General features: G+C 37.6%; 2 protein-coding genes, 2 non-coding genes and 2 pseudogenes across 4 annotated transcripts; 2 read left to right on the top strand and 4 right to left on the bottom strand.

Annotated features, from left to right (window-relative positions):
- Positions 1–36,921: 36,921 nt before the first annotated feature.
- On the bottom strand, positions 36,922–39,717 carry LOC127082832 (30S ribosomal protein S3, chloroplastic). The gene has a single exon (XM_051023068.1). The coding sequence runs from the start codon at positions 39,705–39,707 to the stop codon at positions 39,030–39,032; it is 678 nt and encodes a 225-aa protein (XP_050879025.1). The 5' UTR covers positions 39,708–39,717; the 3' UTR covers positions 36,922–39,029.
- A 55-nt stretch (positions 39,718–39,772) lies between these two features.
- LOC127082833 (50S ribosomal protein L2, chloroplastic-like) lies at positions 39,773–43,959 on the bottom strand (annotated as a pseudogene).
- Positions 43,948–46,147, top strand: LOC127079702 (photosystem I P700 chlorophyll a apoprotein A2). Its single transcript, XM_051020081.1, has one exon. It carries the CDS (start codon positions 43,948–43,950, stop codon positions 45,913–45,915), a length of 1,968 nt encoding a protein of 655 aa, XP_050876038.1. The 3' UTR covers positions 45,916–46,147.
- Positions 46,148–46,829: 682 nt separating this feature from the next.
- LOC127079700 (protein Ycf2-like) lies at positions 46,830–51,236 on the bottom strand (annotated as a pseudogene).
- A 1,624-nt stretch (positions 51,237–52,860) lies between these two features.
- Positions 52,861–52,967, top strand: LOC127089742 (small nucleolar RNA R71). Its single transcript, XR_007791299.1, has one exon. It is a non-coding gene; the product is annotated as a small nucleolar RNA R71 (small nucleolar RNA).
- Positions 52,968–59,051: 6,084 nt separating this feature from the next.
- On the bottom strand, positions 59,052–59,158 carry LOC127090112 (small nucleolar RNA R71). The gene has a single exon (XR_007791644.1). It is a non-coding gene; the product is annotated as a small nucleolar RNA R71 (small nucleolar RNA).
- Positions 59,159–72,089: the final 12,931 nt, after the last annotated feature.

Below are 72,089 nucleotides of genomic sequence, written 5' to 3'. Positions count from 1 at the left end.
TTATACCGTAATACCGTAGGGCAGCAAAGAGAGGTCCAAAATCACATGTTTAAAGGTCATATTTTAAAGTCAATTAGGTGATTAGGATGAATCTCCACATTAAAATCAATACATTAAAATTAATACATTAAAATTAATACATTAAAATTAATTAAGCAATTTAGGGTGGATCTTCATAAGGGTATCCCATAAATAAAGTGGAAGGCCTAAACATCACTCTTTTCCTGGGATATGTGAACCTTTACAAAATTCAGCAAACGGGTTAGAATACCAATCAGGGTGCAATCGAGGATTACACCGCAAAAGAAAACACAGCAGCATGAATGTCAGGCAAAACAGTGCATGATTAACATAGAATAGATCAGGTTACGCATAGGACATAACAAATATCAACGGCTGTCCCGTTCGCCTCTGCCTCGCCTAGCGAGGTCCTAGCGAATGCTCGCTACATGCTCGCTTAGCGATGTGCTAGCGAGCGGCTGCGGGTTTTGAATTTCAGAACAGTATGATCTCAGCATGCTGCATGCCTTATTGCATTCAATTACAGAAATAATATGGTCAAACACTCAGGATATTCAGGCGTACTGGAATTCATATGCAAAGTCTAATTACATATCCAAAAATTCAATCATGATGCATTATGTATTTAGAGATTTACAAATTGGAAGCATAAAACAATAATGATACACAAACCTGTTTGCAATGGAGTGGTAATGCTGAATTGGCAAGTCACTTTTGGTATCGGGTTGAGTTGGGCGGCGGTAACTTCGGCGTGAATGAGCGGCCGTCAGGGTTTCTTCACTCCGACTTCTCTGGGCTACTCTCCAGGGTTTCTATGCTAGGGTTTCCGTCCATCTTCTTCTGTTTTCGTCCTCTCCTTTTCGTTCTGGAGTTGGGGTATTTATAATACTCCTTTGATGACCTAATGGGCTCAGAATGAAGCCCGAAATTTTCTGTTGTCTGTCAGCTTCGCTAGGCGAGCGTGTAGCGAACGTTCGCTAGGCGAGCGTGTAGCGAACGTGTAGCGAACGTTCGCTAGGCGAGCGTGTAGCGAACGTGTAGCGAACAGGCCAGTTTGGGCCATTTTCTGGATTGGGCCATTCGTGAGCTGGGCCTTCGTTCCTTTGAGATCAATGTCATAAAAATGAGTCGGAGTGCCCTGAAAAAATGTCTTGAAATATTAATGGGCAAATTTTGGGGTATGACACAGGTACATAATAACAATTATCTAACTGAATTATTAAACCACTAGGTAAAGTCAATACATAAGTTCCTACGGCTAAAGCAGCAACCTTTGCTCCATTGCCAACTCGTAGGTCAACTTCACCTTTTGCCAAATCTCTACTCCTTTTTAGCCCCTGCACATTGGTACAAATGTGAGAACCGCATCCAATATCTAATACCCATGATGCAGAAGTAGATAAATTAATTTTAATAACAAAAATATCTGAAGTTGAAGTCTCTACTCCATTCTTCTTATCTTCCAGGTACTTTGGGCAGTTTCTCTTCCAGTGTCTGGTCTTACCGCAATGGAAGCAGGTGCCTTCCTTTGTTATGCCTACACTAGGCTTCAAAGCAGCAACAATGGGTTTGGGTTTTTCAACTTCCTTGCCTTTCCCTTTATCACCCTGCTTGGTGGGTCTTTTGTTCTGTCTCTTTCCATTTCCGATCATCAGAATGGACTTCCCTTTTGACTTCGGATTCTGCTTAGCAGTTCTTAACATGGCTAGCAGTTCAGGAAGAGATTTGTCCATATCATTCATATTGAAATTTAGGATAAATTGACTGAATCTATCTGGCAACGATTGCAAGATTAAATTAGTCGCAAGTTCCTTTCCGAGGGGAAAACCCAACCTCTCAAGGTTCTCCACATACCTAATCATCTTGAGCACATGGGGACCTACAGGGGCTCCCTCAGCTAACTTGCCTTGAAAAAGGGCTTTTGAAACTTCAAACCTTTCATGCCTTGCTTGCTCTTGATAGAGCATCTTCAGGTGTTCGATCATATCGAACGCTTCCATGTTCTCATGGTAGCTAGCATGAGACAAGCAGTTTCATTGGCATCATCGACATGCTTCTTATAAGCATCTCTTTCTGCCTTAGGTGCAGAACTAGGAGGTTCCTCTTCAGCAACAAGTTTCTCCAAGACATACGACTTTCTATCATGTTTGAGGACAATCCTCAGATTTTGGTGCCAATCAAGAAAATTTGTCCCAGACAATTTTTCCTTGTCAAGGATTGATCGCAAAATGTTGTTAGAGGTGTTTGTTGTCATGGTAATCTACATGAAAATAATGAAAATATAAGTATCAATAACATATTTAATTAGGCCTTTAATTAAATATGCTCCCACTATTTTACTCAAAATAAATGACCCTCACCATTTGATTCAGAAAATCCCGTTGGAAGATTTTCTAGTGGGTCGAGATCCACATACACTTTGTTTTAAGTCCGCGTAGGCGGATTACACAAAACTAGGTTATTTAGGTAAGAACTCCTTCCAATTGTATCTAATACAACTCTCGAATATTTTAGTTGGGTGAATAACTCCTTATTCCAATCCATCACATGGATCATTTCCAACTCTTGCTTCTAAACATATATAATCTTATTATAATTTGTTTAGTTAAGTTTGACTCATTGTTTTAGCAATTGGACATTACAATTATCCCATCGCACCTTACTAATATAGAACATGCACCCCGCGTAGGCGAAACCTACATTATCCGATACTAGTCTTGATGAGTGCTAAAACTTGGAAAGCAAAAAACTTAATATTTAATTTGAGGGAATTTCAATTATTCTGATCTCACCGGCTTATTTATCATATAAATCGTCTCTCACGTGCATCAACATACATTCACATGCATCAACATACATAATAAAACAATTATGGCCCCTAGCGCAATTGTTCTCCCAAGCCAATGAGAGAACCTAAGCTAACCTAACAACGATCTAAGCTTCTCCAAGCAAGATCTTCAAGGTTGTCCTCCTTTGATATTGAATTCTTCTCTTTCTTCATAACATTACATTACATAAAAGAAACTCGTTTTACCTACGAGGGAGTGAGATGAGAAAAGAAGTTACATTAAGAGATTAAAAGAGAGGCACGACACGCAGGTCGTATTTTAAAAACCCAAAACAAAATAAAGGAAAACTAAGGCCATAACCGATCACCACAAGACAATAATAATAAACACATTATTATTAATTTTAATTCTTTTAATTAATTAAAACCAAATTAAATTTCGGCGACCAATCACACTATGCAGAGTTAGCCGGGGGTCCACTGCCTGGTCAGCAGGAACGGGGGTTCCGCTGCCCGTTCAGCGTACGGTGGTTCATTTGAAATCGACGTCGTTTTTCGCATCAACACTTGATACTTTAAGGCACAACTCTTGCGCAGTCACAACCCTAATCGTATAACTCTTTGACAGCACAACCCTTGTTCCGTCATTAACCCTAATGCACCAATTTCAGACCGTCAAACACACCTCGATTGTTGATTCAGTATGATTGATCAACACGTCATTGCTTCACCATACTAATGTCGGATCAAGAAGTAAACGACCATTGATCGCTCAAAGGAAAACAACCATTAAGTGTTTGAATGAATGAAACAGAAACAGTATATCATATATACTGTATTTTGCATCAGGATTACTTATATCATATATATAACTTGATCGATCTCAATTGCATAACCTATGGACGATCGATGTATCGCTGCTTCACCATACTAATGTCGGATTCCGAAGCATAGTCAACATCAATCATCCAAATCGTACACACATGATGCCAAATTTAATTACTCGTTTATTCTTTGATTCATTCTGCCTTTTAATCGTATTAATACAGAAAATAAACAGCTATCAGATGCATGGTTTCGTAAGTGGCTCTGATACCACTGAAGGAGAAGGGCGATCCAAAATGCAACGGGATTTAAAATTTCTCCTTTAGTGATCCTCACGAATGGGCATGATCAGTGATAGAATTGTAACCTCTTGTGGCGATTATAACCTTTGATGCAGATCTACGGAGCGATCACGAACGTTAAATGATGACAACGCCTCTACTCAGTCCACACGAACGGTTTCCTTCAATCTCAGTGCTAGCTGCTACGAATGAAGGCTTTGAGTGTGAGAGAGAGAGAAACGAAATTGCAACTGCACAAATGCTTCTACACAAGGGTTCTATTTATAGAACCACTTGTGTGGGCTGCAAGCTAAAAAGCCCACTCAAGTGTATGTGGCCCATATCTTATAATATGCCAAAATCATTTAAGCGCGTGGTACCTTACCATATTTCGTATTCTACTTAAGTACACTGTACCTTACGATGTTCTACAATTCACTTAAGGGCACCATACATTACGGCATTCCTTAGTTACTTTATCTCTCATCAATCCGTCCTTTTGTGTGTGACCCTGTAGGTTTTCGCAGCATTGACAATTATATTAAATCACGTATTTAACATAATAAATAGTGAGCGGTATCTAGCAACACATCATTGCTACCCAAGACACGAAAATGTCATATGATCTAACAAATCCTTTTGTGATAATACTTATATGTACAATTACCCTTTTGCCCTTATGTCTATATTGAACACAAGGCATAGACCGTGTCATCCTTGTCCAGTTCAATATTGGGCCCATACACATTTATCCTGTTACGCAGGATGGGCAAATTCCATCTAGGTCACTCATGTCCCTTAGCATGCTTCGTGGAGTACCCATCAACTGTCTTTATGGTCATCCAGTTACGGATAATGTTTGATCAGCAATAAGGCACTCGACTCTACATCTAGGGTCCATAGTGGTTTCAGGTCGAAGGGTGGTATACACCATTATCACCATGAGAATAACTTATGACAATTTGCATAACATTCTATATAGTATTCTCATAGCGGGTAAATCCAGTATAAATATTACTCTTAATATTCATACCTATGTTTAAGACTTGATAACTCCTTATCCATGATCCATGAGATGTGATCATCAGTCTATATACATAATAGTCTTAATGGTTTATTGTTATCCCACTTCACAATAAAGCTCGACTACGGATACTTTAAGAATAGTGTCCTTATGTTTAATGTGATCTCATGATTAAGTCACACTTGATACATTAAACGGACTATCTATTCTAGGGACTTTATTAGACAAACATAATAAAGAAAAAACCTTTTCTTATTAATATACAATTCAATATACAAGTACCAAAAGTATTGGCCTCTAGGGCTTACACCTACAAAGAACATAAATCGAGGCTGATGAGATTTGAAGCATGTACACTGAATATGTTTACCCCTCAATTTTCAAAATAACCGACATAATATATTGTATTTTTTTTCTTAAAAAAATAGGGTGCATCCAGGAATTATACCTCAGTTTTTCAATACGTGAGGTGAAACGTCGTCATGAATGTATTATTTGTAGTAGTGACGAATTTTATGAATTATATAAAATAGGTGATCAAAAGTATAATTAAACATAATTATATGTAAACAATAAATTATATTTAGAGTAAGATTAATTTATTTTTTTCAAACGCCAAGTGTTGTATGACACCCCTAGTGCAATACCTAAAAAACAAGCAAATGCCCACAAACAAAGAGGAAGCGAAGAAGATAATGAGGTTAGAAACAAAATGCACTATGGTTTTAGGTAAATCATATAATATAAGAAAGACTACGCCAATGCTGAGATTCCTGGGTGAAGTTGAAATCATCCTAATATTAATGGAGATACACGCGGGAGTCTATGGAAGTTGTCTTATAGGAATGACCTTAGAACTCAAGCTGTTAAGATCTGTTTATTATTTGTTGAGTGGGATGAAAGACAACATTGATCACGTCAATAAATGTTTTAAATTCCAATGGAACTCAAACTTACATCATGCCTTATTTGAGGTTCTGCAACTCATAACCTTGTCTTCGTCGTTCTATCAACTAGGCATAGACATCCTAGGACGTTTTGCTTTAACACCAAGATAACTAAAGTTTATACTATTGAGCATGGACTATTTAGCCATATGGATTGAATCATAAGTAAAATCTAAAACAATGAATGGAAAAGTGAAGTGTTTTGACTATAAGCATATGATTTGCAAGTCTGGGATGCCCAAGTGCACAATCTCGGATAATAGGGCCTAATTTAGAAAATCGGGAGGAAGAAGAAATGAAGAGGAAGAAAATATGAATGGTGGAAATGTTTCATATGCCTGAAATGTGAAGAGGAATTCAAAGAAATGATTTTGGTGTTTTTGTGCTACATGTTTTGTGACAACTTTCCTTGATCCATATGAGTTGGAGAAGATATATTAGAGTTTTATGAAGAAATAGTGTTAGGTTTTTGCATTAGGAGAGTAGAGGTTGTTTTGTATAGAAATGACAAAAGTTATGCTTATAGAGATAATACTTTTTACCACGGTTGTTAAAACCAAACGTGATAAAATGTCTATCATTTTCACAATGGTTGCTTTTATAGATCGTAGTAAAAAGTAGTTTAATTTTATTATAAATATAAAACATATCGGACACGCCCTTTTCGTAATGAAAAAAATGAAAATTGATGATGTTGGGATTCAAAGTATGTCACACCTTACCTATCACCGTGGTTTTTAGGTTGAACCGTGGTGAAAAATGTTTTAGTAAATAACAAAAAATAAAGGCACGTAAAGATGAGTTATTACCTCGGCTGAATAAATGGATGAAGTAAGAAGATGTTACGAAATGTATATTTTATAGTAGTGTTTGTTTTTTGGTCAAAAAGTGCATGTGTGTGTGGTATCCCTAAAAGGGTGGGGGATACTCATAGGCCTTATTAGATTTATAACATTTTTAAAGTGATAAGGACTTACTCGCGGAAGCGAGAATTCTTGTATGGTGGTATTACGATGTTTAGGGTTATCACAAGAGTGTTACTTTAGGTATTATGTGTAAGTTATCACATGCCCCTTATCTTATTAGTATGAGATATATTAATAGGGGCCTTTGGGTCTGGGATTTAGGAAACCCTAAGATTGTGTAAAATCTGATGTCTTGATAAATGTTTTGACATCCAGTCTGCATAATCTTATGCAGAATAATATCAAATGCTTCCTTAAATGTTTCGATATTTGTTCTGTAAAATCAAATATGACGTCTCCATAAATGTTTCGACATTTGTTCTGTAGAATCAAATATGATCTAATGTTTCCTTAAAATGTCTCAACATCACTTTTTATGAAACAAGTGCGCAGCTGAAAATGAAACAAGAGTTCTTAAAATAAACCTTCTTGGACAATCAGATATGATAGCTAGATATTCAGATAATCTTCATATATCTCATAATAAAATAAGTCGTCCAAGAAGTAAAACAAAACATACAAAGATGTCTGATTAACATGTCACGACATCTTACTGTGATACAAGTTTTAACAAAATTGCTGCCAATCATAAAAACACAGAACTAACAGTCTAAGAATGGTTAAGGATCCAACACTTCCATCTCCTTTGGGGGTTGATCTCTTGTTAGCATTGTCAGATGTTAAGGAAACGTTATCCTCCAGGGTTTGATTCTAATGTCGTAGCTCGTCCATGGAGGCATGCATCTACGTATGGCATCACCATTGTCATTCTATGTGATTGGTTGTGTTAGGTAAAACAACATATATACAAGTGTATTTTGGTGTATAGGCAACATGTGGAACACAGTGTTCTAACATGTATTTCAGCCTCTGGTCTCAGTATGTTATCTAGATTTCATGAGGAAATCTAAGCATGATTGTGTTGTTTGTAAGAAGATATGTTCAGTCCAAGGTGTAATTAATTGGTTGTAAGTAAGATGATCAGCACATGTTATGTGACATCTTGGCGTAAGGATTGTGTTTTGATTATCTTCAAATTTTCTTCAGATTTCTTATGGTGTCAATTTCTTCAGAAGATACAGAAGTTTGTTTTGTAGAAGTTTGTATTGTTAATCCAAATCAAGTTGGAAAATATTGTATTATATCATGAATATGGATGATATGATTTAATTAAAATATTTGGATTTGATTCAATCAAAGAAGATTTAGTTGGATTTTCTCTGAAGGAAAATTTGGTTCAAATTTTATCAAAGATTTACTCTACAAAGAAGATTTATTTGAATAAAGTTATTTTGGATGTTCTGGTGTAGCCTATGGAACACGGTGCTCCAACATGTGTGCTACAACATTTGGTCTCTGTTAACAAACATATGTTATGGAAGTTTTTATGAGTAAGGGACACATGTGGAACACGATGTTCCAACATGTGTGCAACATGTGGCCCTAGTTCTGCAGGCCAGTGTTGTTTCATTTTTGGAGCAAAAATTTGTTTGAGATTCAATCAGATTTGTTTGTATATTTTAGCAATGCGTTTGTGTGATTTGTTTGACGGTTGTTGAATATCAAATCAATTTAAATGGAGATTTAAATTTGAATTTGAATTAAAAACAAATCATATCTTTTGTTGAGATTTTTATGTAAAAAAACATATCCAATAATATCTTCATTTATTCTGGACGAAATCAAATTAAATTCCCATTGTAAAAATCTTAGAAGAAGTATTGTTATTTAAGGAGACTCAAACCTAGAGTTTAAGGTGTGCATCTTTTTAAGACTCTTTATACTTTTAAGTCTTTGTTTGAGTTATTATTGTGCACCACTCTAGAGCCTTGATTCATATCTTAAGGCATAAAGGTTGATTTCCTTGTTGAGTTGTAAAGCTTTGTTCCAAGATATTAATTCTATAAGCTTGAGAACAAAGTGTGTTTGTTTCTTGTATTCCACGATAATTTTGTATTAGTGTTGAATCTATTTATCTACACCATTCTATGTTTCAGTAATTGGCATAGTTATTAGTTTGTCTTAGTTGAGTTGTAAATTCAACAACCAATAAAGTTGTTATTAAAGTTGATCACAAGGGGTTAGTGATTGAGGGAAAGTGAGAGGGGTTCTAATATTTAGGGGGAGTCTTATATAAAGCGCCACTAGGATTAGGAATAGCCATTAAACATCATGGGTTGATGTTTGTATAAGACTAATTGTAAAATTTGAAGTAGTGACTTTCCTTTCTTGGGTAGAGTGTCTTCTAGAAGTAGGCGTGGTTTCATTGAATTGTGTTACCAATCTCTTTTGTTCTTTATTTCTTTTCTAATTCACCGTCTTGTATAAGCTAAACTGTTTTCTCTTGGTATTTTAAACTTGTTTTTATTCTAGTATATAATTTCCCAGACATCATGTATGACATCTATCCCCAGACTCTGTTATCTGTCATAAACTAGTTATTCATGTTGTTCCAGACATTTGGTCCAACATTTGTCCTCCTAAGAACAGAATTTTAGGCATCACCGCTACCACTCTATAAGACCCCAATTTTGACCCTAAGATCCCTCATGACATCTCATCATATGCATTGGCTTTGGGATCACACCTTGGCATCTTCCTTACCCCTTATTCACTGGGTTTGCATTGGGAGAGATCACCAAGAAGATTTGATTGTATCATACTTTGTTTTTCTTTGTTTATTAACCAAAATACCAAAAATATGTCTATGTATAGATTTGTTTCTTTTGTAGGTAGTGTGTGCGTCCATCAAGGCCTCATCAAGCTCATATCTAGGGTTTGAGACCCTCAATACAAGGAGATTAATCAAGATATGGTTCACATTGTTTATAGACATCATATATAGATCCCCATGATCTTCGTTTATCATTTTGATCAATAAACCATCAAGAGTTTGAAGTTTGTTTGCCTTGGAAACCCTAATTCATCCAGGTATCTTGTGTGACTTCCTTAGTAAGTTTCTTCATCAATTGGTTAAAGATATCAAGGGATACTTAATTATACATCATCTTATACATATATGATCATCCATGAGTCCAAGAGATCAAGAGAGATTCAAGTTTGCAAGATGGTTCATGGTGGTTGACCAGAGAGAGTCAAGTGGTCAAAACTGGGGTTCCCTAGACCCTATCTCCTACAATTTTTGTCATATGAAAATGATTCCAAGAGAAACATTACTCATTATGAAATTAAAAACAACTTTCATGTTGAGGTAAAGAGCTATTTTTTCTTGGAAAATCATTTTTATGGTGAAATATTATAGGTTATTTTGTCTGAACCCTAGTTAGAAGGTCAACTTCCAAGGACCATAACTTGCTCAATATTTATGACATGAATGCCATTAAACTTTCATGATCAATTTCAGTATGTCCTCTACAACTTTTATTCTTTGCGAAACTTCAAATTCAACTTGCAAGGGCATGTGCCAAGAGGAAACATTACAGGTCATTTTGGGCCATTACCATTGAACAAGAGATTTTCCTCAACTTCTAAAATGCATAACTCCTTCATGCTAGATCCAAATTAGGTCAAATTTGTGACTAAATTGAAGAGGTTTGAAATAGATACAACTTTTATGAAGTAACTTTTTACATTTGAATCCCATATCAAAATTTATTCAAGGTGGAAGAAGTGAACGTTTGGCTTGGTACTTAGAAAATTTTCATTTATGTTTGATTTTCCAAATTTACACCTCAAAATTCATCATGATTCAAGCTTCAAATAGAAAAGTGTTGAACATGAAAGTTGTTCCCCTTGATCTCACCTTTCCAAAAAGTCCAAGATCACCTCATTTGGACCAAGATTGAGGGACTTGCGCATGGATTCTTCACAAGGTTCCATTTGGTAAGATTTATGTGACATCATTTCAGGTTGGATATCACAAAATATTGGATCATTTGGCATCATTTGATGGGTCTATCACACACCCATGCATCCATGCAAGCAAGAATTTCTATTTTTGGCATTTTGATAGAAGTGTGTAGAAAGCAAGTGCATAGCATATAAATACAACCCCTTCTTCTCAGAATTGGGGACACCTTCCCCAAGCTTTGATCCTGCAATCATAACCCTCACCATTAGAGGATAAAGTTGAAGGTTTTTAATTGAAAATCGAGTTTCAATTTCACTTCAGTTTTAAAGTGGAAACTCCAAGAATCCAAGCCCTTCCTTGATTCAATTCACCTCCTACAAGCATCTGAAGTCAAGCCAAGGCCAAGTGGAAGCAAGATCAAGCAAGTTTCAAGCTCCCTCGAAGGTGATTTTTCATAAACTTCATCTCTTTGATTCTCTCTCAATTCTTCACCATTCTCTTTGATTTTTGGTTGGCTGAAGTCCTACCAATGTAGGCAACAAGATTAGGTTGCTTTGAGGTCAAATTGAAGCAACTTAGTTCATGATCCTCAAAATTCAAATCCCTATATCTTTTAATATACTTGGAATTGGAGAAAATTGAGGCCAAATTCGAGCTCCTGAGCATTTTTCCTTTAAATTCATGTCCTTGTTTTTCATTTTAGTGGTGGTTGGTGGTGGACCAGTCCGGTGAGGTCCATCAAAGATGAAGACTAGAACCCTAGCTCTGATGGTATGTTGGAACGTCTACTGACCATCAGATCATGTTCAAACGTTTTAATCCGAGCCATTATTTTTTATTACCATGCGTGTGATGTTTTAACTGAGGTGCATTGTGGATAGCGCGCACGTGGCCATCAGATCTGCCACCTCAATTAATGAGGGAGATCTGATGGCCCTCGTGTTTTCCAAGTTCTTTTTAATTTCTGAATTTTCATTTAATTGCTTTATTTTATTTAATTCATAGAAATTTCATTTTTAATCCAAAAAATATGGGACTTTCACCAAAAATCTTCAAATATTTTCCTCTTCCTTATTCTGAATTAAAATTATTTTTTGGATTAATTTTGATATTTTTCATGAATTAAATGTTTTGTGCATATTTTAATTGTTTAAAAATACTTCTGACTTTTCAAAAATGGTAAAAAAAAGTTGTCTAAGGTCCTTTGACCTTAGTTGACCTAGGATAAATCCCTTGGCCATTTATTTGGTGTTTTGAACGTATTTTAGGTTTTGACCAAATTAAAATGTATTTTAATTCTTTTTTAAATTGATTTTTAATTGATTAAATGTTTAAAAATATTGTTGAGCCATTTTTATGGTCTTGTCGTGTTTGAATTTCTGTTTGGGCCTTGGTCAATGTTGATTTTACTTTTGTTGAATCAAAACCATTGGATTTAGGGGATAAATGAAATGCATATTTCATTTCCCAAAATGAATGAATGGTTTTTATTTGATGAAATTCCTCCCATGACCAATTTGAGTTTCTATCTTCCCCTCCATCTTCATCTTTATCCCTATTCTTTCCCATTCCCTCATTTGATCAATGAAATCTCTAATGTCTAAAGGCTAATTCATTCACCAATGGCTTTGTGTCAGATGAATCAATACAAGTATGGCTGAGATAGGCCCCTCCCTCTTGATCTTTTCTTTTAGTGTGTGATATATTTTAAGAGTTTGGTTCTTCATATCAAATCTATAACATGCATTAACACCTAAATTTTTATTTCCCGACCTCAGATAATTGTGACTTCTACATAAGTCCAATTACGATTGCTTAACATAGAGCTAAATTTGACCCTCAAGGCATAACATTCTAGTAAGTGATAGTTGTAAGTCTCTCATTCTTCATGGCATTGTGAGGAGACTTGACCTTTTTTCCTTTCATGAGAGCTAGTGGCATACTTATTGAATTATCCAAGTTGGAGCCTTTCTCATGGAAGATGTCTTGGTTTAAGGATTCATACTTGTGAATGAATGGTTGAGTGTTCTCCAAAGAATGACTTAATCAATTAAAAATCACCATTAATACTTCACTAACTTTTGACTAACATTTGACTAACTTTTGTTAATATTGTTTTACTTTCAAGTCATTTACTTTACGCAATTTAAATTTCAGTCATTTATCATTCATTGCCATTTACATTTCATATAACTTGTTTATGTTTATGTCATTTTCACTTTGCTCACTTGAGCCATATTTTGTGATTGTATATTTTTTTTTGTGTTTTAATTTTGTTTGTGGTCTTAGGACCTTAAAATACTTAATAACAACAAAAAGACTAAAAAACATCTGGTGGACTATTGATCTTGATCTGAACTTTTGGACTTAGGATTAGGCAATATTCCCTGTGCAAAAAGGACTTGGCTAATGCCAACATTTTAAGGCTGAGCTATCTTCAAATAAGTCTTCATCTGATACAAGCCTTGGGAATTGTTTGAATTCATCTGCTACTCTGTCTGTGTACTTAATTTTGATTTTGATCTTGTGTCTGATGCTTTGCTCTGAGTTGATAAAGGAATGTTTCATCTGATACATGAGAAGACAAAGAAGACTCCTAGATTTTGGATTGCTTGCTTGGACGTTGTTATCTTTATTTGATGCCTTGATCTTTATGATGTATGGATATTACTTATTTCCTGTTGCTTATTGCTTGGTCAAAGTCCAAAGGAAAATGGGTTTCTATATGACATTCTTGTATGTTGGATTGTATCCCATTGGTCAGATATTTTCAAATCTTAAATTTTAATTTGTGCTTAGGATAGCCTCTTCATCTCCTCCCACTTCTTAAATTTCAAAATCTTTCCCCCCTTTCAAAAACTTCTTTGCTTGTGATTTCAAACTTAGACTTTGTTTCAATACTTAGAAACTTTGGACTTATGCCATTGAATTTTCAAACTCTTTCTTAAATCAAATTTGTAAATAAACTTAATCATATTGACTTAAAATTTCAAAAGACAGAAAGAACTAACAACTTCATTCAAACTTTTGGCCCTTTGTGCCTTTTCTTATTAAAGTTTTGTTAAAAGCAATTCACCAACTTCTTTGAATTTTTTACCACGAATTACGAGGTTTTGATCCCTCATTTTTATGTTGGTACGTAGGCACAAGTCTGAAGGTCTTGTCAAACACAAAAATATAATCAATAAATTCTTTTCTCATCCCCACTCTCTATTTTTCTCAAACATCTTTTATACCAAACACATATGCACACATAAAAAGGGCTCCCTAGGAGTACCTAGGACACTTTGGGTGCTAACACCTTCCCTCTGTGTAACCAACCCCCTTACTTGTAATCTCTGGCATTTTATTAGTTTTGATTTGAAAACTTCTTATCTTTGGGTTTTGTTCGTACTTTTCCCTTTTCCTTTGGAAACAATAAAAGCGCAGTGGCGACTCTGGTTTTATTGACGTTAAGCTTACCCATAGCTTGATGCTAATGAATTTACCGCTACAGAAATAAAGTGGCGACTCTGCTAGGGAGTAGTCCTCAGTGGGTTTAGCCTACTTTTTTATGTGTATATATTTGTATATTTGATGTTTGTATATATTGTTTGTATGATGTAATCTGTCTGTTGTGCTTGGTGATCTCTGAGTTGTGAGATAAGTTCTAACCCAAACTTGAGTGTAATTAAGATAGGAGGATGGTATAGTCATGTTCAACTTGTGTGGAGTAGTCCTTAACAAGTTGGCTTGAGACCCATCTACTCAGTGGAGACCCTTTTGGAGTTACTAATGTCACACAAGTTATTTATGGATATGCATTACTTTCTTTGATTTGGGGTCCGAGAAGTTGAAGACCATAGAACATTTAACCTAACTTGTCCTATTTAGGACGTAGTGTAGAGACTGTTCAAGTGTAGACCTGATAACAGTTGTTACGTGATACTACACTCAGACGAGTTTCTCTTGAGAATATTATGGGTTGATGAGTTAGTCATCCTAACCTGTAATATCTGATAGATGGAATTAAGACTCTGGGAACTTTTTAGAACATGATCTACAGGTTTTTATCCTTAGTACACTCCTTTGGGATGGTTCTTAACCCGACTACATGCTCGTGACTCACAACAAACCCTTTGATTCTTGGTTGATCCGATCAAGTCTTGTCAATATCAGTGGAACTTGGGTGTTGATAAGGTGAAAACCATAATCCACCAAAATGGATGATTGATCTTGACAATGACTGGATCCATCCCTTGACCTTTGTTTTTGCTTTCCTTGTGTGTGACCCCTTGCTTGTGATTGTTGCATTCATGCATACATGCGCATCATAACATTCATCACAGAAAAATAAATTTCAAGGAACTGAAGTCTTGTTTGCAAATATTTTCAGATCATGGATTATGGACGAAGGAACACTAAGAAGTAGGGTTTCAGATGTCCTGATTTGAAAGATCTAAGGAAGTTTTCATCCTTTGTATTAGTGAAGGTGAGAAAAACAAGAAAGGGGGGTTTGAATTGTTTGAAAAATAAGCGCTTTTGCAAAATGAAATCACACAATGATTTTATACTGGTTCGCTTATAACACAAAGCTACTCCAGTCCACCCGGCCAAGGTGATTTCGCCTTCAACAAGGACTTAATCCACTAATCTTGAAAGATTACAGACAACCCCTAAGAGAGAAGAAAATCTCTTAGTCCTCTCAAGTCTACAGACTACAAAGAGTCACTTGAGGAAATCAAATAAAATAGATACAAGATGTGTAATCTAGAGTGCTTCTAAGAAAGCAAATATTACAAACTTAAGAACAAATTATACACTTGATAAGCAAAAGCTTAGTGAAAATCTTTGAAGAACAGAGATGCTTTTCTTGAGCGTGATATAATTTCAGTATAGTTTTGGCTAGTGATTTCTTACTTACTGAATGAGATTTCTTCTCTATTTATAGGAGTTGAAGTAGAGTTGAAGTAGAGTTGAATCTGTTGGATATAAAGATGTAGTTACGCCATTCCATAAATAGCTTCTGCAGGAGACTTTTTCTTTTAGAAGTGACTACTTACCACAAGTAGTATCTTCTCTCTTGGAAGAGGAGATTAACGTCTCTTTCTAATTGAGGAAATCCATTTGCAGAACTTTAACTTGGCTTAAACGTTACTTCATCATGATTAACAATTCTGATTAGAGTCTTCGTGTATCTGGGAATCTGGCTTCTGATGTTATCTCTTGAAAGTTCAGATGGCGCTGAATAACTTCAGAGTTTACAGAAGGCATTTGATCAGAGTTAGAGCTTCTAGACTTTACTTCATGTTCAGATGCTTCTGATGCTTTGTAGTTTTGTTCAGAGTCAGAGCTTCTTGAAACGAGATTTCACTTTAGATGCTTCTGATACTTGATAATTTGTATCTGATCTTGTTGTGCATCTGATGACATCATCAGATTTATTTCTTCTTTCTTTAGAACCCTGCACACTTAGAAACTTTTCGTTAGGGTGCCATTTTTGGTTTCATCCTTTGTTATCATCAAAATCATGGAATCTGTTGTAGAACAATTTTTGTTCTTACAATCTCCCCCTTTTTGATGATGACAAAACAAATAAAATTATCAGATGAAACATGAAAAATATTAGATCAGATAGACAAAAGCTCCCCCTGAGTTAGCGCTAGGGAGTTCAGAAGTTCTTACCAGAGCTTTCCAAGTAATTAGGTTTCTGAAAACTTTCTGTAAATGCTTAATTTTATGTTAGATAAAATTATTTAAACAATTGTTGCAGAGTGCTTTAAGGTTTTAGACATAATTTTTCATCAGAGCTATTTAATAATTTCTCCCCCTTTTTGGCATAATCAAAAAGGCATAAAAAATAAAAAGAATAATAAAGAGAAAAACACTTCATTAAAAAGCACAAAGGCAAACAACAGTCAAAAACATCAGATTCAAAGAAGAATATCAGAGCTAAAAAAGACAGAAGCAAAAACACTAGGCAAGCAAACAAAATAAATCCTAAGTGCCTAAGGGTTTGGAGGTTGAGGAAGTCTCTGAAGCAACATGGCAAACATGTTCTGGATGTTTTCATTTAAAGCATCTTGCTTGTCCATCCTGGCACGAAGCTCATTCTGATCTTTCTTGATCTCTTGCTGATCTTGCTTTATCTCTTTCAGAGTGTTAAGAATCAGAGGGATCGCAGAGGAAGACTCCCCCTGAATCAGAGCCTGCTGAGCTTCAGCTTCAGCAGCAGCTTGGGCTTCTGCATCTGCCTGAGCCTTGGCTTCAGCTTCCCGAATCCTTAGAAGTTCTGCTTCCTTTGCCAGTCGTTCTTCTTCCAACCTCTTTGCTTCTTCTTCAGCTTCCTTAGCCAATCTTTCCTCCTCTAATCTTCTGGCCTCAGCTTCTCTAGCCAGTCTCTCTTGGAGTCTTTCCTCAGAGTCTCTGATGTAGCCATTTCTGACTTGTTCAGAGATACTCTTCAGCCTATAAGACTCAGAGGTCATCCAACTAATGACTCTGTTCCAGTGTGTCCTAACAGATTTAGGATCATCACTAACTTCAGAGTTTTTAGCCAGAGACTTGATCTTCTGGACTGAAGCTTCTGCAACCTGTATAATGGCCTCCTCAAGGGTAGGTATGGTAAGTTCAGGTTCAGGTTCAGGTGAATGAGGTGGAGAGTTTTGAGGGCTGAGATTTAGAGAGTGAGGTTCAGTTTCTGATTCTGGTTGAGGTTCAGATTCTGCTTGAAATTCAGAATCTGGTTCTGGTTGAAGACTGGGGGATGAAGCATAGAGTGGGTTTAGGTCTAATGGGTCAGAGTCTGGTCCAGGTACAGCGGGAATAATTGGTGGGGTGATATAAGGATCAGATGGTCGAATTACAGATGGTTGGGTTTCAGAGGGTGTGGGGGTTGTTTGTTGTGGTGGAAGTGAAGTTTGATTTTCAGAGGAGATGGTGGTTGTTTGTTGTGGAAGAGAAGTTCGGAGGGTGGAGGTTACTTCAGATTGTTTTGTGGGTTGTGGAGCGAAATTTTTAGCATAGATTTCAGCTATTGTTGGGGAGTTTGGGTCAGAGTGTTCTGTGGATGATGATGAAGAAACACTAAAGTATGGGGGTGTTTCTGGTCCAGAGGATGAGGAAGAGGAAGTGCTGTGGTGATATAGTTGATTGGGGTCAGAGGTTGTTGTGAAATTACGAGCAACTTTTAGAACAGGTGGAGGTTGAGAGGTTCTGATGGTTGAAGGAGGGGTTTCAGAGGTTGTAAATAAGGGAGGTGTTGGGAGAGGAGTAGAAGAGGCCATCATAGTTATTACAGAAGTAACAGGAGGAATGGACTTACCAGAAGAAGAAGAGACTTTCAGAGGAGCTGGAGCTTTGGTTCCAGAAGATTCTCCAAGTCTGGGTTTCTTTGCCTTCCTTGCTTCCTCAGCTATCTTCTTCTCAGAAAGGCCTCTTTTGTATCTGACCAAATCCTCTTCTGAATCCAAAAGGTCTTCAATTCTGAAATCAGAAATATCAATACCTTCATCCAGCAGACGCTGAAGGTAGATAGCAATGGCATCTCTGGGTTCATTCTTGAAGAACCTTTCAAGGCCATGAGGCATCTTCCTCTGATCCTTCAGAGCTTCCCAGGTCACATCCATAGTAGGCTTGACTCTGATCTCTTTGATGATTCCCATGCTCTTCAGGTTTTTGGCATTCAGAGGCTTTCCAGTTTCTATAGCCAGATCATCCATCAGCTTGGCCTTTTCCAGCTGGTCAACCAATCCATGCTCAATGAAGACATCAGAAAGAAGTCTTCCCAGAGGGATGTAAGATCTTGGCTTCAAGCTGTTTCTGGAGTCTTTGACAGAATCCCTTAGATATTTGAAAAGAAGAACAGGGAGATTGATCTTGATACCTTTCAGAATGCAGTATAAGATGAGTTTCTGATCAGCATTAATATAATCAGAGGAGTTGGAGGCTGGGCGATGGTGGATTGTTCCCAAAATTATTTTCAACCAAACTCGGAGGTTCTGATGAAGCTCCTTGTTCTTAGAGGGGTTTCCCTCAGCGTTTGATTTGAAGATTGTAGGGTTAATGACTTCTGTGATGCGCTTTGACCTTGGAGGAATGTTGTAAATCCTCTTTCCTCCAGTAGTCTCCATGTTCAGCAAGGAAGCAATTGATGCTTCAGTGATGACAATCTTCACTCCCAGAACAAAAGAAACAATGAACTGGTCATCTGCATCAGCATGTCTCCAAAATTCTTTGACAAGAAGAGGGTAAATGGGACCATAAAGCCTGTTGAAGTAGTTCTCCCAACCTTGCTTGTGAAGATCTTCAGTAAGATCAACACCGTTTCTTCTCAAATTCTCAAAATCTACCAGCGATTCACACAGTACATCCAAATTCTCAAAGGAGGTTGCAAGATGAATGTGGCGTTCACGATCCAAAATGTGAGGTTCTTGATAAACAGGGGTTGTGGTAACGCCTGTAACAGTGGGTGTTTGAGTGTTTGAGGTTTGGGGATTAGAACTGGCTTCCATTTGTTGGGAGAAGTTAAAAACTTCTTGCTCTTGAGGATTCATGAAGAAAATTGATGAAGAAGATGAAGAACTGAAGGAGTTGCAGAGAAAACTTCGAGAGAGGGTTTAGGGTTTAAGAGTGAGTGAAGAGTGATAAGTGTGTGAAATGTGAGAAAAGTGTTTATATACCTAAGTAAAAACGCATGCAAAACGACACACATACCAGCGTTAGCACAAAAACCAAAATGGCACGTTTGGGGGAAAAATGATTACAGCTAATAAATGAATGTCTAATCCCACAGTTTGCACACTGCTCGAGGAAAACTCAAACGTCTGCCTTTTGATTTCTTGACAGCTGTCTAGAAGTTCTAAAGTTTGACGCTTCAGAGTTCCACTTGTTGATGTATCTGATCTTCAGGAATACCAAGAGATTGGTTCTGAAGATTTCTAACTCAGATATCTTCTTAACAATGTAGAAGTATCAGAGTCAGAGGCAGAATCATATTTGTTTTTATCAGAATCTTATTTTATATTTTTCAGAGCCATACTTCATTCAGGACAATTTTTAATGTTCAGATTTTCTAAGATGAAAAGAAATCTATCTTCAGCTAGAGGCTTAGTAAAGATATCTGCCCATTGATGTTCTGTATCAATGAACTTCAGCGTTACTATTCCTTTCTGAACATAGTCTCTAATAAAATGATGTTTAATTTCTATGTGTTTGGCTCTGGAATGTAAAATAGGATTCTTACTCAAACAAATAGCAGCAGTATTATCACAAAGGATAGGAATGTTACTCTCAAAGATTTGAAGATCTTCTAGCTGATGTTTCATCCAGAGCATCTGAGTTGTGCACAGTGATGCTGAGATATATTCTGCTTCTGCAGTTGATAGAGCGATAGTTGACTGTCTTTTGCTAGCCCAGGAGATTAGATTGTTTCCCAAAAGCTGGCAATTTCCAGATGTGCTTTTTCGTTCTATTCTATCTCCTGCATAATCTGCATCACAATAACCAGAAAGCCTATACTCTGATGTTTTCTCATACATCAGGCCCAGGTTAGGAGATCCTTTCAGATACTTAAGAATTCTCTTAACAGCTGTTAAATGAGATTCTCTAGGATCTGATTGGAATCTGGCACAAAGACAGACGCTAAAGAGAATATCAGGACGAGTAGCAGTCAGATAGAGAAGAGAGCCTATCATACCTCGATAGAGCTTCTGACAAACCTTGTTGCTTACCTCTTCCTTTTCCAGAATGCAAGTTGGGTGCATAGGAGTCTTTGCAGAGTTGCATTCAGTCATGTCAAACTTCTTCAGAACATCTTTAATGTACTTGCTTTGATGAATGTACGTGACTTCTGGAGTTTGATTGATTTGAATTCCCAGAAAGAACTTTAGTTCTTGCATTAGACTCATTTCAAATTCTGCCTGCATTAACTTAGAAAATTCTTGGCAAACAGAGATATTAGCAGAACCAAAAATAATGTCATCAACATAAATCTGGCATATCACGAGATCATTTTTATGGTTTTTACAGAAGAGTGTAGAATCAACTTTCCCTCTGATAAAATTTTGTTCCAGAAGAAAATTGCTTAGACGTTCATACCAAGCTCTGGGAGCTTGTTTAAGTCCATATAAGGATTTCTTAAGTTTGAAAACATGTTCTGGAAAATTTGAATTTTCAAAACCTGGAGGTTGATTTACATACACTTCTTCTGAAATATAACCATTTAGAAATGCACTCTTGACATCCATTTGGTATAATTTGATAGAGTGATTAATAGCAAAAGATACAAGAAGACGAATAGATTCTAACCTCGCGACTGGAGCAAAGGTTTCATTATAATCAATACCTTCTTGTTGACTATAACCTTGAGCTACCAGTCGAGCCTTGTTTCTGACAACTTCTCCTTTCTCGTTCAGTTTGTTTCTGAAAACCCATCTGGTTCCAATGACATGAGTGCCTCTGGATTTAGGAACGAGATCCCAGACATCATTCTTGGAGAATTGATCTAACTCTTCTTGCATAGCTGCCATCCAATCGTTATCTTGAAGAGCTTCATCACAGGACGTAGGCTCAATCAGAGACACTAGTCCCAGAGGAATATCTTCAGAAGTTCTGAAAGTAGATCTGGTTCTAACAGGTTCATCTTTGTTTCCCAAAATCAAATCTTCAGATACGTTGCTACGACTCTTGACTTTCCTTGGAATTTCTGGAGATTTAATTTCTTCAGAGTCTGGAGTGACAGTTGCTTCTGGAGTTTTCTCAGATTCTACCAGAGTGATCTCTAAATCTGCAAACTTTTCAACTAGCTTTGACTTTTCAGGGTCAAGCTTATCATCAAATCTAACATGAATTGATTCCTCCACAATTTTGGTTTCTGTGTTGTATACTCTATAGCCTTTAGAGCGTTCTGAGTATCCTAACATAATACCTTTCTGTGCTTTGGAATCAAACTTGTTTAGATGTTCTTTAGTATTTAATATAAAGCAAATGCATCCAAAAGGATGAAAATAAGAAATGTTGGGTTTTCTTCCCTTACACAGTTCATAGGGAGTCTTTTCCAGAATAGGTCTAATAGAGATTCTATTCTGAATATAACACGCTGTATTTACAGCTTCTGCCCAAAAGTGCTTTGCTACATTTGTTTCATTGATCATGGTTCTGGCCATTTCTTGGAGTGTCCTATTCTTCCTCTCTACAACTCCATTTTGTTGTGGAGTTCTAGGGCAGGAGAAATCATGGGATATTCCATTAGAATCAAATAATTCTTCAAAATCTTTATTTTCAAATTCTCCACCATGATCACTTCTGACTCTAACAATTTTAGAGTCAAATTCTTTTTGCACTTTAGAACAGAAACTGGTGAATACAGAGTGAGACTCACTCTTGTGCTTTAGGAATTTTACCCATGTCCAGCGGCTGTAATCATCAACGATTACTAGTCCATACTTCTTTCCATTGACTGATGCTGTTTTCACAGGACCAAATAAGTCAATGTGAAGAAGCTCCAGAGGCTTAGAGGTAGAAACAACATTTTTCTTTTTAAAAGATGTTTTTGAAAACTTTCCTTTCTGACAAGCTTCACACAGAGCATCTGAAGAAAACTTCAGTTTAGGCAGGCCTCTGACTAACTCAAGTTTAGTTAGCTGAGAAAGTTTTCTCATGCTAATGTGGCCTAAGCGTCTATGCCATACCCATTGCTCTTCGTGAACTGACATTAAACATTTAACATTTTGATCTTTTAAATCAGAAAGATTTATTTTATAAATGTTGTTTTTCCTCTTGCCTGTGAAAAGGACAGAGCCATCGTTCTGACTAATGGCTTTACACGTTTTTTGATTAAAGATTACATCATAACCGTTATCACTTAATTGACTTATGGATAACAAGTTATGCATTAATCCTTCTACATAAAGAACATCAGATATAGAGGGAAGAGTACCATTACCAATAGTTCCGGAGCCTCTGATCCTTCCTTTCTGATCTCCTCCAAAGCCTACAAATCCAGCGTCTTTAAGTTCCAGGCTTTGGAACATAGACTTTCTTCCCGTCATATGTCGCGAGCATCCAGAGTCCAGGTACCATGACTGGTGTCTGAACTTTGCTGCATAGGATATCTGCAACATAGATAATCTTATCTTTCGGTACCCAGAATCTCTTGGGTCCTTTTAGATTAGTCTTCCCAGAGTTTCTTATAACTTTGGGTCTTCTATCATTCTTAAATTTTTGTTTTTGTGTGTGTGTGTAATGATATGAAAACGGAGATTTAAGCTGGTTACTGGTAGAGGTTTTATTTTCCTCAGAATCATACCCAATTCCTCTTTTATTATTCTGACCTACTCCATAAATCATGGATGCCATAATACTCCTATCTATCCCATTCTTCAGAAATTGTTGAAAGGCTTCTTCATATTTATAAATAATTTCATTTGAAGTTTGTGGTGCTTGAGACAACGTTTCTTTTACTTCTAAGCTTTTTGTTTTAGCTTCATCTCTTTCTAACGTTAGAGATCTGATAGTATCATCTCGTGCTAGAATTTTTGTCTCAAGTCTACTACATACTTCAGATTTTGCTTTAAGAAGGCCTTTAATGTCTTTAACTTTTTGTTTTAATTTCTGAAGAGAGGTAAGAGTTTCTGATAAACATGATTCTAAGTCAGATCTAGAAAGTTCAGAAAATACCTCTTCAGATTCTTCATCTGAACTGCTGGATGTGGTAGCCATAAGAGCTACGTTGGCCTGTTCATCAGAGTCAGATTCTGATGATTCGGATTCACTGTCGTCCCAGGTGGCCATTAATCCCTTCTTTGTTCTGAAGGTATTTTTCTTGAAGCTTTCTTTCTTAGAGTTATCTTTCTTCAGCTTGGGGCATTCATTTCTGTAATGACCTGTTTCTTTACATTCAAAGCAGGTAATATCTTTGTTAGGTTTACCTTTTGAAGTTGACTCTGATCGATCCCCTCTGGGTCTTGATCTTCTGAAGTTGTTGTTGTTCCTTCTTTTCCAGAGTTGCTTAACTCTTCTGGTTAGTAGGGACAGTTCTTCTTCATCATCAGAGTCTTCAGCTTCAGAGTCATCAGTGTCTGCAGTTTCTGCTTGAAGGGCTTTGGTTCTGTCTGACTTTCGTCTTTCAGGTCTGGACTTCAGCGCCACTGACTTGTTCCTTTTCTGAGGCTCATCCTCCTCTAGTTCTATCTCATGGCTTCTGAGAGAACTAACAAGTTCTTCAAGGCTGATATTGTTCAGATCCTTTGATAACTTCAGAGCAGTAACCATTGGTCTCCATTTCTTTGGCAGACTTCTGACTATCTTCTTAACATGATCTGCAGTCGTGTATCCTTTGTCTAGCACTTTAAGACCTGCAATAAGAGTTTGGAATCTGGAAAACATAGCTTCTATAGCTTCGTCATCTTCCATCTTGAAGGCTTCATATTTCTGGATCAGCGCCAGAGCCTTCGTCTCCTTGACTTGGGAGTTTCCTTCATGGGTCATCTTCAGAGAGTCAAGTATATCTTTAGCCGTCTCTCTGTTGGTGATCTTTTCGTATTCGTTGTATGATATAGCATTTAGAAGTATTGTTCTGGCCTTGTGATGATTTTTGAACTCACGTTTCTGATCTTCTGACATTTTGCTTCTGGGAACTTCAGCTCCATTTAAGACTGGAGGTTTGTATCCATCTGTGACAATGTCCCAGAGGTCAGCATCATAACCCAGAAAGAAACTTTCGATTCTGTCTTTCCAGTAATCAAATTTTTCTCCATCAAAAACAGGAGGTTTAGCATTGTAAGAATCTCTTTCATTTGAGTGAGCCATTTGTTTTTCTCGCACTGGATCTCTCTACACGGTTAAGTGTTTGATTTGAAAATCAATAACAGAGCCGGAGCTCTGATACCAATTGAAGGTGAGAAAAACAAGAAAGGGGGGTTTGAATTGTTTGAAAAATAAGCGCTTTTGCAAAATGAAATCACACAATGATTTTATACTGGTTCGCTTATAACACAAAGCTACTCCAGTCCACCCGGCCAAGGTGATTTCGCCTTCAACAAGGACTTAATCCACTAATCTTGAAAGATTACAGACAACCCCTAAGAGAGAAGAAAATCTCTTAGTCCTCTCAAGTCTACAGACTACAAAGAGTCACTTGAGGAAATCAAATAAAATAGATACAAGATGTGTAATCTAGAGTGCTTCTAAGAAAGCAAATATTACAAACTTAAGAACAAATTATACACTTGATAAGCAAAAGCTTAGTGAAAATCTTTGAAGAACAGAGATGCTTTTCTTGAGCGTGATATAATTTCAGTATAGTTTTGGCTAGTGATTTCTTACTTACTGAATGAGATTTCTTCTCTATTTATAGGAGTTGAAGTAGAGTTGAAGTAGAGTTGAATCTGTTGGATATAAAGATGTAGTTACGCCATTCCATAAATAGCTTCTGCAGGAGACTTTTTCTTTTAGAAGTGACTACTTACCACAAGTAGTATCTTCTCTCTTGGAAGAGGAGATTAACGTCTCTTTCTAATTGAGGAAATCCATTTGCAGAACTTTAACTTGGCTTAAACGTTACTTCATCATGATTAACAATTCTGATTAGAGTCTTCGTGTATCTGGGAATCTGGCTTCTGGTGTTATCTCTTGAAAGTTCAGATGGCGCTGAATAACTTCAGAGTTTACAGAAGGCATTTGATCAGAGTTAGAGCTTCTAGACTTTACTTCATGTTCAGATGCTTCTGATGCTTTGTAGTTTTGTTCAGAGTCAGAGCTTCTTGAAACGAGATTTCACTTTAGATGCTTCTGATACTTGATAATTTGTATCTGATCTTGTTGTGCATCTGATGACATCATCAGATTTATTTCTTCTTTCTTTAGAACCCTGCACACTTAGAAACTTTTCGTTAGGGTGCCATTTTTGGTTTCATCCTTTGTTATCATCAAAATCATGGAATCTGTTGTAGAACAATTTTTGTTCTTACAATTAGATCCCTTGGACTTCTAGCAACATCATGGTAAACTTTTGTTTGTATTATCTGCTGATGTGGGTGAAGGACTTTTGAGTGTTTGGGTTCAGTTATCTGATCCTTTCTACCGGTACTTCACTTTTCCTGATTACCAGCTTGTGCCTACGTTAGAAGAGTATGCCCATCTCTTGGGAATACCCGTATCTAACAAAGTACCTTTTAGTGCATTAGAGGAGATTCCCATATCTCATGTCATAGCTGAAGCTCTTCATCTGAAGAAATCTGATATTGATGCTCATTTGATGAAGAAATGAGGTATTCTTGGGTTGACTTCTGAGTTCCTCATTGGAAAAGCTAATGTCTTTGCTCAAGCTAGTAGTATAGATGTTTTTGAAGCCATATTTTTTTTGCTCATTTATGGTTTAGCTTTGTTCCCTAACATTGAAGGTTTTGTTGATGTTAACGCCATTAAAATCTTCTTGATTGGGAATTTTGTTCCTACTCTGTTGGGTGACATGTATTTCTCTTTGCATTTAAGGAATTCTAAAGGTGGTGGGACTATTGTGTGTTGTGTTCCTCTTCTATACAAGTGGTTTATTTCACATTTGCCTCAGACGCCTGCTTTTCTTGAGAACAAGCAATGTCTACGGTGGTCTCAGAGACCTATGTCTCTCACTAATGATGATATTGTTTGGTATGACTCTGCATTGAGTAGTGTGGATATTATTGATAGTTGTGGTGAATTCTCTAATGTGCCTCTCATTGGTACACAAGGAGGAATCAACTACAACCCTGCTTTGGCTCGTCGTCAACTTGGGTTCCCCTTGAGAGATAAACCTAATAACACTCAGTTAGAAGGTTTATTCTATCAAGAGGGTAAAGATCCCCAAATTTTGAAACAAAGGATGATGCATGCTTGGCATAATATGCATAGGAAAGGAAGATCCAAGCTTGGTCCATGCAACTGTGTAGCTTTGGAAGCTTACACTATTTGGGTGAAGAAGAGAGCTTTGGAGCTCAAGATGTCATACGCTTGTGAAAGACCTATGTCTTCGGTTGTGGCTGAGCCATCAACTCTCCCTAACCAAGATGTAGAGGAGTTGGAAGATGCACTTGCCAAGATGAAGCAAGAGAAAGACATGTGGGAATAGAGGTTCCATGCTTTGAGCCGAAAGCATGAAGAGTTGTAGCTTGAGTAAAAATACAAGGATGCATTTATTGAGATTCTTGAAGACCGAGCAGTGAAGAGACAGAGAGAGCCATAGGGTATATCTTCCTCTAGTGTGCCTCAGCCTTCTGGTGCTTGGAAGAAGATTGTTGATCAGCTAGTTCTTGAGAAGGCTCAGATGAAGACGTCCTTTGAGTCTGAGATTTGACGCATTCGAAGGAAGTATGCACCCACAACCAGATAGTTTTATGCGGTTGCTAAGGGATCCTTAGGATGATAGTTTCCTTTTCTCTTGTGTTTGTATTTTGGTTTTTGAAATTGTACTCAGTGTAATCCTTCCAAATTTTATGAATAAAAATAGATTTTATCCAATTGTTATTATTTGCGTTTCATTTCATTGCATTTCATGCATCTTTTGCATAACAGGTTTCTGTCGCCAAATGTCTTATCAGTTCTTCTTATGTGCATTAGCCAAGTTGACTCACTGTTATAATACTCACGCTAATGAACTAAGGATCATGGAGCATCTATAGCAAGAGAACCGAGAGCTAAAGGGCGAGATCGCTAGATTAACAGCTTTGATGGAATCTGTCATTGCTACACAAAATCAGTCTTCACCAACTCCTACAACTCCTCCCCACAGGACTGTTATTTTTGAGGTTGCTACCTCAATTGTTCCTGTTGCTGCTGCCAGTCAATCCATTCCTTCTATGCCTTCTTGGTTCCCTTGGGGAATTCCATTAAACTTTATGCTAGAAGGGTATGCACACACATTTATTTCTCTGTCGGCATCTAGCCCCGTCATGTCAGTGCCTCCTCCATTTGTTCACACTCTTCCTCGTGTTCAGGATACTATCTACCATTCTGATTCATTTGAGGGTCCAGATGTGTATGAGAAGATGGATAATGCGTGCTTTTCGCAAGTATACGAACGCGTCAAAGTAATATAAAAGATTGTCGAATCCACAGGGACCAAGTGTCAACCTATCGTTATATATTGTTACGGTGTTTATCTAAGGTAATCGAAATAGGGGTTTTAAGAGTGCACAACAAAAAATAAAGTATTAAAGAAAATTCAATTAATAAAGACAGGTTCGAATGTAATTCACATAATCAATTGATAATCCAAGTACTTGCTAATAGAATTACTTATGGGCAGTGTTTCTTACTTCGAAAAGAACCAATTTAACGGGAACTGTCGCTTTCGCGTATTCAGAACCGAGTTGTACTCGCTAATCAAACTCTCTTATTGTCACTTATAAAAAGGCGCGCATTACGTTAGAGTAGTAAACCTATTTTTAAGAAATATAGTATCTTGACTAAGTTGGAAAGTATTTTGATCTGGATTTCTTAACCAAAAGAGGTTCTCACGAACCAGACTCTAAACTTATAAACGCGTCCGAAAATAGTTTTAAAATCACTTTTCTTTTTAAGTTAAAAACTCCCAATGAACTAAACAAAGCGCTTTCGCTGTATTTGAAATAGTTAAAAACAACTAAGGTTAAAAGGACGTTGGACGGCTTTCGATCTTACCCAACGGAAATTAATTGCGTGAAAACTTAAGTTAAAAGTCAAAATAGCCCTTAAGTGATTCTACGAACAAGTGTACGGATTATCGGTTCAATTACGATCCGTACATTCTAGCCTTTATAGGTTTAGCTAGACATGGTAAAGTAAAGATGCATTTTCATTTAAATAAAAGTAGTGCGAGTGCGGAAAGTAAATAACGTAGTGCGAGTGCGGGAAATAAATAAAGTAGTGCGAGTGCGAGAAATAAATAAAAGTAGTGCGAGTGCGAGAAATAAATAAAAGTAGTGCGAGTGCGAGAAATAAATAAAAGTAGTGCGAGTGCGAGAAGTAAACAAAGTAATGCGAGTGCGAGAAATAAATAAAAGTAGTGCGAGTGCGAGAAATAAACAAAGTAGTGCAATGCAGAAAATAAAGTAGACAAAGGTAAAGCAATAAAACCTGCTCCAATCGGAGGGTCGAATAAAGTGCGTAACAGAAATGAAAATGGCGGCAGGATTAACTTCCTTCCAAAGTGCTCCAAACTCGATTACAAACTCGATTACATAGTGTGGCAACACTCCGATGTGACGTGATTACCACTTTTACAATACTGATATATGCCTAGTTGTAACTAAGTTTGGATGATGAAACAATTGAAATCAAGACTCTATTTATAGGCAAGGAAAATAATGGAAATGACAAGGATGCCCCTAAGTTTGAATTTGGGAGGGAAACATCTTTGTTCTTGTGGCGCCCGCCACCACATCATGGCGCCCGCCATAAGAGTAAATTGTGGCGCCCAAGTGGAGATAGTGGGAGATGTGGCAGTTGAGGAGAAGTTGAACTATGACACGTCATGGCTGGACCCATGGCGCCAGGCACGGTGGGAGCCACAAGTGCAAAATGCTGATTTTTAGGTTTTTTAGCTCATTTTCACTCCTTTTCTCGATCGGGGCTCTGATTAGACTGAAAACCTGAAAACAAAAAAAAACATAGTAATAACAAAACAAAATAACAATAAAACAACTAAAATGCATGCGAAATCAGAGTCAAAAATACGGTGAAATTCAGTTTCATCAAATTCTCCCACACTTAAACCCTTGCTTGTCCTCAAGCAAGACACTTAAAAGCTCAAAGAAGAAAAACCGGTGTCAACGACTGATTCGGGCTAGAAAGGCTTCTAAGTTCAGGTTGGGGTGCGGTGGTAGGTACTAACTGAGTGAACCAAGGGTATCGTGATGACACTTATCCGCATATACGGACATAAACTCCATTCCTATATTAACCAACCCATATTATCCCACAATACCTAGGCCTACCTCTTCATCTCTTTTTGGGTCCTTTTCATTCAGGCGCAATCATATTAAGCCCGTTATCCGTACATGCTTCATAGCAGAGTGACCTGTTAGTGATTATGATCCTAAACATGGGGTTCCTGGCACATAAATCTATGTAAACCCTTTTATTTGACCCAAATGTAGTTGTGGGGGATCAGATGGTAATCCGCCCTACCGAGTTCAGCGCCAGATACCTCTGAACCAACTAACAGTGGGTGAGTTTTTCTTTTTCTTTTTCTTTTGCAGCAAAATTTACAAATTTTTGGTTTAAATGACTTTGTAAGGGTCACCTATACCGGAGTTGCCTTTTTTTTCTTTTATTTATTTCACTGGATCATTCACTTATGTTCATCGGTCCCCTACGTAGAGGATGCTTAGGCTGGAGATGACTGTTGGAATAAACTATAGAGGACTATACTGAAATGATGATTAAGGCCATGGTATATGGGGTTTCGGGAGTGATTCCTATATTCATGAAGTCTATGGTGCTAAAACGAAACTGATGTTTCAAAAAGTTCTCCCAAGTCACCACATCTTAACTCAAACCTGTCTTAAAGCCCACAAAACTTTCAGAATAACACCGTTTTCTTTTGCAAAATTTTTTTGGTAGGGCTAAAGAAATGAGGAGGTTAGGATGTACTAAAGATACACTATACTGGTGACTCGTCAGACACATGCATTTTCTAAAACACTCTAACTAAAAGCAAAATGAAAACAAAGTAAACAACTAAAAAGCAATAAAAATAAACAATCTAAAAAACAGCAAAGGAAAATAGAAAGCGATAAAATCTCCTCCCACACTTAAATCGAACGTTGTCCCCAATGTTTCGAAATAAGATAAGGGGAGAGTAACCTGTCATACTACTGCTGGCCATTGGTTCCTTCGCCATCCTGAGGTGGACGACGGGATCTACTGCGACAACGGTCTCTCTGGTCCAACCTGGCCTGTAAGGTAGCCTGAGCAGTCCTCACCTCTCGAAGGTTGCCTAAAATGGAACCCTGAGTGGCCTCTATCAGCGTAGAATGTTGACGGTGATAGTTCTGCTGACGGGATTGCTCGTTTGTGATTACAAGTAGAGTCTGCATAACAGTCTTATAGGATCGATCTGTCCTCCGCTGCGATTCTTGCATGAAGCTTATGTTGTCTGCCAGTTGTTGCTGAATGGTAGAGAGTAGGTCATCACGCCTTTGTTCTCTATAATATAAAATCCAGGAGTAGAACCTGCAAAAGAAGAAGATGGTGCGGTGTATGGTGGTGAAGGGTGATGGGGGGACACATCAGGTACGGGAGATTCCTCTCCTTGATCAAACTCTTCATCAGTGTCGTGTCCCTCCTCATCAAGAACTTTAGGAGGAAGTGGACCAAAAATAGGTGGAGCATCTAAAACATAGGTCTAATTCCTTTCATTACGTACATCAGTACGTCTAGTGCACGGTAAGACAACAAATGGGATAGCTATACCATGAATCATAAGCACATAACCTCCCTCTCTTCTCACTCGGCACAATTTCATATCTCTCAGAAATTTAAGGTTGATTATGCGAGGAGCTAAGGGATCTAAGGTAGCTATGTCATTGTTCAGGTTAAGGGCCCGAGCAATAGACGTAATGATAGCAGTGTTAGGACTGACAATATAAATTAAAGAACTTAAAAACTCGACTGTCAGTCGCTCAAAGGAAGGTTCTCTATTTGAAAAGATAGTGTGCAAGCCTAAAAAATCTAACAAATGAAAAACACTATGATAGATACCCAAAGTATAAAGACAGTTATCATCCACGTACCTCGTCGGGAGAATTTCCCGATTTTGCAACCTTTCAATAATCCTTCTCTGCCTATCCCCAGGCTTCCCTTCGCGAAGAATAAATCCGTTGAACTCCATTGTTTTGCTCTTGGAATGTGATGAAGAAGATGAAGATGGGTTTGTATAAAGGTGGGATTTTTATGAATATTGACGGATGAAAATTAAAATGGAAGTTGGGAAGGTAACTTGTATGATGGGAAGATGAGAAATGTAGGAGCTTTTATGGGGTTCAAGGGAGTTTTTGGAAGGTGAAAAAATGGGTTTTGGAAGGTTGAAGGGTTAAAAATGGTGAAATATGTGAATCTGTCCCGAGTTTTATCAGACGCTGTGGCGGGCGCCACAATATCCATGGCAGGCACCACAAGAGCAATTCCAACTGGGCCGAATTTTGACTCATTTGGTATGGGCTTCTCCATGCTCTTTTTGGTCTGGGGGTCCAGATAGCATTTTCATTGTTTTTCCTAGTGAAATAAGGCTTGCACAATTTTATGAAAATAAAATTTAAACATTAGACAAATAAATAAATAAATAAATAATACTATTATATTATAATATGATTATAAAGAAAATAAACACACATTATATATATATATATATATATATATATATATATATATATACATATATATGTGTATATATATACATATATATGTGTATATATATATACATATATATGTGTGTATATATATATATATATATATATATATATATATATATATATATATATATATATATATATATATATATATATGTATATATATATATATATATATATATATATATATATATATATATATATATATATATATATGGAAATATCAAAGTGCTAACATAGTTAAAAAATATACTGAATGCGATAATATAAAATAAGTCAGGGAAATGCGAAAAATAATATAAGCATAGATGAGAAAAAATAAACGAGACGGTAAACTCAAACAGCAGGGGGCTTCTCTGCCTGACTGGATACACAAAGTACGACTATCTCCTGACGAAGCTCTGCGATCTCTTGGTACAAACAATCAGCCTCAGTAGCATGTGTAAGATTGGATACCGCCATCTGTAAAGTAAGGTCAGCCACCTCCTGCCTAAGCTCGGCAGTCTCTTTGCGACACTCGGCAATCTGCGTGCGAATATCTGGGGTCTGCAAAGATAAATTATTAGAGAGCACAGTAATCCTGGGTGAAGGTGGTGTAGGAGTATAATCAGCAACAGGAGGAGATTTAGGCTCCTCAACAATCTCTTTGTGACCTTCCAAAGCATAACTCCAGTTAGCTGGGTCATGAACACTGGTCATCATCGGGTCTGGCAGCGTAAAGTAGTGTATCGTCTCGCTATCAATCAACAATCTGAACTGTCTGGGATTGAAGGAGGATCTCCTCATCAATCCTCTGGTCATGCATAAATCAATATCCATAGTAGTATAGCCACAGAAAGTCCTGAGATGGAGCAGCTTGCGAGATAGACCTAAGGCAATGGCAATCTGTGTGACAATCCCTCCTACATGAATAACTCCTTTGGATGATCTGGCAACACTGCTAAGACCACACAACAGAAAGTTCCCACATGCCACAGGGCGTGACTGGGATGCATAAAATAACAAAAATATCTCCTCCTCACTCAGCAGAGTCTGAGCATCTGGTCTTCCAAGAAAAGAGTGCGCCAGTATCATCTGGAAATACCTCATAGCAGGGGGTTGGATAACCTGGGACAACTGAGTGGAAGGATCCTGACTCCCTCCACCAGAGATTTCGCTCCAGAATTTCTTCACTTCCTTACTCAGAAAGTATCCCATCAGTGTCTCAGGGATAGCGTCGGGGGTAGTCTGAAAACCTAATAAGTCACCGAACTCCTTCTGGCAGAAAGATTACTCAATCCCAAATAGCCTGAAAACAACATGTCCATCTGGTCCGGAGTAAGGATCATAATCAAACGAATTGAGGAACTCCAAAGTCAAGTTCCTATAGGTGTTGCTCAGGTCATCAGGGAATTCATCCCATTGGAGTTGGTGGCACAGGAATTTGATGCTCGGCTTAATGCCTAGGGCTCCCATGCAATCCTGGTCTGGATAGTGTGTAGGTGCCATAGGGCGCTGGTAGAGAGCTATGTAACGCTCCCTCTGGGCGTCATCTCTGAAAGCTACGTGCATGTCATCAAAGTTCTGCATCCTGCAAAGGTTAGGGAAAAAGGATCCTGAAAACACAAACATTGCATATGATATTTAGTCCTGACGAAAACATGATTAAAAATAAAATAAAGTAATTAAATGCAAAAAAGTAAAACAATATAAGAAAACCGTGGGTTGCCTCCCAAGCAGCGCTTGTTTAACGTCATTAGCTTGACGATCGGAACTTATACACCTGTCGTAGGAATTGGTGGATCTATCAGAGTGTGGCTGGAGTAGTCTGTCAGAATGTCTCCTCCTTCATAGAGCTTCAGTCTTTGCCCATTTACAATGAATGGACTACATGTTTCGTTCTTGATTTCTACAGCTCCGGATCTCAGAACCTTAGATACTTTGAAAGGGCCAGTCCATCTTGAACGCAGCTTCCCAGGGAAAAGTCGTAACCTATAATTGAACAGGAGAACAGGGTCGCCTATATTGAAACCTTTTTTCACTTTTCTTTTGTCATGCCAAGCTTTTGTTCTCTCTTTTTTTATTTTGGCATTCTCGTAGGTAGATTGTCTGAGTTCTTCCAGTTTGTGGATGTCAAGGATACGTTTTTCACCAGCGGTCAGGTAATCCAAATTCAAAGTTTTAATGGCCCAATAGGCCTTATGCTATAATTCAAAAGGTAAATGACAAGATTTTCCATAGACTAGTTGGTAGGGAGTTGTTCCTATAGGGGTTTTGAAAGCGGTTCTGTAGGCCCATAATGCTTCTTGGAGCTTCTGAGACCAGTCTCTTCTAGATATAGAAACAATTTTTTCTAGAATTTGTTTTATCTCCCTATTGGATACTTCTACTTGGCCACTAGTCTGTGGGTGGTATGGTGTCGCTACTCTATGCCTAACTCCATATTTGCTTAAAAGTTTATCAAATATTCTCGATATGAAGTGCGATCCTCCATCGCTTATGACTAAACGGGGTGTTCCAAATCTGGGGAATATGTAGTTTTTAAATAACTTGATCACCACTCTAGTGTCGTTTGTGGGTGCAGTTATAGCTTCAATCCACTTGGACACGTAGTCCACAGCTACTAAAATATACTTGTTTCCTAAGGATGGTGGGAAAGGTCCCATGAAGTCTATACCCCAAACATCGAAGAGTTCTACTTCTTGAATGTTTCTTAGAGGCATTTCGTCACGTCTTGAAATATTTCCTGTGCGTTGGCATCTATCACATTTGACAATGCAAGCATGGACATCGCGCCACATGGTAGGCTAAAATAGGCCATCTTGAAGAATCTTGGCATATGTCTTAGAGGTGCTCGCATGTCCACCATAGGGTGCAGAGTGACAATGCTCAATTATACTTTTTACCTCTCTTCTGGAACGCAACGGCGAAAAATGTCGTCTTTACCCCTTTTGAAAAGGAGCGGTTCGTCCCAATAAAAGTTTCTTACATCGTTGAAGAACTTCTTCTTCCGGTGGTAGTCAAGATCAGGGGGTATGATATCAGCAACTAGGTAATTAACAAAGTCTGCATACCATGGCACGTTACTAACAGCTAAGGATTTTTGGAAGTGCTCATGAGGGCCTAGGCTATCGTCTTCAATGGCTTCTAGTTTAACTATCAGTCTATCATAGGAAAAATCATCATTTATGGGTATGAAGTCTGGTTTCAGGTGTTCTAGCCTAGAGAGGTGATCGACTACTACATTTTCAGTGCCTTTTTTATCTTTGATATCTAAATCAAACTCTTGTAATAACAGAATCCATCGGAGCAACCTGGGCTTGGCATCTTTTTTACTTAATAGGTAATGAATGACAGCATGATCGATGTAAACTATAATTTTGGCTCCTACTAGATAAGATCTGAATTTGTCTATAGCAAAAACTACAGCTAGTAGTTCCTTTTCAGTTGTTGCATAGTTAAGTTGGGCAGCGTCTAGGGTTCTACTGGCATAATAAATCGCATGTAATTTTTTTATCTTTCCTCTGTCCTAGAACGACTCCAACGGCATAATCACTAGCGTCACACATTATCTCAAAAGGTTCTGACCAATCAGGGGGTTGCATAATAGGTGCTGAAATCAACGCTTGTTTTAAAAGATTAAATGCTTCATTACATTTTCCATCGAAAATGAATTCAGCATCCTTCATTAAAAGGCCAGTTAAAGGTTTAGTTATTTTGGAGAAGTCCTTGATAAAACTCCGGTAGAATCCAGCATGTCCTAGGAAACTTCGGACTTCTCTGATAGTTTTGGGTGGTTTTAAATTCTCTATGACTTTTATCTTAGCTCTATCTACCTCAATACCTTTTTCGGAAATTATATGTTCTAAAATAATCCCTTCGGTGACCATAAAATAACACTTTTCCCAGTTTAGCACAAGGTTCACCTCCACGCATCTCTCCAGGATTTTCTCAAGGTTAGCAAGACAATTTTGGAAATCAAATCCGCAAACCGAGAAATCATCCATAAATACTTCCATGATACTATCTAGGTAATCTGCAAAGATTGACATCATGCAGCGTTGGAAAGTAGCTGGGGCGTTACATAGTTCGAATGGCATTCGTCTGTAGGAAAAAGTTCCATAAGGGCATGTAAAGGTAGTTTTTTCTTGATCTTCGGGGTGGATAGGTATTTGGAAGAATCCAGAGTATCCATCTAGATAGCAGAAGTAAGAGTGTCTGGCTAGACGCTCCAACATCTGGTCTATAAATGGTAAAGGGAAATGATCCTTCCTGGTTGCTTTATTTAACTTTCTGTAGTCTATGCACATCCGCCATCCTCCTTCTATCCGTTTTGCTACATGTTCGCCTTTATCGTTTTGTACTACTGTGATGCCTCCCTTTTTAGGTACTACATGCACAGGGATCACCCACTTACTATCCGAGATCTGATAGATTATACCTGCCTCAAGTAACTTAAGAACTTATTTTTTAACAACATCACTCATTATAGGGTTTATTCTTCTCTGATGTTCTCTAGAGGGCTTTGAATCTTCTTCGAGCGAAATCCGATGCATGCATACAGATGGGCGTATACCTTTCAGATCAGAGATATTATATCCTAAGGCTGAGGGATATCTTTGTAAAACATCTAAGAAATTTTGATTGTCATTACGACAATCTCAATATAGAATATAGAATATTCTAAAACTAAAAAAAAAGATAGAAAGAAAATGAACGAATGACCTATTCGAAACTATATAAATAATCTTATATTGAATTCGAATTCTATTTTTTTTTATACAAATAGAATTCGAATTTTTATTTTGAATATATTGAATATAGAATATATATTTCATTCCTATTCTAATCTATTTCCTTCCTATTCATTCAAGTTATAGATAATATATCTATATCATGATCTCTGATTATAATACTTCGGGTGCTAATGAAACTATTTTCGTGAAATTTAACTGTCTCAATTCTCGGGCTATTGCGGAAAAAATTCGAGTTCCTTTTGGATTTCCTTCTTTATCAATGAGAACCGCTGCATTATCATCATACTTTATTATTATACCATTACGACGTTTTAGTTCTTTACAAGTACGTACAATTACAGCTCTGATGACTTGAGATCTTTCTAAAGATGAATTTGGCACTGCTTTTTTGATTACAGCAACAACAATGTCACCAATATAAGCATACTGTCGATTACTAGCTCCTATGATTCGAATACACATCAATTCGCGCGCTCAACTATTATCGGCTACATTTAAATAGGTTTGAGGTTGAATCATATCCTTTTTTCTTATCTTTGAGTCAAAAAGTTGAAGTAAAAAAAATATTATGTGTTCAAAAAAAAAAAGAAACGGAGAATTGCCTTTTTTCATACTAAAGACCTCTTTCGTTCTAATGATTATTTGGAAAGAATGAATTGAGTTCGTATAGGCATTTTGGATGCCGCTATTGAAATTGCCTTTCTAGCGATATTTTCTGGGACCCCTCCCATTTCATAAAGTATTTTGCCGGGTTTAACGACAGCTACCCAATATTCGGGCGATCCTTTCCCGAACCCATACGCGTTTCGGTAGGTCTTACTGTAACAGGTTTGTCTGGAAATATGCGTACCCATATTTGTCCACCCCGGCGAACATTTCGTGACATTGCCCGTCGACCCGCTTCTAGTTTTCTAGATGTGATCCAAGCGGGCTCAAGTGCCTGAAGAGCATATTTTCCGAAGCAAATTTTATTACCGCGAGAGGCTTTTCCTTTCATTCTTCCTCTATGATGTTTGCGGAATCTCGTTCTTTTGGGTTATAGTTGATGGTTATTTCTCAATTCCATCTCTATTACAGAACCGTACATGAGATTTTCACCTCATACGGCTCCTCGCAAATAAATCAATTGAAAAATATTGAACCGATCAAAAAATAATAATAATTAAAATAATATACAATAAGATACATATGTTTAATAAAATAGAAAATGAAATAGAATATAATCGCGGGATTTTTTGACATAGAATCTATGGATCTATTAGAAATTTTTGAATCTTGCTTTGATATATAATGAAATATGTATTCTTATAGACCATTTTTGCTATCTGTATCTAAACTAGCTAATATTTTTGGATATTAAGGTTCTAACAAATCCGTATTCGTCTTTTTTTTATTATTATCATATTGGATTGGCAAAAATTTCTAAATTCCGAAAAATCCACATTTTCGCGGGCGAATATTGACTCTCTGATTATAAATTGAAGATGTAATGTTGAGTTAGTCCACAACTCCTCCAAAAACAATGAATTCTTAGTTCCTTCCGCCATCCCATCTAATGAATCAGTAAGTAAGATTTCTAATTTTAATAGAATCTTTTGTATTCACAGGTTCCGTCGTTCCCATCGCTTTTCTATTTATGGTTAGGTCTAAATTCTACAATGGAGCCTCTTGAATATTAATAAGATAATTTTTTATTTTTTAACATTTTCTTATTTGATTCTTTTTTGTTGAATCAACCTTCTCAGTTTTCTTGATTCGTGGCTCTTGATTCGTTTATTCTAGGAATATATTCAACCATATATGGATGAATTTTGAATATTGATGCTTTATTACACTACCTTTTTATGAGATGACCCATAGACCTTTACATAGTAGAATTCTATATCATTGATATCCTTTTTCTATCTTTCTTTCACCCCTTCATTTATCTGTATATTCTTATTGCTTTACAACTAATAATCTGATTTTTTTATTTCAGTTGCTATAATTATATGACCACATCCTTATTTTGATTTTAGATTTTAGGCGGTTCTTTATCTCCAGATAATGGGAAGCGATGAGTAGGTTTTTTATAATAATTAATTCTACGAATTTTTGTAGAAATTTAACCACTATAAAAAAAAAACCAACGAGTCACACACTAAGCATAGCAACTCCTTCATTCTAAAATGATTAATTAATTTTTTTTATTCAATCTTCTAAATTTTCTTCTTTGAGAATAAGAATGTAGTAAGAATTCATCATTTTTTGTTTTATCAAAAGATGGAACGTTATAAGGAAAAGTTGATTAGTCGTTGTTTAGAAATATCCAAATTTTGATTCCAAATACCCCCCAAATAGTTACAACTGGATAGGAACAATAATCAATTTTAGCTCGAATGGTTTGTAGAGGAACCCTACCTTCTCTGATCCATTCGACACGTGCAATTTCTTTTCCGTCGATACGTCCCGCAATTTGTATTTGAACTCCTTTTGTATCTGCCTGTTCAACTAATTCAATACCTTTTTGCATTGCTTTACAAAACGAAATTCTATTCAGTAATAGTTGGGCTATAAATTGTGCAAGAATATGAGGATCTCTATAAATATTTGCAATTTTTGTAATTCCAAGCTTGATTTTTCGGTTCACACAATTTACTTTTTTTTGTACATGAGTCTTTAATTCTTCGATTCTTTGAGCCTTCACCTCTTCTTTTAATAAGTTTGGAAGTCCCATATAGATTATCACTTTAATTCGATCGATTCTTTTTTGAATCTTTATTCGTCCAATTCCATAGCCAGAGATATCGACATCGAATTCCAAGGATCCATTTATCGTGTTTAGTATATAATGCACGATACAATATCGGATCATTTTATCTTCTTTTATATTCTTGGAATAAATTATTGGTTGTGCAAACCAAATAGAATCATGACTTTGAGTTGCGCCAAGTCTGAAACCAAGCGGATGTATTTTTTGTCCCATAACCCCTCACCACTCTATATCAAATGATACGTCTTATTTGTCTACTTTTTTATTTTATCTATCTCTTTTTATTTATTTATTAATCTATATCTTTATATATCTTTTTTCTTTTTCTGCTGCAGAATAAAGCAATTCAGAAAAAAAAAGAATAAGATGCCCAACTCCATAAAACATAAGTTCGATCTTTCAATTTTTGAATATTATTAATATTAATTACCATTCACGCTTTGTTTGTGTTGTGACTCGACACAAATTGATAAATTTCTTAATTAATCATCATTAGTGATGAATACTAATTGTAGCGTCAAATGAATGTTAAGGAAATATAGGTCAACACTCATGTTGTTGATTGAGAACCACCAAATCAGCCACTCAATGAATGGTAACGGTAGGTAAATATAAATCTTAAGCACGATATGTATTATCATTTTTCATCCTCCGATTGAAAAATGATGAATATGAATTTTGTAACTTCAAATGAATGTGGTAGGTTAATAGAAATCTTAACGACGAGATTTATTATCATTTTTCGCAAATCCTTCGAAGTTTAGAGTAGGTGAAAATTCTCCCAATTTATGGCCTACCATACGATCTGTTATATAAACAGGTAAATGCTCTTTTCCATTATGGATAGCAATGGTATGCCCAATCATTATAGGTATAATGGTAGATTTTCTGGACCAAGTTTTTATTATTGCCTTTTCTCCTTTTGTGTTAAGCTTCTTTATTTTTCTTAATAAACGATTCGCTACAAAAGGGTTTTTTTTCGTGAACGTGTCATAGTTGTTAATTATTCCTCTTATAATTTGTAAAAAAGTGAATTTTTTCTCTTATATTTTATATTTCAAATTTTTTAAAATAAAATATAGAATCTCTAAAAAAAGAAAATCATATAATGTCATAGTAAATTGCTCTTTTCTTTTGTAAAGACGAAGAAACAAATTCTATTTTCTCTACGCTCCACTGACTATTTACTACGGCGACGAAGAATCAAATTATCACTATATTTATTGCTTTTTCTAGTTCTTCTTCCAAGTGCAGGATAACCCCAAGGAGTTGAGGGTTTTTTTCTACCAATTGGCGCCCTCCCTTCACCACCCCCATGTGGATGGTCTACAGGGTTCATAACTACCCCTCTTACTACAGGACGCTTGCCTCGCTAATGTTTAGCTCCGGCTCTGCCCAAACTTTTCTGGTTTACCCCAACATTCCCTACTTGTCCGACTGTTGCTGAGCAGTTTTTTGATATCAAACGGACCTCTCCAGAAGGTAATTTTAATGTTGCTGATTTACCCTCTTTTGCAATCAGTTTCGCTACAGCACCCGCTGCTCTAGCTAATTGTCCACCCTTTCCAAGTGTTATTTCTATGTTATGTATGGCCGTGCCTAACGGCATATCCGTTGAAGTAGATTCTTCTTTTTGATCAATCAAAACCCCTTCCCAAACTGTACAAGCTTCTTCCAAAGCATACGGCTTTCTGGATGTAGATTATAATATCTATACAGATGCATCTTATATATCGTTTATTTCGTAGATTATATATGACATAACTAAGTACCATACCACATGAGTGGATATATAATCGACGAATCAAAATCTTCCGAATGAATGACTCATGTTATGATCTTCTACATCCTAGGTCTTTCTGTTCCGTTCCTTCATCTGGCTTATGTTCTTCATGTAGCATTCAGACCGAATGACTCTATGAAATTACGTTGCTACTTACACCTAGTACGGGTAACGTAGGAGACATTTCTATTTTTTCCCGGAGGAATCCTTAGAATTACCACTGCTTCGCTTTCAATTTGCCTTTGACCATCAAATGAAATGTGAATAATCCTTGTCTTCCCGTTAGTTAAAACGAGGAGCGCTTCGTGTTCTGTCGGTGCTTGAAACAATTTTGTCTTCTCCATATTACTATATCTCTAGGGTCAATAATTGTATATTGGGAACTACTGAACTCAATCACTTGTTGCCGTTATTCTTCAGTTTTCTGTTGAAGTCTATCTACTCCAATTGGATCAGTGATCGATTTCTAGGTTTCGCCATAAACCTAATTGGTTACTTCCAATTACGTAAATCAATAGTTCAAACCGCACTCAAAGGTAGGGCATTTCCCATTTTTATAGGAACTTCTGTACCATAAACAATGGTATCTCCAATTATAGCCCCTTTGGGGTGTAAAATATATCTTTTCTCACCATCCCCATAGTGTATGAGACAAATGTGTGCATTTCGATTAGGGTCATATTCTATGGTTATGATTCTACCATATATGTCTTTTTCATTGCGTCTAAAATCAATTTTACGGTATAGACGCTTATGACCTCCCCCTCTATGCCCTGCGGTAATGATTCCTCTGGCATTACGCCCTTTACCACAATGATGCTGTCCAGAAATCAAACGATTTCGTGAATTGGATTTCACTTGACTGTTTACGGCTCCATTGCGTGTGCTCGGGCTAGAAGTTTTGGATAAATGTATCGCCATGTTATGTTATTAAGTGTATTTTTATTAAAGTTCTTTTCTTTCTAAGAGGTGGAATAGAATAACACGGTTGAAGCGTAATGATCATACGTTGTTGATGAATTTAATCTTCATCCCAGAATAATACTACAAGATATGTTTGCCCTACTTCCTTATTCACCCTAATAATAATGTCTTTGTCAAGTTTTTCTGAGAATTCAGATATCCATTTTTGATTCAATTCAGAAATATCCAAAAGTAATATTATCATATATCTCTGGATTCTTGATTAGTTCTAATTTCTATAGAATAACACGGTTGAAGCGTAATGATCATACGTTTGTAATGCATTGTATGTCCTATAATAGGTCGCATTCTTCTTCTTCTACCCTTTCTTGGGAGTCGATGACTATTCATAGCTATTACCCTGACACCAAAGAAGAGTTCCATCCAATGTTTGATTTTTGTCCTAGTTGATCCTGATTCGACATCAAAAGTATATTGATTTTTTCCCCATAACCGAATACTTTTTTCTGTAAATACTGCATATTTGATTCCATTCATAAATCTATTTTATTCTTTCTTCCCTATGAGTTCTAGTCTCAATAAGAATACTAGCTTTTTTACTGTTCATATATTATAATATAAGTTGAATATATCGCACCAATTTGTTATGTATGGGTGATGAGATTCCATTGATAGAGATCCAACCGCTCTTGTTTCTCGGACACATGGTCAGAACTTCGTCTCAATAATACTACTAAATTTAGAAATGATGAATTATTGAAGTTTATATCATTAACTATTCTATTTTTATATCATTAACGATGATTTTTGTGAATAAATGAATCAAAAAGATAAAAAAAATATTTTCCGTTAGATTTTATATTCACTTAAAAAATTGAAATTATAATTGAATATGTTTATTGTTTGTGAGAACCCCTTGAATCATTACATTACTTGATTGAAAGGGTTCTCGACGATTTATGGAAAGTATATATGCTTTCCATATTTTGCTTTCTCAGGTTCTTTTAGTCAATTAGATGTAAATGAACCATAACTATGTAGTCCTATTCCTAATAGATTGATCCCAAAATAACATATCCAAATTATAAGAAATCCTATCGAGGCCACTATTGAAGAATTTATACCTTCTAATTTTTTCTTTTTTCTAGTATGTAAATAAATTACGAATATGGTCCAAGTAATAAAGGCCCAAGTTTCCTTTGGATCCCAATTCCAATAGGAACCCCATGCCTCGTTAGCCCATACTGCTCCTGAAAGAATACCTACCGTTAAAAAGAGAAAACCCAGACTAATAATACGATAACCCCAACGATCCAATTGTTGAATAAATTGACACCTGTAATAATTTCTAGAACTAGAAGATGAAAAAGAAATTCTTCGTAAAACATTGTTTCTTTCATTCCTATTCATGTATTTGATTTCAACAAAATCAACTTTTTTTTAAAGAATCCAAATTCTTTCTAAAAGAAAGAATTTGGATGACTTCTTGAAACGTAATGACTAAAATAGCCACCGATAATAATGATCCACATAAAAGAGTTGCATAGCCCAATATCATCATACTTACGTGCATCATTAGCCAATGGGATTGTAGAGCGGGTACTAATATTACGGATTGATGCATTTTGGTTAAAAGACCCGAAGTCGCAAAGCCTTGGGTAAAAATAACACTTGGTGCAATTATTGTACTTAAAAGGTTTTTATCCTTTTTAAAAAAAGGAACCATATGAAAAATGGAAAAACCCCATGAACGAAAGATTAGGGATTCAATTATGCATAATTTGGGATCCCCATTTTGGTCAACCGGCTGTAGAAGCTTTTACTCGAGGGGGTGCTCTTGGCCCAGTGAATATTGCCTATTCCGGTGTTTATCAGTGGTGGTATACAATTGGTTTACGTACTAATGAGGATCTTTATACTGGAGCTATTTTTCTATTATTTCTTTCTTTCATATCCTTATTAGCGGGCTGGTTACACCTACAACCGAAATGGAAACCGAGCGTTTCCTGGTTTAAAAATGCCGAATCCCGCCTCAATCATCATTTGTCAGGACTATTTGGAGTCAGTTCCTTAGCTTGGGCAGGGCATTTAGTCCATGTGGCTATTCCAGGATCCAGAGGAGAATATGTTCGATGGAATAATTTCTTAAGTGTATTGCCTCACCCTCAAGGATTAGGGCCACTTTTTACAGGTCAGTGGAATCTTTATGCTCAAAACCCCGATTCTAGTAATCATTTATTTAGTACTTCGCAAGGCGCGGGAACTGCCATTCTAACACTTCTCGGGGGATTCCATCCTCAAACGCAAAGTTTATGGCTTACCGATATGGCCCATCATCATTTAGCTATTGCAATTCTTTTTCTCATTGGTGGTCATATGTATAGAACTAATTTCGGTATTGGGCACAGTATAAAATATATTTTAGAAGCACATATTCCTCTGGGGGGTAGATTGGGGCGTGGACATAAGGGTCTTTATGACACAATCAATAATTCAATTCATTTTCAATTAGGCCTTGCTCTAGCCTCGTTAGGGGTCATTACTTCTTTGGTAGCTCAACACATGTATTCGTTACCTGCTTATGCGTTTATAGCACAAGACTTTACTACTCAAGCTGCGTTATATACTCATCATCAATACATTGCAGGATTTATTATGACAGGGGCTTTTGCTCATGGAGCTATCTTTTTTATTCGAGATTACAATCCCGAACAGAACGCGGATAATGTATTGGCAAGAATGTTAGAGCACAAAGAAGCTATCATATCCCATTTAAGTTGGGCCAGCCTATTTCTGGGGTTCCATACTTTGGGACTTTATGTCCATAATGATGTCATGCTTGCTTTTGGCACTCCAGAGAAACAAATCTTGATCGAACCTATATTTGCCCAATGGATACAATCTGCTCATGGTAAAACTTCATATGGTTTCGATGTACTTTTATCTTCAACGAATAGTCCGGCGCTGAATGCGGGGCGAAGCATATGGTTGCCGGGTTGGTTAAATGCTATTAATGAGAATAGTAATTCTCTATTCTTAACAATAGGGCCTGGAGACTTCTTGGTTCATCATGCTATTGCTCCTGGTTTACATACAACTACATTGATCTTAGTAAAAGGTGCTTTAGATGCACGTGGTTCCAAGTTAATGCCGGATAAAAAGGATTTTGGTTATAGTTTTCCTTGCGATGGTCCGGGACGAGGTGGTACTTGTGATATTTCTGCTTGGGACGCATTTTATTTGGCAGTTTTCTGGATGTTAAATACCATTGGATGGGTTACTTTTTATTGGCATTGGAAGCACATTACATTATGGCAGGGTAATGTTTCACAATTTAATGAATCTTCAACCTATTTGATGGGATGGTTAAGAGATTATCTATGGTTAAATTCTTCACAACTTATCAATGGGTATAACCCCTTTGGTATGAATAGTTTATCAGTCTGGGCGTGGATGTTCTTATTTGGACATCTTGTTTGGGCTACTGGATTTATGTTCTTAATCTCATGGCGCGGATATTGGCAGGAATTGATTGAAACTTTAGCATGGGCTCATGAACGCACACCTTTGGCGAATTTGATTCGATGGAGAGATAAACCTGTGGCTCTTTCGATTGTCCAAGCAAGATTGGTTGGATTAGTCCACTTTTCGGTAGGTTATATATTTACTTATGCAGCTTTCTTGATTGCCTCTACATCAGGTAAATTTGGTTAATTTGATTCGTTATTGTGTCTGCAAAAATTTAATCTCTTTGTATGAAGAATTCTTCTATTTCTACATCTAGGATCCGACTTCTAGCATTGATAGTAATAGGAAATCAATCATCATGGCAAAGAAAAGTTTGATTTCGAGGAATAAGAATAGGAAAAAATTATGGATAGTAATAAGAAATGAATCATCATGGCAAAGAAAAGTTTGATTACCAGGGAGAAGAAGAGGAAAAAATTGGAAGAAATTTTTTATTTGATTCGACGATATCCAACAAAAGAAATGAGCAAAGCTCGGCCGTTAAGTGAGAGTTGGGAAATTCAGGGAAAGTTAGAAGCACTACCGCGTAATAGTGCACCTACACGTCTTCATCGACGTTGTTTTGCGACCGGAAGACCACGGGGTAATTATCGACACTTTGGATTATCTCGACACGCAGTTCGAGAAATGGTTCACCAATGTTTGTTGCCCGGTGCAACAAGATCGAGTTGGTAAGAATAAACAATTCTCTTCATTTTTTTATTCTTTTTGATGGATAATCTGCAATCATAGTACGGTCCCTTGACCATTCCGTATAAATGGTTTATTCTATTTGTACCCATATGATGGAGGGGCACATTCAATTTATCGCGGAGTAGAGCAACTTGATAGCTCGCAAGGCTCATAACCTTGAGGTTACGGGTTCAAATCCCGTCTCCGCACCATTTTTGATAAAAAATGGAATTCACTTTTTTATATTAAAAAAAATATATTGAAATATACTATTCAATACAGAAGTAACGGCGGATAGCGGGAATTGAACCCGCGTCTTCTCCTTGGCAAAGAGAAATTATACCATTCAACTATATCCACATTTTTCTTTTTATTGTACTTTATACTTTATATATCATATCAATTCGATTTGTATAGTACAAAGCTGTGTTTGATATCTAGTAGGAGTGATCAATAAAAGTAGAAATCTATATAATATAGATAGAATAGATTATGGAATATCTATAGCCTGCAACCCCCGTAAACCAACGGATAAAGTAGATTCTATATTCGATTTAGGAGATTGGTGACTTACGCATTCAATGACTTTAGCACTCGACATTCAAAAAAATCGGTACTGTACTCTCGGGTCGGGTGAATTCCATAATAGACGCCTGTTGGCATGCCAACCTTCTTTCTCCTTTCAGGACCTATCCGAAAAGAAATAAAATTCTGTACTTATTGGTCATGAATATCGGAATAGGAAAAGTAACCCCGTGGATCTCTTTATTTGCTTCAAAACAAGTAGGCTCGGTCAACCGCAATATGGATTATCGATATTAGGGGATCTTTCAATTGAGAAGATCCCCTAATATCAACTTGAGACGACGAGAAAGAAAGTATCTATTTTATTTCATTATTCAGTGAAACCAATCGTTCGTTATTGGAACAGATAGTAATAATCATCTCGTCTGGGAAAAGCCATTTTTTGCTCAACAATGTCTTTGTAAGTTGAGCCAATAGGGTTCCGTTAGATAGGAACAAATTTGATAAATATTGATAACTTTCGTATAGAGTATTAGAACGAAAAAATTCATTTGATACTGAACTATTGGTTCTAAACCATCTCTCCTGATTACTCAAGAATTTCAAATTCTGTTCTCGCATATTCTTCGTAAACCATCTTTCATTTAGATATTTCCAATCCTTTTTCTTGGTTTGGGAAGTCAAAAGTATCCTTGACATCTCTTCATCTGGAGAAAATTCTTGATGTGAAAACGCAGGATCCTGTTGGAATAGCAAAAAGAGTGGATCTGGGGGGTTCCAAATGAATTGGCTTATTTGAAAAAACCCTTGTTCGTTGGAAGATCTCACTCGTGTCTGGTCCTGCATGGTTCCATCCTGCAAGACCTCCGAATCATTATCATCTTTGTCCTGAAATGACCCTTCCCAATAGGCAAATCTCAATTCATTGGACCCTTCGTCAAAGAGAAAGCCCCAAGGGCGCCACAGTCTAGGAGCCCAAAGTATGGAATTGAATAAATCCTCCTCTAGCGGTTGCGTGTCGAGGACTCCTTCCCCTTCTTCGAACCCCGATTCATAGATTTCATAGAGAAATCTATGATCAACGATAGAAGAAAACCCATTTTGAATCATATTTAAGGGATTTCTTGGTTCGGACCGAAGAAGCAATGGCACTCCATCATTATCCAACCGACTTCCTGTCTCGGAGGGTCCCAACAGAGCACCTTCTATTTCTAATAGCCCATGAACTAGATTAGAATCATTCTCAAGGAGTCTATAAGAAGTGATCCCATCATTGTTTTCATTAAGTCCGGGTAGAGACAAAAAGTCTTGAGCGACCGATCCGGCAGAACAACTCAAAAGATAAAGAAGTATAGTTAATTTCTTCATGCTTGTTCCAAGTTCGACGTACCATTTGTACAAATAAGAATCCCCCTCCTGACACGATGTCTTCTTCATATAGATAGATATAGGATCTATAGAGCAATTACTTAGAAGTAGATTTTGTGAAACAACCCTTCCTAGCTGATAAACAAGGATCCCATGATCCTGAATCTCTATTATCTGAGATCTAAAATCCCAAGTTTGTCTATGAAGAGCAGATCTAATTATATTAGTGTCTATAATAGATTTCTTTTGTATAATACTAATTGATAGCGCCTCGTTAGTAAGTGCTACAAGATCTGGTACATTAGAACCCAGAGTTAGAGACCCCAATCGATTAGTATTGAATATTTGCTTTTCCAAGTGAAATTCCCTAGTATATGAAAGAGTAAAAAAGTGCTTTTTTGTTGTGGAATAAGAAGCCTTCGTATCTTAATGCATTTGTTTAATTTATTCGGCGCTATTAAAGAAGGGTCCACTTTTTTTGGAACATGAGTAGAAGCAATAACAAGATTATTGCTAGTAGAACCTTTTTCAGAATCTCTGGAAAGAGAGTTCACTAATATACCCAGCGATAAGTCATCCGACTCATTCCTATCGAGATCATGAATGTTTGGAATCCAAATTATGCAAGGAGACATTGCTTTTACTAATTCGAATTGAAGTCTTAAATAAAACCGGTCTAGTTCGTCTTCCGGTATGATATCGCTAGATATCGGATCCTTCATACTTAGAAACTTCAATCGCCTATCAAGTTTATGGTCGAAATCGTCACTATCATCCCTTTCATAATTATGGGGATTATAACAACTACCCTCGGTATCAGGTAAAAGACTGTAAATGGTACCCTCTCTTTCATAAAAAAGATCCTCCTCATTATAATCTGTATCAAAACCCTTAGGAAAGTTCTCCAGGCCCTTGTTTACAAATACTGTAATGAAAGGAACATAGGAGGTTGTCGCTAGAGATTTGAGCAAATAGGATTGTCCAGTTGCTAGTGAACCTATCACTAAAATACCCTCAGCAGGGGATAGGGCTAAGCATAGCGAAAAGGGTTTCCCATGAGATGGGAAATCCAAACAACTAGGCCCACACGGGATTTCTGAATAAGTGATTGTCTGATAATGAGCGAGGAATACCCGTCTTTCTGCTAAGCAGGATGGATTGAACTCATAATTCATTAGATCCTTTTGATGAATGTCAATTAAATATTTTAAGTATATTGTTCCCGGTTGCTCAATCATTTGATAACCAGAGTTATTCTTTGATAACTCATCACTATTAGTCAGACTCACTAAAATTTGATCCATCCTTTTTTCTGTCGTTAAGGTAGAGAACTGAAGTAAGAATTCTCGTTCTTTATCAGCAATCAACTCACTATTCGAGATCCAGGATTCTATTTTATCATTAATCCAATCACCACTATTCATCCTTTTTCTTTTCTTTATCAATGAATAGATTTCTTTACTTGTATGACTTAAATGTCTCGTATTTTTCAAAAACGTGATTCGATTGATGGGATTTGGTATAATACTTCTGAGATCCATGAGATTAAAACCTTTACCCCTTGGGATGTTTCCGCCAGAAGGCGAACCTCCTCTTTCTTCTAGAAAATTTCCGAATTGTTCTAGAGCAACTTCAAAAATAGACTTTAACCAGAAAGAATTTTGTTCTGATGTAAGATACCTATCCAGAAGTTTTCGCAATTCAATGATGTAGGATGGAATCATCAAAGATTTGACCTGTTCGAACTCTGTCTGTAACTCGTTAGAGAATCCAGAAACACAGACAAGATGTGCATAAACTAAATATCCAGTAATAAGAAGTAAAAGGATTGAAAACAGGAACTCCTCAATATTTAGTGATCTCAGATGGAATGGTGACTCATTATTTGTGTGAAAAAGATCTTCGTACACGTCTACAACAAAATTATGTAAACACTTACTCGAAATCTCACTTATACGGTTCCGTTGTGCAATTTCCCGAAGAATTGCCTTGGCTCCATGTAAAAAATTACTAGGAGAAAAAATAGATACAAATTTTTTCCATTTAGGACTCTTCCTTAGTATTACAACTAGATCCCAAAAAGTCTCTATAAATGGTAAAAGTAGAGTTTGTTGCCCTGTCCAGGTAAGGAGCAAAGGTATTATATACGGGTACAATCGCTTCAATTTGGATAGAAAAATTGAAAAACTACTCTTTCTTTGAAAGTTTCTATACATCTGCCCTTTTTTAAAGAATTTTTTTAGAGGTTTTTTTCTCTTTTCGGATGGTAAAATTTTATCAGAGTATAGAGTATATAGAGTGTCACGCAAATCAGTGTCAAGCAAATCGATGTTTGAATCGAAATTCAAATATTTATGCAACTTCTTCCATTTTGGATCATAGAGATTAATAGCGGAAAGAGGTTGACAAGAAGTTCTTTCAAAATTCACTATTTCTTCCTCTGTTAGAGGTGTTCCAGAAATGTCCGCGATCGAGTAAATAGCTCTAGGAACGCGAGTTGGAAAATGGAAAGATTTGTACAACTCATATCCGTCATCACCACTTTGCGGAAAAGTATTTGCTATCAATATGTTAGAGACCTCTAACTCGCTTGGTGAAATAATATCTCTGTCCAAAAAAGCATGTTTTTTTTTTCCGCCGCACAAAGAAAATATTTTCTTTCCACTGAACAAGACATTGAGGAATTGTTCATACAGAAAATCATAATTACAGGACCTTTCCCCATAAAAAGAGAATCTTTTGTTACAATCGAAAGAGAAGTTATATTGATTATTCAAGAATCGAAGTCGATTGACTTTATAAAAAGAAGAAATCAGTGAACTTCCATGAAAACATTTCACAGGATTCAGCCAATTGTCTTGATTTGCTATCTCATTGATTTCCCTAACGCGCTCATCAATGATATCTATGGCATAACATGTGTCTCCCATCACAGGTGCCATAAGAAATTTTGAAAGTATAAATTCTATCTTCTCGTCACCTACCTCAAAGGTCAACTTTCCACTCTTGACATCTATTATGGCTCCTGCAGTTGATAAGAACGGTCTACCTAGAAGGATTAGCATATCATTATCCTCTTTGATATCCATGACAACAAAATCAGTAGGGATAAGTAACCGACCTATCCTAACAGGGACATCTTTTAATATGCCTATCAGATACTTAACAGATCTATCGGCTAATTGAAGTGACATCTTAGTAGGTTGTAATTCTCCTAAGTTTAACCTCTCACAAACTGCTAAAGGCATTAAGCTCACACTAGCTCCTAAGTCTAGAAAAGCTTTTTCGATGACATGACTTCCCAAAAGATAAGTAATAGAGAAATTTCCAGGATCTTTATCTTTTTTGGCTAACTTATTCTCGAAAATAGAATTGCATTCCAAGGGCTTCGGATCGTCGAGTCTACGTTTGTTGGTAAGGATGTCTTTGAGAAACTTTGCATAAGAAGGTATTTGGGTGATGGCTTCTGTGAAAGGGATTTCTACGTGAAGTTTTTCTATAACCTTAATGAATTTCTGATACTGGTTATTGATCTGGGTCTGTTTGAGTCTTTGTAGATATGGTATTGGTGGTTTGTATGGTGGGGGTGGTACATAAGTTTTGTCTTTAGGTTCTTCTCCTTTTTCTTGACCTTCCTGTTTTTTAGATTCCTCTGGTTCCTTTACTTCGTCCGTGGGTTCGGTATATTCCTTAGAAGTTTTGGGTTCACTCAATCTTGGGTTTGGTGGCTCATCATAAGCGTTCCCACTTCGTAGGGTAATGGCATTGGCTTGTCCTCTCGGATTCTGTTGAGGTTGTCCAGGGAACTATCCTCCAGGTGTAGTCTGGGGGGCTTAATTTAAGGCTACCAGAGAGATCTGGGTTTCAAGCATCTTAGTATGAGTAACTATTTGGTCAACCTTGGTTCCTAACTGGGTAATCAGTTCGTTAACGTGAATGTTCTGGTTCATGAACTCTTTGTTTTGTTGGGTTTGAGCAGTGATAAAATTTTCCATAATTTTCTCAAGGCTCGGTTTTGGTGGGACATGTTGCATAGGTTGATTTGGTCTTGGGGCTTGGTAACCTGGTTGTCTCGGAGGTGTAGTATTTTGGATAGGGTTATTGTTCTTATAGGAGAAGTTCGGGTGATTCCTCCATCCAGGGTTATAGGTATTCGAATATGGGTTCCCTTGGGTGTAGTTCACTTGCTCAGAGTTGGTTTCGTTTAAGAGACTGCATTCTGCAGATTGGTGTCCTTTGGTTCCACATATCTCACAATCCGACGAAACTGCAGCTGCAGTATTCGGGTTCGTACACATATGCTAAACCTTGAGGGATAATGCGTCCATTTTAGCTTGCATCATGTCTATAGAGCTTAACTCATGTACTCCTCCTTGGTCTTCCTTCTTCTCAATTGTCGCTCGTTCAACTCCCCATGATTGATGGTTTTGAGCCATATCTTCAATGAGGGCACTAGCTTCAGGATAAGGTTTGTTCATCAGTGCGTCGCCTGCGGCAGCGTCGATGGTAATCTTAGTGTTATAGTGAAGCCCATTATAGAAGGTCTGAATGATTAACCAATTTTCTAGACCATGACATGGGCATGCTCTTAACATCTCTTTATATCTCTCCCAAGCTTCGAACATCGATTCCCCTTGGTTCTGGGTAAATCTGGTTATATGGTTTCGAAGAACGGCGGTCTTACTTGGGGGAAAGTATCTAGAAAGGAATACTTTTCTAAGGTTGTCCCAAGTTGTTATGGAATTGGATGGAAGGGAATCTAACCATGATAGGGCTTTATCTCTGAGGGAGAAAGGAAATAATCTTAAACGAATTGCCTCAGGAGAAGCTCCATTGGTTTTAAAAGTGTCTGCTAATTGGAGAAAGATTTTTAAATGTTGGTTTGGGTTCTCAGTAGCAAGACCTGCGAATTGTCTCTGTTGCACTAGTTACAACAGGGAGGGTTTAAGTTTGAAATTATTAGCTGGGATGGTTGGGTTTACTGTACTAGAACTAGGTTCTTCATTGGATGGTTGGGCGAAAACCTTAAGAGGTCTTTGGTTTTGATCTTCGGCCACAACTCTCCTAATTCTATGGAAAAATAAACGTGCGCGAGCGTAACGTTCAGGTTCCGCCAGAGCAAATACTAAGCTTCCTGCGCTGCGAGTTTTTCGCACTGACCGGTAAGTAACAACCTAAGTCTAAACGATATAACAACAAAGTACGAAATTTGACGAAATTGATCCCCGGCAACGGCGCCAAAAACTTGATGCGTGCTTTTCGCAAGTATATGAACACGTCAGAGTAATATAAAAGATTGTCGAATCCACAGAGACCAAGTGTCAATCTATCGTTATCTATTGTTACGGTGTTTATCTAAGGTAATCGAAATAGGGTTTTTAAGAGTGCACAATGAAAAATAAAGTATTAAATAAAATTTAATTAATAAAGACTGGTTCGAATGTAATTCACATAATCAATTGATAATCCAAGTACTTGCTAATAGAATTACTTACGGGCAGTGTTTCTTACTTCGAAAAGAACCAATTTAACGGGAACTGTCGCTTTCACGTATTCAGAACCGAGTTGTACTCCCTAATCAAACCCTCTTATTGTCACTTATAAAAAGGCGCGCATTGCATTAGAGTAGTAAACCTATTTTTAAGAAATATAGTATCTTGACTAAGTTGAAAAGTATTTTGACCTGGATTTCTTAACCAAAAGAGGTTCTCACGAACCAGACTCTAAACTTATAAACGCGTCCGAAAATAGTTTTAAAATCACTTTTCTTTTTAAGTTAAAAACTCCTAATGAACTAAACAAAGCGCTTTCGCTGTATTTGAAATAGTTAAAAACAACTAAGTTTAAAAGGACGTTGGACGGATTTCGATCTTACCCAACGAAAATTAAGTGCGGGAAAACTTAAGTTAAAAGTCAAAATAGCCCTTAAGTGATTCTACGAACAATTGTACGGATTATCAGTTCAATTACGATCCTTACATTCTAGCCTTTATAGGTTTAGCTAGACATGGTAAAGTAAAGGTGCATTTTAATTTAAATAAAAGTAGTGCGAGTGCGGAAAGTAAATAAAGTAGTGCGAGTGCGGAAAATAAATAAAGTAGTGCGAGTGCGGGAAATAAATAAAATTAGTGCGAGTGCGAGAATTAATAAAAGTAGTGCGAGTGCGAGAAATAAACAAAGTAATGCGAGTGCGGGAAATAAATAAAAGTAGTGCGAATGCGAGAAATAAACAAAGTTGTGCAGTGCGGAAAATAAAGTAGACAAAGGTAAAGCAATAAAAACTGCTCCAATCGGAGGGTCGAATAAAGTGCGTAACAGAAATGAAAATGGCGGCAGGATTAACTTCCTTCCAAAGTGCTCCAAACTCGATTACAGACTCGATTACACAGTGTGGCAACACTCCGATGTGAAGCGATTACCACTTTTATAATACTGATATATGCCTAGTTATAACTAAGTTTGGATGATGAAACAATTGAAATCAAGACTCTATTTATAGGCAAGGAAAATAATGGAAATGACAAGGATGCCACTAAGTTTGAATTTGGGAGGTAGACATATTTGTTCTTGTGGCGCCCGCCACCACATCATGGCCCCGGCCATAAGAGTAAATTGTGGCACCCAAGTGGAGATAGTGGGAGATATGGAAGTTGAGGAGAAGTTGAACTATGACACGTCATGGCTGGACCCATGGCGCCAACCCTAGTGGGAGCCACAAGTGCAAAATGCTGATTTTTAGGCTTTTTAGCTCATTTTCACTCCTTTTCTCGATCGGGGCTCTGATTAGACTGAAAACCTGAAAACAAAGAAAAACATAGTTATAACAAAACAAAATAACAATAAAACAACTAAAATGCATGCGAAATCAGAGTCGAAAATACGGTGAATTTCAGTGTCATCAATGGATGAGATGAAATATCAATTCCTCAAGTTGTGTAAAGAGTTGAAGACTTTGAGAGGGAAATATTTGTTTGGGAAGAGTGCTACTGAACTCTACTTGGTCCCCAATGTTAAGATCCTGGTTAAATTCAAGGTCCAAGACTTTGAAAAGTACAAAGGGAATACTTGCCCGCTAAGCCATATTGTGATGTACGCCAGAAAAATGTCTACTCAGACTGATAATGATCAGTTGTTGATTCACTATTTCCAAGACAGTTTGATTGGAGCTGCTTTGAGATGGTATATGGGTTTCGACAGTACAAGCATTCGTACTTTCAACGACTTAGGCGAGACCTTTGTCAAGTAGTACAAGTACAATGTGGATATGGCACCTGATAGAGGCCACCTGATGTCTATGTCTCAGAAAGATAAGGAGACATTTAAAGAGTATGCTCAGAGATGGAGAGACCTTGCTGGCCAGATAAGTCCACATCTTGAAGAGAAAGAAATGACGAAGATCTTCTTGAAGACACTGAGTTCGTTTTATTACAAGTGTATGATTGCGAGTGCCCCTAATGATTTTACCGAAATGGTAAATATGAGGATGAGGCTAGAAGAAGGAGTCCGTGAAGGACATTTGTCTAAAGAAGAAGCATAATCCAGCAAGAAATATGGTGGGAGTTTCTCCAAGAAGAAGGAAGGAGAAACTAATTTAGTATCAGTGGAGAGGCAGAGGAGGCCTCATGTCAGAAAGAGTTCTCAACCACGTTAACATCAACATCAAGTTTCCTCAGTAATTCCGATTTTTTCTAACAACAATAATTAATCAGTTCCGATTCAGCAACAACAACATCAACATCAACCGCAACAAAGAACTAACTACAACAACAACAATAATCATCAACAAAGCTTTGATAGGAAGAAGGTGTCCTTTGACCCTATTCCTATAACTTATGCATAATTGTACCCATCATTGGTCCTCAAAAATATAATCCAACCAAGAAGTCCTCCGCAAATTCCTGAGCCACTTCCATGGTGGTTCAAATCTGATTTACACTGTGCTTTTCACCAGGGAGCCCCTGGCTATGATATAGAGAACTGTTAGCCTTTAAAGTATGAAGTTCATAAGCTTTTAAAGAGTGGTACGGTTTCCTTTAAGGATAAAGCTCTGAATGTGAAAGCCAATTTGTTTCCTTCTCATGGTAACGCTTATGTTAACATGGTAGATGGTTGTCCTGGTGAGTTCAAGGTTTATGATGTTCGCCATATCAGACAATCTTTGGTGGAAATTCATAAAGACATCTGTTTGGCCAGTGAATATGAGCATGACTATGATGGTTGTGTAATCTGCAGTGTGAACCCTTGTGGATGTGTTATTGTCAAGAGGGATATTCAGAGGCTGATGGATGAAGGGCTTATTCATATTTTCCAGTCCCGTCATTTGGGAGATTATGTGAATATGATTGTGCCAGTATTCAAGACCCCTGAGCGGGTAGTTATTCAGTTTGATATGAGCAACAACAATAATGTCAATAGATCAGTATCACCGTTGGTTATACGGTTGGCGAGCCTTGTCCCTTATGCATCCGATAAAGTTGTGTGATAACACTAAAATTTACGTATTTTCGACTCCGATTTCACATGCATTCTAGTTGTTTTATTGTCATTTTGTTATGTTATTACTGTGTTTTCCTTTGTTTTCAGGTTTTTACTTTAATCGGAGCCCCGATCGAGAAAAGGAGTGAAAAAGGGCTAAAAACCCTAAAATTCAGCATTTTGTGCTTATGGCCTACCCCATGGCGGGCGCCACAGACCAATCCATGACGTGTCCAAGTCCAACTTCCTCAACTCCCACGTTTCCCCACTACATCCACTAAGGCGCCCCACTTTGTGCTTGTGGCGGGCGCCATAGCCTTGTGGCGGGCGCCACAAGAAGGAAACGGTTTCCTCTATTTTCAAGTTGAAGGGCATCCAAGTCAATTCCATTTTTTTTATTTGCTTATAAATAGAAACGCGAATTCAGTTTTACAATCATCCAAACTTAGAGCAGAGGAAAACTCAGAAGCAACTTTGTTTCACTTAGGCATATATTCAGTATTTTATAGTGGTAATCGCTTCGCATTAGAGTGTTACCACAATCGTGTGATCAAGTCTGTGATAGAGTCTGTAATCGAGTTTGGAGCACTTTGGAAGGAAGTTAATCCTGCCGCCATTTTCATTTCCGCATTTCAATTTACTCAGACCTCCGATTGGAGTAGGTTTTTATTATTCGCCTTTACTTTATTTATTTCCCGCACTCGCCTTTACTTTATTTATTTCCCGCATACGCCTTTACTTTATTTATTTCCCGCACTCGCCTTTACTTTATTTATTTCCCGCACTCGCCTTTACTTTACTTATTTCCCGCACTCACTTTAAATTATTTATTTCTCGCACTCTCTTTAAATTATTTATTTCTCGCACCCGCTTTACTTTTATTTACTTTACGCACTCGCACTACTTTTATTTACTTTAATGCACTTTTACTTTACCATGTCTAACTAAATCTAAAAGGTTAGAATGTAAGGATCGTAATTAAACCAATAATCCGTACAATTGTTCGTAGAAACACTTAAGGGCTATTTTAACTTTCAACTTAAGTTTTCCCGCACTTCAATTCCGTTGGGTAAGATCGAAAGCCGTCCAACGTCTTTTTAAACTTAATTGTTTTTAACTATTTCAAAAACAGTGAAAGCGCTTTGTCTAGTTCATTAGGAGTTTTTAACATTAAGAAGAAAAGAGATTTTAAAACTATTTTCGGACGCGTTTATAAGTTTAGAGTCTGGTTCGTAAGAACCTCTTTTGGTTAAGAAATCCAGGTTATAATACTTTTCAACTTAGTCAAGATACTATATTTCTTAAAAATAGGTTTACTACTCTAACGCAATGCGCGCCTTTTTATAAGTGACAATAAGAGGGTTTGATTAGGGAGTACAACTCGGTTCTGAATACGCGAAAGCGACAGTTCCTGTTAAATTAGTTCTTTTCAAAGTAGGAAACATTACCCATAAGTAGTTCTATTAGCAAGTACTTGGATTATTAATTGGTTACGTGAATTACATTCGACCCTGTCTTTATTAATTAAATCTATTTAAATACTTTACTTTTCATCGCACACTACAAAAACACCTATTTTGGACTGCCTTTGATAAACACCATAACAACAGATAACGATAGCTTGACACTTGGTCTATGTGGATTCGATAATCTTTTATATTACTCTGACGCGTTCGTATACTTGCGAAAAACATACGCATCAAGTTTTTGGCGCCGTTGCCGGGGACTAATTTCGTCAAATTTCATTTTCCTGTTGTTGTATCGTTTAGACTTAGGTTATTTCCCGCCGGTCAATGCGAAGAACTCGCAGTACCGGAAGTTTAAGCTTAGTATACCCTCTGGCGGAACCTGAACGTTACGCTCGCGCACGTTTATTCTATCATAGAATTAAGAGAGCTATGGCCGAAGATCAAAACCAAAGACCTCTTAAGGACTTCGCTCAACCATCTAACGAAGAACCTAGTTCTAGTATAGTAAACCCAACCATCCCAACCAATAATTTTGAACTTAAACCGTCCTTGTTGCAACTAGTGCAACATAGACAATTCGCGGGTCTCGCTACCGAGAACCCAAACCAACATTTAAAAATATTTCTTCAATTAGCAGATACTTTTAAAACCAATGGAGCTTCTCCTGATGCAATACGTTTAAGATTATTTCCTTTTTCCCTCAGAGATAAAGCCCTATCATGGTTAGATTCCGTTCCACCCAATTCCATTACGACTTGGGATAACCTTAGAAGAGTTTTTCTTGCTAGATATTTTCCCCCGAGTAAGTCCGCCGTTCTTAGAAACCATGTAACTAGATTTACCCAAAACCAAGGAGAATCGCTGTTCGAAGCTTGGGAGAGATATAAAGAGTTGTTACGTGCATGCCCACATCATGGATTAGAAAATTGGTTAATCATTCAAACCTTTTATAATGGACTTCATTACAACACAAAGATGACCATCGACGCTGCCGCAGACGGTGCTCTGATGAACAAACCTTATCCTGAAGCTAGTGCCCTCATTGAAGACATGGCTCAAAACCATCAATCATGGGGAGTCGAACGAGCGACAGTTGAGAAGAAGGAAGCCCAAGGAGGAGTGCATGAACTAAGCTCTATAGACATGATGCAAGCTAAGATGGACGCATTAGCCCTTAAGGTCGAGCATATGTACACAAACCTGAATACTGTAGCCGCAGTTTCGTCGGATTGTGAGATATGTGGAACCCAAGGACACCAATCCGCAGAATGTAGTCTATTAAACGAAACCCACTCCGAGCAAGTGAACTACACCCAAGGGAACCCATATTCAAATACCTATAACCCTGGATGGAGGAATCACCCGAACTTCTCCTATAAAAACAATAACCCTATTCAAAATAATGCACCTCCGAGACCTAGTTATCAAGCCCCTAGATCAAATCAACCTATGCAACCTGTACCACCAAAGCCGAGCCTTGAGAAAATTATGGAAAATTTTATCACCGCTCAAACCCAACAAAATAAGGAGTTCATGAACCAAAACATTCATGTTAACGAATTGATTACTCAGTTAGGAACCAAGGTTGACCAAATAGTTACTCATACCAAGATGCTTGAAACCCAGATCTCTCAGGTAGCTTTAAACCAAGCCCCTCAGACTACACCTGGAGGACAATTCCCTGGACAACCTCAACAAAATCCGAGAGGGCAAGCCAATGCCATTACCCTACGAAGTGGGAACGCTTATGATGAGCCACCAAACCCAAGATTGAGTGAACCCGAAACTTCTAAGGAATGTACCAAACCCCCGAACAAAGTAAAGGAACCAGAGGAATCTGAAAACCAGGAAGGTCGAGAGAAAGGAGAAGGACCTAAAGATAAAATTTACGTACCGCCCCCGCCATACAAACCACCTATACCATATCCCCAAAGACTCAAACAAACCCAGATCAATAAACAGTATCAAAAATTTATTAAAGTTATAGAAAAACTTCATGTAGAAATCCCTTTCACAGAAGCCATCACCCAAATACCTTCTTATGCAAAGTTTCTGAAAGACATCCTTACCAACAAACGTAGACTTGACGATTCGAAGCCTTTGGAATGTAATGCTATTTCCGAGGACAAATTAGCAAAGAAAGATAAAGATCCTGGAAATTTCTCCATTCCTTGTCTCTTGGGTAATCATGTCATCGAAAAAGATTTTCTAGACTTAGGAGCTAGTGTGAGCTTAATGCCTCTAGCAGTTTGTGAGAGGTTAAACTTAGGAGAATTACAACCCACTAAGATGTCACTTCAGTTAGCCGATAGATCTGTTAAATATCCGATAGGCATTTTAGAAGATGTTCCTGTTAGGATAGGTCAACTATTTATCCCTACTGATTTTGTTGTCATGGACATCAAAGAGGACAATGATATACCAATCCTTCTAGGTAGACCATTCTTATCGACTGCAGGAGCCATAATAGATGTCAAGAAAGGAAAGTTGACATTTGAGGTAGGTGACGAGAAAATAGAATTCATACTTTCGAAATTTCTTATGGCACCTGTGATGGGAGACTCGTGTTATGCCTTAGATATCATTGATGAATGTGTTAGAGAATTAGAACAAAAAGAAATTATAAAAACAATTAAGTTACCATCAACCCCCATAAAGGAAGATGATGACTTTAGAGAACCTTACATCGATGATAACCTTTACGAATGTTTATCCCTTTCCCCAGATCCTATGCCATGCCCTAAGAAACCAACCTTGGAACTTAAGGAACTGCCTAAGAACCTGAGATATGAGTTCCTCGATGAAAAGATGAACCGTCCAGTTATAGTTAGTGCTACCTTGAGCCAAGAGGAAACGAACCAACTTTTAGACGTTTTACGAAGATATTCCTCAGCCTTAGGATATAATATCTCTGACCTGAAAGGTATAAGCCCATCCGTATGCATGCATCGGATTTCGTTAGAAGAAGATTCAAAACCCTCTAGGGAGCATCAGAGAAGAATAAACCCTATAATGAGTGATGTTGTTAAGAAGGAAGTTCTTAAGTTGCTTGAGGCAGGTATAATCTACCAGATCTCGGATAGTAAGTGGGTGAGCCCTGTGCATGTAGTACCTAAAAAGGGAGGCATCACAGTCGTGCAAAACGATAAAGGCGAACATGTAGCAAAACATTTAGAAGGAGGATGGCGGATGTGTATAAATTATAGAAAATTAAATAAAGCAACTAGGAAGGATCATTTCCCTTTACCATTTATAGACCAAATGTTGGAGCGTCTAGCCAGACACTCTTACTTCTGTTATCTAGATGGATACTCTGGATTCTTCCAAATACCTATTCACCCTGAAGATCAAGAAAAAACTACCTTTACATGCCCTTATGGAACTTTTGCCTACAGACGAATGCCTTTCGGCCTCTGTAATGCCCCAGCTACTTTCCAACGCTGCATGATGTCAATCTTCGCAGATTACCTAGATGGTATCATGGAAGTGTTTATGGATGATTTCTCGATTTGCGGATTCGATTTTCACAATTGTCTTGCTAACCTTGAGAAAATCCTGGAGAGATGCGTGGAAGTGAACCTCGTGCTAAATTGGGAAAAATGTCATTTCATGGTGACCGAAGGAATAGTTTTAGGACATATAGTTTCCGAAAAAGGTATAGAGGTAGATAAAGCTAAAATAGAAGTTATAGAAAACCTAAAACCACCAAAAACCATCAGAGAAGTCCGAAGCTTCCTTGGACACGCTGGATTCTATCGGCGTTTTATTAAGGACTTCTCCAAAATCACTAAACCTTTAACCGGACTTTTAATGAAAGATGCTGAATTCATTTTCGACGAAAAATGTAATGACGCATTTAATCTTTTAAAGCAAGCATTAATCTCTGCATCCATTATGAAACCACCCGATTGGTCGGAACCGTTTGAAATAATGTGCGATACTAGTGATTATGCAGTTGGAGCCGTTCTAGGACAAAGAAAAAATAAAAAATTACATGCCATTTATTATGCCAGTAGAACCCTAGATGCTGCCCAACTTAACTACGCAACAACCGAAAAAGAATTACTCACTGTAGTTTTCGCTATAGACAAATTTAGATCTTATCTAGTAGGAGCAAAAATTATTGTTTACACCGATCATGCTGGAATTCGTTACCTATTAAGTAAAAAAGATACCAAGCCCAGGTTACTCCGATGGATTCTATTACTACAAGAGTTTGATTTAGATATAAGAGATAAAACAGGCACTGAAAATGTAGTGGCTGACCACCTTTCTAGGTTAGAACATCTAAAACCAGAACTAATACCCATAAATGATGATTTTGCCTATGATAGACTGATCGCTAGAGTAGAAACCATTGAAGATAATAACCTAGAGCCTTATGAGCCCCCTCAAAATTCCTTTGCAATAAGTAACGTACCCTGGTATGCAGATTTCGCTAATTACCTAGGTGCTGATATAGTACCCCCTGATCTTGACTACCACCGCAAGAAGAAATTCTTCCACGATGTGAGAAACTTCTATTGGGACGAACCGCTCCTTTTCAAAAGGGGTAAAGATGGCATTTTTCGCCGTTGCGTTCCAGAAGAAGAGGTAAATAGTATTATCGAGCATTGTCATTCTGCACCTTATGGTGGACATGCAAGCACCTCTAAGACATACGCCAAGATTCTTCAAGCTGGCCTATTCTGGCCTACCATGTGGCATGATGTCTATGCTTACATTGTCAAGTGTGATAGATGCCAACGCACTGGAAACATTTCAAGACGTGATGAAATGCCCTTAAGAAACATTCAAGAAGTAGAACTCTTTGACGTATGGGGTATAGATTTCATGGGACCTTTTCCACCATCCTTAGGAAACAGGTATATCTTAGTAGCTGTGGACTATGTGTCTAAGTGGATTGAATCTATAGCTGCACCCACAAACGACACTAGAGTAGTAATCAAACTGTTTAAAAACTATATATTCCCTAGATTTGGAACACCACGTTTAGTCATAAGCGATGGAGGATCACATTTTATATCGAGAATATTTGACAAACTTTTAAGAAAATATGGAGTTAGGCATAGAGTAGCAACACCGTACCACCCACAAACTAGTGGCCAAGTATAAGTATCTAATAGGGAGATAAAACAAATCCTAGAGAAAACTGTTTCCATTTCTAGGAGAGACTGGTCTCAGAAGCTTCAAGAAGCATTATGGGCCTATAGAACCGCTTTCAAAACCCCTATAGGAACTACTCCTTACCAACTAGTTTATGGAAAATCATATCACTTACCATTCGAGTTAGAGCATAAAGCCTATTGGGCCATTAAAACTTTGAATTTAGACTACCTAGCCGCTGGAGAAAAGCGTATCCTAGACATTCATAAACTAGAAGAACTTAGGCAATCTGCCTACGAAAATGCAAAAATATATAAAGAGAGGACAAAAGCCTATCACGACAAAAGAATAGTAAAGAAAAACTTCAATATAGGCGATTCTGTTCTCCTTTTCAACACTAGGTTACGACTCTTCCCTGGAAAGCTACGTTCAAGATGGACTGGTCCTTTCGAAGTATCCAAGATTCTGAGATCCGGAGCCGTAGAAATCAAGAACCAAACATGTAGTCCATTCATTGTAAATGGACAAAGACTGAAGCTCTACGAAGGAGGAGACATTCCAACATACTACTCAAGCCACACCCTGATTGATCCACCGATTCCTACTACTACAGGTGTATAAATTCTAATCGTCAAGCTAATGACGTTAAACAAGCGCTGCGTGGGAGGCAACCCATGGTTTTTCTTTTCATTTTTACTTTTTCGCATTTATTTACATTTATTTTTATTTTTTATTTATCATATTTTGCATTGAGACTAAGATTTGAATGGTTTGCATTTTCAGGATCACTTTCCTAACTTTTACAGGATGCAGGGTTTTGATGACATGCATGTTGCCTATAGAGACAATGCTCAGAGGGAGCGCTACATTGCTTTGTATCAGCGCCCTATGGCACCCAGACGTTACCCTGATCAGCACTGTATGGAGGCACTGGGTATCGAGCCGAGTATCAGATTCCTTAGCCACCAACTCCACTAGGACGAATTTGCTGATGACTTGAGTAACACATATAGGAACCTAACTTTGGAGTTCCTGAGTTCATTCGACTATGACCCATACTCTGGACCAGAAGGGTATGCTTCTTTCAGGCTTTTTGGAGTTGAGTACTCCTTCAGCCAGAAAGAGTTCGGCGACTTATTCGGTTTCCAGACTACTCCTGATGCTATCCCGGAGACACCTATGGGATATTTTCTGGGTAAGGAGGTGGAGAAGTTTTGGAGTGATATATCAGATGGAGGAAGCCAGGATCCATCTACACAGTTATCTTATGTCATACATAACCCAACCTTCAGATATTTTCAGATGATATTAGCACATTCCTTCTTGGGAAGACAGGATGCAGAGACACTACTGAGTGAAGAGGAGATCTTCCTATTATTTTGTGCATCCCAGTCTCGCCCAGTAGCACGTGGGAACTTTTTATTGAACAATCTCAGCGGTATCTCTAGATCCACCGAAGGAGTCATCCATGTTGGCAGAATCATTACACAGATTACTGTCGCTTTAGGTCTGTCCCGCAAGCTGTCACATCTTCGGATCTACTGTGGACACACTACCATGGACATTGATTTCTGTTTGACCAGAGGATTGATGAGGAGAGCCTCTTTCCACCCATGTCAGTTCCGATTGCTAGTCGACAGTGAGGCTATCCATTACTTCACATTGCCAGACCCTATGATGACCAGTGTGCATGATCCAGCGAATTGGAGTTATGCTCTAGAGGGCCAGGGAGAGACCGTCGAGGCACCGAGATCACCACCCGTTACTGAATACATGCCTACACCACCATCTCCTAGAATCACTATTTTCTCTAATAATCATTCATTGCAGACACCCGACACACGCACCCAGATTGCTGAGTGCCGTAGAGAGATTGCAGAGCTTAGATAGGAAGTGGCGGACCTAACTTTACAGATAGGAGTGTCTGATCTCACCCATGCTACTGAAGCCGATTGTCTATATCAGAAGATCGCAAAGCTCAGGCAGGAGATAGCCGTGCTCCGTGGATCCACTCAGGCAGACGACACCCCTACTACCTGATCTCACCATTTCATTTCATTTTATTTCTCTTTTATATTTCTCGTATTTGCTTTGCTCATTATTATCGCATTTGAATATTATATAAACTACTATACATTAGTATTTCTATCTTTATCTATATATGTTTTATATTTATTTTATTTGCATTTTAATTTTTCAGTTATTTACTTATTTATATTTAATTTCTGTTTTTGTTTTTGTTTCAGTTTCACTTTTTATTTTCGTTTTTACTTTTATAAAATTATGCAAGTAAAAGAAACTAGGAGAATCACAAGACAAATGCTATCCAGACCCCTCAAAGCAAAAAGACAAGCGAAGCCCAAACCAAAGGACCAAAATCTGGCCCAGCCAGATTTTGCCTTGTGGCGCCCGCCATAGGACCTGTGGCGCCCGCCACAGCGTTTGTAAATGGTCGGGGCAGACCCCTTTTCTTCACCATTTTTGCAACTTACAACCTCCAAAACCCATTTTTTCACCTTGGAAAAAAGTCCCTGAACCCACGAAAAGCTCATACTTTCCTAACCATCATACCACACAAATCATTATTCCACTTTCCGTTTTTGATTTCATCCGCCGGATTTTGTAAAAATCCAACCTTTTCACCAACCACTTCATCTTCTTCATTCACTTTTCAAGAGCATTCAAATGGAGTTCAACGGGTTCATTCTTCGAGGAGGGAAACCGGGGGAGAGACAAAGAAAAATCATTGAACGGTTGCAAAATCGGGAAATTCTCCCGACAAGGTACGTTGACGAAAATTGTCTCTATACTTTAGGTATCTACAATAGCATTTTCCATTTATTAGACAACTTAGGTTTGCATAATTTCTTTATCAACAAAGAACCCACCTATGAGCGGCTGACAATCGAATTTTTAAGTTCCTTAATTTATATTGTCAGCCCTAACACTGCTAGCACAGTTGGTACTGTCAAATTTAGAATGTTTGCTGTTGAATACCAATTCAGTACCGATGAACTAGCCAGCCTGTTAGGGATCCCTCATGGGGAAGGTGCTATCTGTGAGGCCCCTTTGGATTCCGAATGGTCTGTTGAGGTATTTTCCTTCTGGGAGCGTTTATCAAACACTTCCATAAACTCTTTTGAAGGAGTTCTTGCCTCAACTATCCATAACCCGGCCATCAGAGTTTTTAGATATCTGTTAGCATGCACTATTTTTGGCCGGGAGAATCCAAACAAGGTTAACGCTAGAGAGCTTCTATATTTGCAAGGAAGCCTCACAAATAGGCGAATTAATTCGATTCCGTTCATGCTCGCCCATATGATTTTAACTCTGAATAAGGTGGGACCAATTTCTTTTGGTGGATTGATTACGTCTATTGCTCGGGCACTAAACCTGAACAATGAGATGGCTACCCTAGACCCCTTACCTCCTCGCACAATTAACTTAAAATTTCGGAGAGACATGAAATTGTGCCGTTCAAGGAGAGAAGGAGGTTATACACTTATGGTTCATGGTGTAGCCATCCCATATGTTATTCTACCTTGCACTAGACGTACAAATATACGAGATGAGAGGAATTGGACCTATGATTTAGATGCTCCACCTGTTTTGGGTCCTCTTCCTCCTAACATTGCTGATGAGGCGGGACTAGACACTGATGATGAATATGATCGGCGAGAGAGATCTCCCGTACCCCATGTGTCCCCCCATCATCCTTCACCACCACACACCGCATCATCTTCTTCTTCTGCAGGTACCACTCCTGGCTTCTATGTTACAGAGGAGATGTGGCGTGACCACATGGCTAGAGAGCAAAGGCGAGACGACCCACTCTCTACCATCCAGCAACAAATGACGGATAACATGAGCTTCATGCAAGAGTCACAGCGGAGGACAGACAGGTCCTACGACACTGTTCTACAGTCCCTGCAAGTGATCACCGATACCCAAGCCCGTCAACAACAATACAACCAGAGACACATGGCACTAATTGAAGCCACTCAATGTTCCATTATAGGTAACCTTCGAGAGGTGAGGACCGCTTAGGATGCCCTGCAGGCGAGGATGGATCAGAGAGACCGTCTTCGTACCCGATCCCGTCGTCCACCTCAGGATGGTGAGGGCACTAGTGGTCAGCAATAGGTTGTCAGGTAACTCTTCCTTATCTTATTTCGAAACATTGGGGACAATGTTTGATTTAAGTGTGGGAGGCGACTCTATCGTCTTTTCTTTATTGTTTTTCTCGCTTTTCCTTTATCGTTTTTATTTGCTGTTTTTAGATTGTTTAATTTCCCTTTTAGTTGTTTATTTTGTCTTTTTAGTATAATGCATGAGTCTGACGAGTCACCGAATATAGTAGATCTTTAGCACAATCCTACCTCCCCATACCTTTAGCCCCACCAAAAAATTTTGCAAAAGAAAATAGTGTTATTTCGAAAGTTTTCAGGTTTTAAGGACATGTTTTGAGTAAGGATGCGGTGACTTGGGAGAACTTTGCGAAACATCAGTATCTGTTTTAGCACCATAGACTTCGTAAATATATGAATCATTCCCGAAACCCCATATACCATGGCCTTAATCATCATTTCCGTATAAGTCCTTAGTAGTTTATCTCAGCAGTCAGCTCCGGCCTACGCATCCTCTACGTAGGGGATCGATGCAAATAAGTGAATGATCCAGAAAAACAAAAAAATAAAAGAAAGCAAAAAGGCAACTCCGGTATAGGTGACCCTCACAAAGTCATTTAAACCAAAGGATTGTAAAAATAAAATTGCTAGAAAAATAAAAATAAAAATAAAAATAAAAAGAAAGAAACTCACCCACTGTTGGTTGGTTCAGAGGTATCTGGCACTGAACTCGGTAGGGCGGATTACGATCCGATCCCCCACAACTACAGTTGGGTCCAATAAAAGGGTGTACACATATTTATGTGCCAGAAAACCCATGCTCAGATCATAATCACTAACAGGCCACTCTACTATGAAGCATGTACGGATAACGGGCTTAATGTGATTGCGCCTGAATGAAAAGGACACAAAAAGAGATGAAGAGGCAGGCCTAAGTATTGTGGGATAATATGGGTTGGTTAATATAGGAATGAAGTTTATGTCCGTACTTGCGGATTAGTGTCATCATGATACCCTTAGTTCACTCAGTTAGTACCTATCACTGCATCCCGACTTGAACTTAGAATTTCTACCTGAAGCACTCATTTACACCAGTTTTTCTTTCATGAGCTTTATAATGTTTTGCTTGAGGACAAGCAAAGGTTTAAGTGTGGGAGAGTTTGATAACACTAAAATTTACGTATTTTCGACTCCGATTTCACATGCATTCTAGTTGTTTTATTGTCATTTTGTTATGTTATTACTGTGTTTTCCTTTGTTTTCAGGTTTTTACTTTAATCGGAGCCTCGATCGAGAAAAGGAGTGAAAAAGGGCTAAAAACCCTAAAATTCAGCATTTTATGCTTATGGCCTACCCCATGGCGGGCGCCACAGACCAAGCCATGACGTGTCCAAGTCCAACTTCCTCAACTCCCACGTTTCCTCACTACATCCACTAAGGCGCCCCACTTTGTGCTTGTGGCGGGCGCCATAGCCTTGTGGTGGGCGCCACAAGAAGGAAACGGTTTCCTCTATTTTCAAGTTGAAGGGCATCCAAGTCAATTCCACTTTTTTTATTTGCTTATAAATAGAAACGCGAATTCAGTTTTACAATCATCCAAACTTAGAGCAGAGGCAAACTCAGAAGCAACTTTGTTTCACTTAGGCATATATTCAGTATTTTATAGTGGTAATCGCTTCGCATTGGAGTGTTACCACAATCGTGTGATCAAGTCTGTGATAGAGTCTGTAATCGAGTTTGGAGCACTTTGGAAGGAAGTTAATCCTGCCGCCATTTTCATTTCCGCATTGCAATTTACTCAGCCCTCCGATTGGAGCAGGTTTTTATTATTCGCCTTTACTTTATTTATTTTCCGCACTCGTCTTTACTTTATTTATTTCCCGCACTCGCCTTTACTTTATTTATTTCCCGCACTCTCCTTTACTTTATTTATTTCCCGCACTCGCCTTTACTTTATTTATTTCCCGCACTCGCTTTAAATTATTTATTTCTCGCACTCGCTTTAAATTATTTATTTCTCGCACCCGTTTTACTTTTATTTACTTTACGCACTCGCACTACTTTTATTTACTTTAATGCACTTTTACTTTACCATGTCTAACTAAATCTAAAAGGTTAGAATGTAAGGATCGTAATTAAACCAATAATCCGTACAATTGTTCGTAGAAACACTTAAGGGCTATTTTAACTTTCAACTTAAGTTTTCCCGCACTTCAATTCCGTTGGGTAAGATCGAAAGTCGTCCAACGTCATTTTAAACTTAATTGTTTTTAACTATTTCAAAAACAGTGAAAGCGCTTTGTCTAGCTCATTAGGAGTTTTTAACATTAAGAAGAAAAGAGATTTTAAAAAACTATTTTCGGACGCGTTTATAAGTTTAGAGTCTGGTTCGTAAGAACCTCTTTTGGTTAAGAAATCCAGGTTATAATACTTTTCAACTTAGTCAAGATACTATATTTCTTAAAAATAGGTTTACTACTCTAACGCAATGCGCGCCTTTTTATAAGTGACAATAAGAGGGTTTGATTAGGGAGTACAACTCGGTTCTGAATACGCGAAAGCGACAGTTCCTGTTAAATTAGTTCTTTTCAAAGTAGGAAACATTGCCCATAAGTAGTTCTATTAGCAAGTACTTGGATTATTAATTGGTTACGTGAATTACATTTGACCCTGTCTTTATTAATTAAATCTATTTAAATACTTTACTTTTCATCGCACACTACAAAAACACCTATTTTTGATTGCCTTTGATAAACACCATAACAACAGATAACGATAGCTTGACACTTGGTCTCTGTGGATTCGATAATCTTTTATATTACTCTGACGCGTTCGTATACTTGCGAAAGACATACGCATCATTGTGCCATATCAATAAAATGCCACAAGGGTTGAAAATGGTCAAGAGGTTCCTCTACCAGTCGCAGACTCCGTGGTGAATATTGCAGATATTGCGAAGGTGACCCGTAGCGGTCATATGTTCGGTTCAGTGTTCCCAAAAGAAGTAGAAGATATTTCTGCAAGTAAGAAGGCAGAGATTCCAGTAGCGAATCCGGTTAGTGTTTCAATGTGTCAGTCTGGTGAATCCAACAAATTGAAGGCTAATGATGATGATGAAGTTTTAAAGTTGATAAAAATGAGTGAATTCAATGTTGTGGTGCAGCTGCTCTAGACATCGTCAAAGATCTATGTGTTGTCACTACTGATGAGTTCTGAAGCACATAGGGAGGCATTGCATAAAGTTCTAGAGCAGGCTTATGTTGAGCATGATGTGACTGTGGATCAGTTTGACCACATAGTTTCCAACATTACTTCTTGTAATAATTTGAGTTTTTGTGATGAAGAGCTTCTGGAGGAAGGAAGAAAACATAATTTGGCATTACAGATTTCTATGAATTGTAAGGAGGACGCTTTGTCCAATGTGTTGGTCGACACAGGGTCATCTTTGAATGTGCTGCCAAAATCAATGTTGTCAAGACTCTCCTATCAAGGTGCCCCGATGAGGTACAATGGCGTGGTTGTCAAAGCATTTGATAGTTCTCATAAAACTGTCATTGGTAAAGTGGACCTTCTAGTGAAGATAGGTCCGAGTGATTTCCAGATTACTTTCCAGGTAATGGATATCCACCGGCCTACAGTTTCTTATTGGGAAGGCCATGGATTCACGAAGCAGGAGTTGTGACGTCTACTTTACACCAGAAGCTGAAATTTATGAAAAACGACAAGCTTGTCGTTGTTGGTGGAGAGAAGGCATTGTTGGTGAGCCATCTGTCATCTTTCATGTACGTTGATGCTGAGAAGGAGGTTGGAACACCATTCCAAGCCTTGTCTATTGCTGATGAAATGAAGAAAACTAGGGCACCCATGTCTTCTTTGAAAGATGCACAAAAGGTTATTGAGGCTGGCAGCACTGACAAATGGAGTTGTGTGGTAGAGATTGTCGAGAACAAGAACAGAGTTGGATTTATATTTCAACCAGGGTCGTTCAATGTCAAATCCAAAGTTATGCAACCAATTTTCCACAGTGGAGGGTTCATTCATGAGAATGATCAACACTCAACTGCCATTATTGAAGACAGTGGTGATGAAGACGAAGTTTGCACCAACTTTGTGATGTGCGGCCAGACTTGCAACAATTGGGTTGCTGTTGATGTTCCTGTTGTCATTCGTCGTTCTAAGTAATTTGTTTTCTATGGTTTTGAGAAAAATGCTCCATTGTTAGGCATTTTTATTATTATCATCAATACAATACAATTTTATTCATCCACATCTATGATGTTTTATTTTACTTTTTGCTTTTTCTGAAAATGGTAATCACAAAACACATAAATAATAATAATCTTCAATCTACATAATATTTGATCGCACACCACTTCTCTAAAATCAAAATATCAAATCATTATGCAGGTTGGTTCTCAAACCCATCGAATACAATGATCCTACTCCCTCTCCAAACTTTGACTTCCCTGTGTTTGAAGCTAAGGAAGAGATTGATGATGAAGAAGTATCTGATGAGTTATCCCATTTACTTGAGCATGAGGAAAAATTCATTCAGCCGTTTGAAGAGCGAATTGAATTAGTCAACTTGGGTTCTGAGGATGATGTGAAGGAAGTCAAG

This window comes from Lathyrus oleraceus, chromosome 5, assembly GCF_024323335.1.
Source record: "Lathyrus oleraceus cultivar Zhongwan6 chromosome 5, CAAS_Psat_ZW6_1.0, whole genome shotgun sequence".
Lineage (NCBI taxonomy): Eukaryota > Viridiplantae > Streptophyta > Magnoliopsida > Fabales > Fabaceae > Lathyrus > Lathyrus oleraceus.
Note: the sequence above shows the minus strand (reverse complement) of the source record. Positions and strands in the feature narration are given on the sequence as shown.

Bases quoted from the DNA above. Each gene is read 5' to 3' on its own strand.
- LOC127079702 (XM_051020081.1), top strand. From the start codon at position 43,948: ATGAACGAAAGATTAGGGATTCAATTATGCATAATTTGGGATCCCCAT.
- LOC127082832 (XM_051023068.1), bottom strand. From the start codon at position 39,707: ATGGGACAAAAAATACATCCGCTTGGTTTCAGACTTGGCGCAACTCAA.